The sequence below is a fragment of the Pristiophorus japonicus genome, chromosome 3 (assembly GCF_044704955.1).
Source record: "Pristiophorus japonicus isolate sPriJap1 chromosome 3, sPriJap1.hap1, whole genome shotgun sequence".
Taxonomy (NCBI): Eukaryota; Metazoa; Chordata; class Chondrichthyes; family Pristiophoridae; genus Pristiophorus; species Pristiophorus japonicus.
Genome location: NC_091979.1, coordinates 14,064,085 through 14,136,173, shown reverse-complemented (window position 1 = coordinate 14,136,173; position 72,089 = coordinate 14,064,085).

Here is a 72,089-nt window from a genome sequence, read left to right as displayed (position 1 = left end):
TATGTTTCTATGAGATCCCCTCTCATTCTTCTAAATTCCAGTAAATATAAGCCTAATCGATCCAGTCTTTCTTCATATGTCAGTACTGCCATTCTGGGAATCAGTCTGGTGAACCTTCGCTGCACTCCCTCAATAGCAAGAATGTCCTTCCTCAGATTAGGAGACCAAAACTGTGCACAATATTCAAGGTGTGACCTCACCAAGGCCCTGAACAACTGCAGTAAGACCTCCCTGCTCAAATCCTGTCGCTATGAAGGCCAACATGCCATTTGCCTTCTTCACCGCTTGCTGTATCTGCAGGCCAACTTTCAAAAACTGACACCCAAGTCTCGTTGCACCTCCCCTTTTCCTAATCTGTCACCATTCAGATAATATTCTGTCTTCCTGTTTTTGCCACCAAAGTGGATAACCTCACATTTATCCACATTATACTGCATCTGCCATGCATTTGTCCACTCATCTGACCTGTCCAATTCACCCTGCAGCCTCTTCGCATCCTCCTCACAGCTCACACTGCCACCCAGCTTAGTATCATCTGCAAACTTGGAGATATTACATTCAATTCCTTCGTCAAATCATTATAGTCTATTGTCAATAGCTGGGGTCCCAGCACTGAACCTTGCGGTATCTCACGAGCCACTGCCTGCTATTCTGAAAAGGAACCATTTATTCCGACTCTTTGCTTCCTGTCTGCCAACCAGTTCTCTATCCACGTGAATACATTACCCCCAATACCATGTGTGCTAATTTTGCACAATAATCTATTGTGTGGGATCTTGTCAAAAGCCTTTTGAAATTCCAAATATACCACATCCACTGGTTCTCGCTTGTCCACTCTCCTAGCTACCTCCTCAAAAAATTCTAGAAGATTTGTCAAGCATAATTTCCCTTTCATAAATCCATATGATCCTGTCACTGCTTTACAAATTTGCTGCTATTACATCTTTAATCATTTATTCCAACATTTTCCCCATTACCGATGTCAGGCTGTAATTCCGTTTTCTCTCTCCCATATTTTTTAAAAAGTGGGGTTACATTAGCTACCCCTGCCCACAGGAATTGATCCAGAGTCTATAGAACGTTGGAAAATGACCACCAATGTACCACTATTTCCAGGGCCACTTCCTTAAGTACTCTGGAATGCAGACTATTAGGTCCTGGGGATTTATTGGCCTTCAATCCCATCAATTTCCCTAACACAATTTCCTGACTAATAAGGATTTCCTTCAGTTCCTCCTTCTCGCTTGGCCCTCGGTCTCCGAGTATTTCCGGAAGGTTATTTGTGTCTTCCTTCGTGGGGACAGAACCAAAGTATATGTTCAATTGGTCTGCCATTTCTTTGCTCCCCATTTTAATTCACCTGATTCTGACTACATTTGTCTTCACTCATCTTTTTCTCTTCACATATTTATAGGAGTTTTTGCAGTCAGTTTTTATGTTCCCTGCAAAGCTTATTGTCATTCTCTATTTTCCCACTCCTAATTAAACCCTTAGTCCTCCTCTGCTGAATTCTAAATTTCTCCCAGTCCTCAAGTTTGCTGCTTTTTCTGGCCAATTTATATGCCTCTTCCTGGGATTTAACATTATCCTTCATTTCCCTTGTTAGCCACGGTTGAACCACCTTTCTCATTTTATTTTTACGCCAGACAGGGATGTACAATTGTTGAAGTTCATCCATGTGATCTTTAAATTTCAGCCATTGCCTATCTCCCGTCAACCCTTTGAGTATCATTTGCCAGTCCATCCTCGGCTATTCACATCTCATACCATCGAAGTTTCCTTTCTTTAAAAGTTCAGGACTCTAGTCTCTGAATTAACTGTGTCACTCTCTATCTTAATGAAGAATTCTACCATATTATGGTCACTCTTCCCCAAAGGGCCATGCACAACAAGATTGCTAATTAATCCTCTCTCATTACACAACACCCAGACTCGGATGGCCAGCTCTCTAATTGGTTCCTCAACATATTGGTCTTGTAAACCATCCCTTATACACTCCAGGAATTCCTCCTCCACCGTATTGCTACCAGTTTGGTTAGCCCACTCTATAAGTAGATTAAAGTCACCCATGATAATTGCTGTAACTTAATTGCACACATTTCCTGCTTGATGCCATCCCCAATTTCACGACTACTGTTTGGTGGTCTGTACACAACTCCCATGAGCGTTTTCTGCCCCTTGGTGTTCCGCAGCTCTACCCATACAGATTCCACATCATCCAAGCACATGTCCTTCCTTGCTATTGTGTTAATCTTCTCTTTAAGCAGTAACGTTACCCCACCTCCTTTTCCTTTCTGTCTATCCTTCCTGAATATTGAATATCCCTGGATGTTGAGTTCCCAGCCTTGGTCACCCTGGAGCCATGTCTCCGTAATCCCAATTACATCATATCCGTTAACAGCTATCAGCGCAGATAATTCATACATTTTATTACGAATGCTCCTCGCATTGAGACACAGAACCTTCAGGCTTGTTTATTTAACACTCTTTGTCCTTTTAGAATTATGTTGTAATGTGGCCCTTTTTGATTTTTGCCCTTGATTTTTCTGCTCTCCACTTTTCCTTATCTCTTTTCTAACTTTTGCTTCTGGCCCCATTTTACTTCCCTCTGTCTCCCTGCATAGATTCCCAACCCCCTGCCTGATTTGTTTAAACCCTCCCCAACAGCACTCGCAAACACTCGCCCTAGGACATCAGTTCCGGTCCTGCCCAGGTGCAGACTGTTCGGTTTGTACTGCTCCCACCTCCCACAGAACCGGTACCAATGTCCCAGGAATTTGAATCCCTCCCTCTTGCACCATTCCTCTAGCCACATATTCATCTTAACTATCCTGCTATTTCTACTCTGACTAACACGTGGCACTGATAGCATTCCTGAGATTACTACCTTTGAGGTCCTACTTTGTAATTTAACTCCTAGCTCCGTAAATTCAGCTTGTAAGACTTCATCCCGTTTTTTACCGATACTTTTGGTACCTATATGCACCACAATAACTGGCTGTTCGCCTTCCTCCTCCAGACTGCCGTGCAGCCACTCTGAGACATCCTTAACCATTGCACCAGGGAGGCAATATACTTTCCTGGAGTCTCGATTGCGGCTGCAGAAACGCCGACCTACTTGCCTTACAAGAGAATCCCCGACCACTTTCGCTCTCTCACTCTTTTTCCTGCGTTCCTGTGCAGCAGGACCACCCATGGTGCCATGAACTTGGCTGCTGCTGCCTTCTCCTAATGAGCCATCTTCCCCAACAGTATTCAATCTGTTTTGGAGGGAGATGACAGCAGGGGACCCCTGCACAACCTTCCTTCTCCTGCTCTGACTGATGGTCACCCATTCCCTATCTGCCTTTGTAACCTTTATCTGCGGTGTGACCAACTCATTAAACGTGCTATTCATGACATCCTCAGCATCGTGGATGCTCCAGAGTGAATCCTTGCGCCGCTCCAGTGCCGCAATGCGCTGCCGGAGCTGCAGCTGGACACACTTCCTGCACACATAGTAGTCAGGGACACTGGAAGTGTCTCTGATTTCCCACATAGCACAGGAGGAACATGACATGACATGGGTGTGGGCTCTCCTACCATGACTTAACCCGAAAATTAACTTAATTTGGCAACAATGCCGACCGAGAGGAAAAAGAAAAACACTCACCAATCCACCAGCCAATCACTTACCCGCTTGTTTGTGACGCACACTTTGATTTTGATTATTGTCAAACTTTTTGTCCCTGCTCCTGTGGCTCCTCCGACTCTCGGCTCTCGGGTCCCTTTTCTGAGCCTCTCGATCCTCCCGCTCCTGCTCCTGTGGCTCCTCCGACTCTTGGGCTCCTGTTATGGGCCTCACATTCCTCCCGCTCCAGCTCCTGTGGCTCCTCCGACACTTGGGCTCCTGTTATGGGCCTCTCATTCCTTCCGCTTCTGCTCCTGTGGCTCCTCCGACTCTTGGGCTCCTTATATGGGCCTCACATTCCTCCCGCTCCTGATCCTGTGGCTCCTCCAAATCACGAACCCTTTTATTGGCTTCTCATTCCTTCCGCTTCTGCTCCTGTGGCTCCTCCAAATCACGGACCCTTTTATGGGCCTCTCGATCCTCCCGCTCCTGCTCCTGTGGCTCCTGCAACTCTTGGGCTCCTGATATGGGCCTCACATTCCTCCCGCTCCAGCTCCTGTGGCTCCTCCGAGTCTCGGGCCCCTTTTATGGGTAGCTGGGTAGCGATGATTCTATTGTTCACGCTCTGTTTATCAGGTTTTCTAGCCGACCACATTCACTCCTGGAGAGATCAGCCAGTTAGTCACAGTCACCTTTCCTTCACTTAAACTGGTTGTCCAGCATCCTGCCTCAAATTGAGCCAGATTACAAACCTATTGTGATGTCGAATTTCACAGCGATGAGTTGTGAGAGGGTCAGGTTTGCGATGTGATGTCATGGTTTGACCTGTCCAGTTATAGGGGCCTCACCTTGATGCAATTGTGTTTTGCCAAAATCCCTTGGGCCCTAGTTTTCAATGACTGGATATGCTAGAATACAATAACAGGTTTCCACGTGGTTATAAACTAGAGAATTGTGTGTGTGGGCGATGGGCAGAGATGGCATTGTTTGCCTTCTCCGTGCCCCCTTCTCTCAGCGGGGCCCAGTTACATTTGTGACTATTGCTCACCCTGCAGACTGTCCTGAGCAATGGGTGATCTACCTGTGATAAATAGTTGTCTACATTTCCAGAACAGGGAGTGAGCACCAAACTCAAGGGCTGGGAGGAGCTGGTCAGTGAGGGACCAGAGCGTGAGGCTCAGAAACCATCTGTAAGCAGGCTGCAGTCCCCAGACTACCTATTAACAACACCATGGAAGACCTACCAATAACAAAATGAACTATTCCACCCTCCTGTATATCAGTATTACTGTATCTGTTTTATCCAGCAAGGATTCTGACCTCTTGTGCATCCCCGATTTTAATCACTCCAACGCTGGCGACCTTGCCTTCAGCTGGTGCAGTCCTAAGCTCTGGAATTCTCTCCCTAAACCTCTCTGCCCATCTATCTCTCTCTCCCCCTTGAAGACCCTCCTTAAAACCTGCCTTTTTACCCAAGGTATGGGTCATCTGTCCTCATGTCCCCTTATGTGGCTCAGTGTCAAATTTTGCTTGATAACACTCCTGTGAAGGGACATTTTATCACATTAAAGGCGCTATATAAATCCAAGTTCGTGTTGTTGATTCAAGGTCTTGTGAAGAGGAGAGGAGGTGAAATGATTGGTGAGAAATAAAAATATTGATATTGTTGATAATTCAAAAGCACTTGCGTCAAAAGAAAGCGTTGCTGTCCGTGAGTTACTCGTGAACTTCTCCCGAGAGGGCAGGAGAATGGACAGCCTCCACCAATGTTGTCGGGAAAATGGCAGCAAGGAGGCGCTCCAGAGCATGATGTATTCCATCCGTCTTTCCCCTTCTCCCTGTGTGGAAGGTGGGATCGGGCCTGTTTGCAGCACATCTCCTCACCCTCTTCCCAAGTACTGCCGCTGAGATGGGGATGGAAGTAATGTGTGAATCCTGACCTTGACCCCCAGACCCACTTCTCTCAGGTGCTGTGTTTTGGGGCTACCATGGTTTATGGTTTTACAATTTATTTTTGCCGAAAACGCAAAGGAAAAAATAACATATCTGTCCAAATCAAAATGGGATGGAGAAGTGTTTAGGCAGAATACTGACATTTCAGTGCACTGTATGGTTGCAGATGCAGATCCCAACTAGCCAAGGAGCACTCAAGATAGGCTCAGAGTGTTTAATACTGTGTCAGGTTCGTTAACATATATTAGCATGGATAGTGGATTGGCTAACTAACAGAAAACAGAGAGTCGGGATAAATGGGTCATTATCAGGCTGGCAAATTGTATCTAGTTGGGTGCCACAGGGATCAATGATGGGGCCTCGACTATTTACAATCTATATTAATGACTTGGATGAAGGAACCAAGTGCAATGTAGCCAAATTTGCTGATGATACAAAGATAGGTGGGAAAGCAAGTTGTGAGGAGCACGCAAAGAATCTGCAAAGGGATAGAAACAGGCAAAAATTTGGCAGATGGAGTATAATGTGAGAAACTGTGAGGTTATCCATGTTGGTAGGAAAAATAAAAAAAGCAAATTATTACTCAAATGGGGAAAGGGATCTGGGGGTCCTTGTACATTAAACACAAAATGTTAGCATGCCGGTACAGCAAGTAAGTTGGAAGGCAAATGGAATGTTTTATTGCAAGTGGGATGGAACATAAAAGTGGAGAATTCCTGCTGCAACTTTTGGTTAGACCACACCTGGTGTACTGCGTACAGTATCAAGTGGGTTGATTCCTGAGATGAAGTGGTTGTCTTATGAAGAAAGGTTGAGCAGGTTGGGCCTGTACTCATTGGAGTTTAGAAGAATGAGAGATGATCTGATTGAAACATATCATTCTGAGGGGGCTTGACAGGGTAGATGCAGAGATTCGTGGGGGAATCTAGAACTAGGGTCGATTGTTTCAGAATAAGGGGTCGCCCAGTGAAAATGGAAATGAGGAGGTATTTCTTCTCTCAGAGGGTCGTGAATCTTTGGAATTCTCTGCCCCAGAGAGCTGTGGTGGCTGGTCATTGAATATATTTAAAATGGAGATAGACAGATTTTTGAATGATAAGGGAGTCAAGGGTTATGGGGAGCGCACAGGGAAATGGAGTTGAATCCAAGATTAGATCAACCATGAATTAATTGAATGGCAGAGCAGTCTCAAGAGGCCAAACGGCCTACTCCTGCTTTAATTTCTTATGTTCTCCCAGATCTACTGCTCTTCCTCAATGGGGTCTCAGTGACTGCAGTAAGGCTGGTACAAGGTCGCTGTTTTGGCTTCGTTGCCCCAGCTGATGGCCGAGCAGGATGTTCCACAACAGCACGGAGCCTGGACGGACTGGCTGCCGACTGCATCACCTCAGCATGGGCGGTAGCACTCTGTGGTGGATGGGTTGCAGAGAGCGGCAGAGCAAGGGCGGAATGATGTCATCCTGAGAGAGGACATCAGGTTGCAACAGGCCCGACACACTGCTACTCCCCCGGGGCAGAGCCTCAGCAACTGGAGCTATCTGGCTGAGCACAGATTGCTGCCATGCTCCACCAACGTTAGTTCCCCGTGCAAATGATAGAGCCACAGACACGATAGCAGCGGTCATTGCCCGCGTGTATTCAAGCTGGCTCTGCATCAGGGCAGACTGGGACTGCAGCACACCACAGAGCTGATTGATGTCACCACGCACTGACGACATGACAGTTTTCAGCCCTACTATAGCGTCGCCTGGTGCTCAATGGCTACTGCCACGTCAGCCATAGCCCGTGCCACCATGTCTGGAACCCCATAGTCACTTGATGCATTCAACATCCGTTAGTATTGACCAAGGATTTTCTTTTCTTTATCAGTAAGGAACCTTTAGCATTGTTGCCAAATTAAGTTTATCTAAGGGTTAAGTCATGGCACCACAGCTCGGATACATGTTATGCTCCTCCTGTACTATATGGGAAGTCAGGGACGCTTCCGGTGTCCCTGACGACTACATGTGCGGGAAGTGTATCCACCTCCAGCTCCTGACAGATGACATTGCGGCACTGGAGCTGCGGGTGGATTCACTCTGGAGCATTCATGTTGCTGAGAATGAGGTGAAGAGCACGTTTAGCGAGTTGGTCTTACCGCAGGTAAAGGGTACACAGCCAGATAGTAAATGGGTGACCAACAGGAAGAGCAGTGGAAGGAAGGTAGTGCAGGGGTCCCCTGCAGTCATCCCCCTGCAAAACAGGTAAACTGCTTTCGGTATTGTTGAGTTGGATGACATTTCAGGGGGGAGCAGCAGCAGCCAAGTTCATGGCACCGTGGGTGGCTCTGCTGCACAGGAGGGCAGGAAAAAGAGTGGGAGAGCAATCATGATAAGGGATTCAATTGTAAGGGGAATAGATAGGCGTTTCTGCAGCCGCAACCGAGACTCCAGGATGGTATGTTGCCTCCCTGGTGCAAGGATCAAGGGTGTCTCGGAGCAGGTGCAGGACATTCTGAAAAGGGAGGGTGAACAGCCAGTTGTCGTAGTGCATATAGGTACCAACGATATAGGTAAAAAACGGGATGAGGTCCTACGAGACGAATTTAGGGAGCTAGGAGCTAAATTAAAAAGTAGGACCTCAAAAGTAGTAATCTCAGGATTGCTACCAGTGCCACGTGCTAGTCAGAGTAGGAATCGCAGGATAGCTCAGATGAATACGTGGCTTGAGGAGTGGAGCAAGAGGGAGGGATTCAAATTCCTGGGACATTGGAACTGGTTCTGAGTGCGGTGGGACCAGTTCAAACCGGACGGTCTGCACACTGGGCAAGACTGGAATCAATGTCCTGGGGGAAGTGTTTGCTAGTGCTGTTGGGGAGGAGTTAAACTAACATGGCAGGGGGATGGGAACCTATGCAGGGAGACAGAGAGAAATAAAATGGAGGCAGAAGCAAAAGATAGAAAGGAGAATAGTAAAAGTGGAGCTCAGAGAAACACAAGGCAAAAAGCAAAATGGGTGACATTAATGCAAAATTCTAAAGGGGCTAAGTGTATTAAAAAGACAAGCCTGAAGTCTCTGTGCCTCACTGCAAGGAGTATTCGGAATAAGGTGGACGAATGAACTGCGTAGACAGCAGTTAACATATGATGTAATTGACATCACGGAGACATGGCTCCAGGGTGACCAAGGCTGGGAACTCAACATTCAGGGGTATTCAACATTTAGGAAGGATAGGCAGAGAGGAAAATGGAGGCAGGCTGGCGTTGCTGGTTAAAGAGGAAATCAATGCAATAGTAAGGAGGGACATGAGCTTGGATGATGTGGAATCGGTATGGGTGGAGCTGTGGAATTCCAAAGGTCAGAAAACGCTAGTGGGAGTTGTGTACAGACCACCAAACAGTCGTAGTGAGGTTGGGGACAGCATCAAACAAGAAATAAGGGATGTGTGCAATAAATTAGTTATCATGGGCGACTTTAATCTACATATTGATTGGGCTAAGCAAACTGGTAGCAATGCAGTAGAGGAGGATTTCCTAGAGTGTATTAGGGATGGTTTTCTCGACCAATATGTCAAGGAACCAACTAGAGAGCTGGCCATCCTAGACTTGGTGATGTGTAATGATAAGGGACTAATTAGCAATCTTGTTGTGTGAGGCCCCTTGGGGAAGAGTGACCATAATATGGTAGAATTCTTTATTAAGATGGAGAGTGACACAGTTAATTCGGAAACTCAGGTCCTGAACTTAAGGAAAGGTATCTTCGACGATATGAGGCGTGAATTGGCTAGCATAGACTGGCAAAGGATACTTAAAGGGTTGACGGTGGATAAGCAATGGCAAACATATAAAGAACACATGGATGAACTTCAGCAATTGTACATTCCTGTCTGGAGTAAAAATAAAATTGAGAACTGGTTGGCAGACAGGAAGCAAAGAGTAGGAGTAAATGGGTACTTTTCAGAATGGCAGGCAGTGACTAGTGGGGTACCACTAGGTTCTGTGCTGGGGCCCCAGCTGTTTACACTGTACATTAATGATTTAGATGAGGGGATTAAATGTAGTATCTCCAAATTTGCAGAGGACACTAAATTGGGTGGCAGTGTGAACTGCGAGGAGGATGCTTTGAGGCTGCAGAGTAACTTGGATAGGTTAGGTGAGTGGGCAAATGCATGGCAGATGAAGTATAATGTGGATAAATGTGGGGTTATCCACTTTGGTGGTAAAAATATAGAGACAGACTATTATCTAAATGGTGGCAGATTAGGAAAAGGGGAGGTGCAACGAGACCTGGGTGTCATGGTACATCAGTCATTGAAGTTTAGCATGCAGGTACAGCAGACGGTTAAGAAAGAAAATGGCATGTTGGCCTTCATAGCGAGGAGATTTGAGTACAGAGGCAGGGAGGTGTTACTACAGATGTACAGGGCCTTGGTGAGACCACACCTGGAGTATTGTGTACAGTTCTGGTCTCCTAACTTGAGGAAGGACATTCTTGCTACTGAGGGAGTGCCAGACTGATTCCCGGGATGGTGGGACTGACATATCAAAAAAGACTGGATCAACTTGGCTTGTATTCACTGGAGTTCAGAAGAATGAGAGCGGATCTCATAGAAACGTTTAAAATTCTGACGGGTTTAGACAGGTTAGATGCAGGAAGAATGTTCCCAATGTTGGGGAAGTCCAGTACCAGGGGTCACAGTCTAAGGATAAGGGGTAAGCCATTTAGGACCGAGATAAGGAGCAACTTCTTCTCCCAGAGAGTGGTGAACCTGTGGAATTCTCTACCACAGAAAGTTGTTGAGGCCAATTCACGAAATATATTCAAAAAAGAGTGATATGTAGTCCTTACCACTAGGGGGATCAAGGGGTATGGCGAGAAAGCAGGAATGGGGTACTGAAGTTGCATGTTCAGCCATGAGCTCATTGAATGGCGGTGCAGGCTCGAAGGGCCGAATGGCCTACTCCTGCACCTATTTTCTATGTTTCTATGTTTCTGTGTAAAATGGGGAAGGTGGCTCAACCATGGCTAACAAGGGAAATTAAGGATTGTGTTAAAACCAAGGAAGAGGCATATAAATTGGCTAGAAAAAGCCACAAACTTGAGGACTGGGAGAAATTTAGAATTCAACAAAGGAGGACTAAGGGTTTAATTTAGAGGGGGAGAATAGAGTACGACAGGAAGCTTGCAGGGAACATAAAAACTGACTGCAAAAGCTTCTATAAATATGTGAAGAGAAAAATATTAGTGAAGACAAACGTAGGTTCCTTGCAGTCGAATTCAGGTGAATTTATTATGGGGAACAAAGAAATGGTAGATCATTTGAACAAATACTTCGGTTCTGCCTTCATGAAGGAAGACACAAATAACCTTCCAAATGTACTCGGGGACAGTGGGTCGAGTGAGAAGGAGGAACTGAAGGATATTCTTATTAGGCGGGAAATTGTGTTCAAGAAATTGATGGGATTGAAGGCCAATAAATACCTGGGGCCTGATAGTCTGCTTCCCAGAGTACTTAAGGAAGTGACCCTTGAAATAGTGGATGGATTGGTGATCATTTTCCAACAGTCTATCGACTCTGGATCAGTTCCTATGGACTGGAGGGTAGCTCATGTAACACCACTTTTTAAAAAAAGAGGGAGAGAGAAAACGGGTAATTAAAGACCGGTTAGCCTGACATCAGTAGTGGGGAAAATGTTGGAATCAATCATTAAGGATGAAATAACAGCGCATTTGGAAAGCAGTGACAGGATCAGACCAAGTCAGCATGGATGTATGAAAGTGAAATCATGCTTGACGAATCTTCTGGAATTTTTTGAGGATGTAACTAGCAGAGTGGACAAGGGAGAACCAGTGGATGTGGTGTATTTGGACTTTCAAAAGGCTTTTGACAAGGTCCCGCACAAGAAATTGGTGTGCAAAATCAAAGCGCATGGTATTGTGGGTAATGTACTGACGTGGATAGAGAACTGGTTGGCAGAAAGGAAGCAAAGAGTCAGGATAAACGGGTCCAGAATGGCAGCCAGTGACTAGTGGAGTGCCGCAGGGCTCAGTGCTGGGAACCCAACTCTTTACAATATACATTCAGATTTAGATGAAGGAATTGAGTGTAATATCTCCAAGTTTGCAGATGACACTAAACTGGATGGCGGTGTGAGCTGTGAGGAGGACGCTAAAAAGCTGCAGGATGACTTGGACAGGTTAGGTGAGTGGACAAATGCATGGCAGATGCAGTATATGGTGGATAAATGTGAGGTTATCCATTTTGGGGGCAAAAACACGAAGGCAGAATATTATCTGAATGGTGGCAAATTCGGAAAAGGGGAGGTGCAACGAGACCTGGGTGTCATGGTTCATCAGTCATTGAAAGTTGGCATGCAGGTACAGCAGGCAGTGAAGAAGGTAAACGGTATGTTGACCTACATGGCTAGGGGATTTGAGTATAGGAGCAGGGAGGTCTTACTGCAATTGTACAGGGCCTTAGTCGGGCCTCACCTGGAATATTGTGTTCAGTTTTAGTCTCCTAATCTGAGGAAGGACATTCTTGCTATTGAGGGAGTGCAGCGAAGGTTCACCAGACTGATTCCAGGGATGGCTGGACTGACATATGAGGAGAGACTGGATCAACTGGGCCTTTATTCACTTGAATGTAGAAGGATGAGAGGGGATCTCATCGAAACATAGAAGATTCTGACGGGACTGGACAGGTTAGATGCGGGAAGAATGTTACCGATGTTGGGGAAGTCCAGAACCAGGGGACATACTCTTAGGATAAGGGGTAGGCCATTTAGGACTGAGATGAGGAGAAACTTCTTCACTCAAAGAATTCCCTGCCACAGAGAGTTGTTGATGCCAGTTCATTGGATATATTCAAGAGGGAGTTAGATATTGCCCTTATGGCTAAGGGGATCAAGGGGAATGGAGAAAAGGCAGGAAATGGGTACAGAGGGAATGATCAGCCATGATCTTATTGAATGGTGGTGCAGGCTCGAAGGGCCGAATGGCCTACTTCTGCACCTATTTTCTATGTTTCTATAGCTACATTAAGGATGGGTTCGATGGGCTGCTGACACACAAATGCAACCGTTGAGGCGGTCTCCACAACACTAAAAGCAAGTACATCGACACTCTCGGGCACCCTCGACAAAACAGCCAGCAGATCACTGTGCATCTGCAATGACTGCCTGGAGTGATCCTCTAACTCGGCCTCATCACCAGAGTGTTGCTGACCATCACTCAGGCCACACTCACCCTCCGGGGAGCTGGTTCCCTGATCTCCCCTCCCCCCGTGGTGTTGCTGCAGGTCACTGGGTCACGGAGCATCACCCACCTCCATCTCCCCGACCTCGCCTTCCGACACAAAGCTGCTGGCCCCGCTCTGTGGGGACACTGGATCCTCTGTCACATCCAGAGAGGTGTCCTCCACCTCCTCGTCCTCTCCACCGCTGCCCACAGTGGAAGGCCCACGTGCAGGACCCTGGCCGTCTGAGTCATCATCTGAAAGCACAAAGCCAGAGAAGGGTGGTTACAGACAGGGAAGGGGGCCAGGAGCGGCAGTCTCATGGAAAGAGCTGAAGGATTGTGGTGTCAGGCCGAAGTGGCCTGCCGGATGCTGCAAAGGAACTGAACTGTCCCCGGGACCGGGGATCGGCCTCACCCACCGCCATGGCAACAACTTGATCGCCCATCAGGGCCGAGACACGTTCCTCCAACGGACTCAGGTCCTGGAGTTCAGAGTCCCCTCCTGCAGTCCACATCTGCTCCCTGCGGTTGTGGGTGAGCTTCTCCTGTAAGATTAAAGAGAACGTCTGAGTTAGAGTTCTTCTATCACTGTGTCCCTCGTGCCTTACATAGTTTATTACATGTTACTGTCTGAGAGTCTTCACAGCTCGATGTAACTTCCATTCACTGCGTGGACTTGCTGTGGCAATCCTTGAATTAGGGGGCCAGGACTTAACAGTAACGGGGAGGTTACTGCCTTTGAGACACATATGAATCATAGAGTCATAGAAGTTTACAGCACGGAAGGAATCCATTTCGGCCCAACGTATCTGCACCGGCCAACAAGAGGCTATCCAGCCTCATCCCACTTTCCAGCTCTAGGTCCGATTGAGGAGTCAACAACATCAGGGGTGGGTCTGCAGAACCCAGTACCAAGGTCAAGAGCACTTGCAGGCCCTTGCAGTGGGTGAGGCTTCAAATGGGACCCTTGCCTCTGGCCTCACCCACGTAGAGCATGGATTCCCAAACACTACATTGAGCAGAGAGTGCACATTGAGCTCAGAGCATAGCATCTTGACCTTTCACATTTAAGGTACTCACCCTCACCAGGCGTGTCAACACTTTCCACTGTTTTCGGCATTGAGTGGATTCGAGTTTTGTGTGTTTGGGGCCGTTTCTCATTCATAATAATGGGAACTCCAACTTACGGAGTTCCAATTATGATGGCTGAGAACATACTTTACCTGATTGGCTGCCCAGAGCCATGTGACTGCAGATCCAGCCCTGCGCATGTCCTGATGTGCACGTGCTGCGATGCGCAGTCAGTGGAGGCCTCAGGACCAGGAACTCACGTGGGCCCAGCAGGAACAGGTAGGTGCACATTGTCATGTATGTAACCTCTGTGTAACACCACTGCAATACTGTATATACTTAAACAATGCACACCTTGACCACAGGGGGTGAACTTGTGGGAGACACTCCTTACCTGGTCATCCAGGTATATAAAGGGAGGTCCCACGCAGGGTCATCACTTCTTGGTCCTGTGAATAAAGGTTTAGGTCATAGAGTGACCTTGTCCGTAGAATGTGCCTCGTGTGGGTTTTGAGCCTTTGAGTAAGGACTTTACACGCATCTTTTTTAACTTTTTTACCCGATCGCATGCGGGAAGCAGCCGACCGGGATTTCTGGCCCACTATCTCTCTTGGGCCTCAGTACTTGGCCTCCATAAGGCTGCCATGAGCCACGTCTTCAGTGGATAGCCCTTGTCTCCAAGCCATGAGCCGGAAAGTGTGTTTGGAGGAGCGAAGAGCTGAGGGAGGGTGAACTGGCGCAGCACAAAAGAGTCCTGGCAGCTGCCAGGAAATTTGGCACACACCGTGCATGATGAGCGATCTCCCTGTGGTCACAGACCAGCTGCACATTGAGGGAGTGGAAGCCCTTGCGATTGACAAACCCTCCTGGGTAACGGTGGGGTGCGAGATTATGGCCACATGTGTACAGTCGATGACGCCCTGCACTCGTGGGAAGCCACCAAGCATGGCAACTCCAGCGTCCGCCCAGTAACACTGGTGTAACCGGCGGCAACGTTGATCTAATTGGCTGACTTGCTGAAGAGGGCATCGGTGAGCTGGGTGTTGCATCTGTGGGCGGCTGACTGCGAGATGCCACAAGTGCCTGCTGAAGATCCCTGGAAGGAGCCTGAGGTGGAGAAGTTGAGGGTGCTGGTGATTTTGACAGCCACTGGTAAGGAGTGTCCACCAGGTCCTCTGGGTCTGGGCTGCAGGACTTGCTCCAGCAAACTGTAAATTGTCTACGACGACCTGGCGTGATAGTCTGAGCTTCCTTTGGCACTGCTGCTCAGGCATGTTGAGGAAGCTCATCCTCTGCCTGTATACCCTGTGTTGGGGGTATCGCCTCCGGCACAGTGCAGCATTGCACTGATGCTCTCTGTCCTGTGGAGCATCAGGTGGTTGAGGAGAAGGTTGGTGGTGGTGTTGTTGGTGTTGCTGGTGTTGGGGCTCATCGTGGTCCGATTCTGAGGACCAATCGTAACCGACCTGATAGGGAGCATTCCAGCATCCGCGACCACATTCACGGTGCAGGATATATCGAACGGGTTCTGGTCAATTCCCCTCAGAAGAGAGGACAGTTTGAGCGCAGTACTGCTCCAGGAGCGTCACGGCAAACTGTGACCCGTGGTGTACTCCTCAAGAGTCCTCACAGATGTAGAACGGGGATACTCCAATTGCGAGAGGCATCTCCTTGCCATGCATTGGGTCGTGAAGCACTCCCAGCTCTTCACGGGGTCATCCCAGATCATTCTACTGACCCACCATACCCCCACTCAGACGTTATTAGATGGGAGGATAAAGGACGGCACGGTGAGCAGTGCTCACATTGCTCACTGGACTTTATCGCTCTCACAAATGTATCTGAGAGTGCAAGGCCTGTGTGAGCCCAAGCTGGCAGCTAACATGATGTATGCAGGGGCAGCCCATAAGTGTACGGTGGAGGGAGTATGGGACGTAGACATAGGATTTCAGGCCGGGTTACACCCCACGGGCCGAGGAATATATGTCGACGGATCCAGTTCGGTGGTAGCAGGGAAGCTCTAAGCAACCAAACCACAGTTACAAAGGATCTTCGAGACCACAGGAACCCAGGGAAGCCATTACATTGATAAAGTAAAGGCCCATTCCAAGACAGAGCCCAGAGGGGAAGGCAACCAAAAGGCTGATGAGTTAGCCAAGGAGGGAGCCAAAAAAGGAGAGTTTTGGCATCCATACGGGTCCAGCCCAGTAGCAGCGATCCGGGACAAAGGGGGAACACAAGGGAGTGTAGGGGTAGCATTGGATCCGGACTTGAGGAAAGTCCAGGCACAGGATCCCGTCCTCAAGGTTGTCCTGGAGTAGCTGGCTAGGGGAGAAAAGGTAGAAGGCCCGTTCGGGGTAGTGGGCATTACTTTAAAGGAGGGAAAGCTTTTCAGGGGAGATCAGTGGGTGGTTCCAGAACAGCACCAGAGGGAATTCCTCCAGATAGCCCACGGGGGCCCAGGAGCGGGACACCCAGGGCCGGAGACTACCTGGCAGAGGGTAGAACAGGCAGGGTGGTGGCCACAACTGAGGGAGGATGTCCGCCATTTTTGCACAGACTGCCTGGTGTGCGCAGCGAACAACCCCAATCCCCAGAAAGGAAAGGTTCCCATGGGACACATGAGAAGGGGAGAGGGACCATGGCAGTCGGTACAGGTCGATTACATCGGGCCAATGCCCACCAGAAAGGTGGGTTACAAGTACTGTTTGGTCCTAGTGGACGTTTTCTCGAAGTGGGTTGAAGCCTTCCCTTGTCGATCAGCCACGGCGTTGGTGACAGCAAGGATCTTGGTGAGGGAAGTGTTCTCGAGGTGGGGACTGCCACAGATTGTGGAGTCTGACCAGGGGAGCCACTTCACAGGGCAGGTCATGCAGGCTACTTTGGAAGTGCAAGGGATAGAAGGGAAATGGCATGTGGCTCACAACCCACAGTCATCGGGGGTTGTGGAGCGACTTAATCGGACCACCAAAGAAAGGCTGCAGAAGGAAACAGGACAGTCCCTGAAAAAGTGCTTTGAGGTCCTGCCGTTTGACCCGATGGGGGTCCGAGCCAGCCTCTCCAGAAGCACAGGGTATTCCCCGCATGAGCTCATGACTGGTCGGGTCATGCGCACGCCCACCCATGTTCTGGTGCTGGTTCTCACAGCGGGGCAGGTGAGAGAGGTAAACCGGGACAAGTTTGTCAAGGATCTGTTCGAACACTTGAAACAGATTCATTGGCAAGCTGCCAGCAACATGGGGAAGCAGCACTGGAGCAATCGGTTGTTGCTGGAGCCCCGGAGAACCCACGAGTGGAAGGTCGGGGATCAGGTCATGGTCCACAATTACGTTCAGGTGGGCACGTGTGAGCCTTTGTACCTGGGACCCTACAGCATCATAGATAAGGCCAGTCCCATGGTGTACGCGGTTAAGCTTCCGAAGCGCACAAAGTGGTTCCATGTGAACCAGTGCAAGTTGTTTAACCCGGGGGAAAGAGCGAGAAACAGAAAGAAGCACCAAGGCGCTATAAACAGCATGGTGGACACGGGTCTTCCTCCCATAGTTTGGGACAGTGAGGAGCCCGATGTGGTGGTGGTTAGAAGGAGTAGCAGGATCCCACGGCCGAGAACGCCGTGGTCACCTCCTTACACACCACCGAGGAACCATAAAAGGCCCAGGTCGGAGAGACCGAGCGGGGCCACCCAGAGACGGGTGGCGGTGTATATAGTGTCCCTCTCAGTTTTGTGTTTTACAAAGTGTGTTTTGATGAAGCCAGACCTGTGGAGGTACACCCTCTCACAGAAAGGTTGTTGTTTCTTTGTATCTTCACAGGAAGCCGAGAGAAAGATGGAGACAATCCTGGTAATCATTCTTTGGAGTTTGGCCGGAACAGGGTGCAGCAGGAGGGGAGACACCGAGTTGTCCTTCCTCTACGGATGTACTGGGGGGAACAGACCCACCCTCACACAGGGGGGTCGGACAGGGGACACGGACCGGATGACAGCCTACTTCCACGAGGGAAGGAGGCCAGGGTGTCTGGGGTCGAATTCGACGAAATACTCCAGCCACGTCAGGTTCACATACGGTGAGGCTTCCATACCGTGTCCCAGACTGAAGGTCACAGCCACACGGGTTAGGGTGACCGAGGGCAAGCGCGTATGCTTGAAGTGCAAGGGACACATTACCCTGGGACAGTGGTGGTGGCTCAGGAAATTTAGTCAGGACACGGGGAACCAGACAGTGGACTGGGAATGACTGGGGAACGATACGTACCGACAGATCACGGGGTCAAAGGGTGGAGTGGATGTGTGCTGGAACAAGTGGTGGAAGGAGGAACAGGGAATTTGTGTGTGTATGTGGGGGTCGGAGAGGATCTGCCCAGCGGGTGTGTCGATTGCCTTTTCGAGGCAATGGCAGGACGCCGGGGTTGGGATCAGATGGGATTGGAGTATGGACTCGTGCGTAATCCCAACACAATAAAAGCCACTGAACGTGTAGCACACAAGAGGAAGCCCCTGCCCACAGCCCCACCGGTACAGGTGACAGAAGTTAGGTGTCCCACCACCACACCAGGCCCAGGGAATGGTTTAGTTTTAGTCCCGACCGGAAAGGTTTTATTCCAGGAGTCACATTACACAGTCGCGTCGGTCATGTTAAACCTAACCGCGGTACATCTGCCCGACTGGTGTCTAAAATAAACTGAGCAGCTGTATGAGGCGCTCATTAGAGAAATGTTCCGCCAGTTCTTTGAACTCAGTTACGGGGATGTGAGTCGGGGAAGATTGTACGATATGGGAGTGAGGGATAACGTTAGTCCGGGGAGGCAGAGGCGAGGGGTGCTCAATGAGGTCACTACTGCGTTTAGCGCGGGTACATCTCTGGTCAACAGCATGGACACCGTGCAGCTGCAGATCAGTGGTTTAAAGGACCAGCTGTGGAAAATCCTGGGGAAGGGAACGCGGTGGTAGGGTCGGAGTTAGAGGAGGACCAGGCAATGACTGTCCATTTAAAGGTTATCGCAGAGCTGGAGACACACGCAAAGACTGTAAATGCATTAATACGGGAGGACAGGAATCCCTCGGTGCAGGCAGCATGAAACGAAGTGTGCGTGTTGTACGGTGCCTGGTTGCTGAGCGAGGGGCGCAGTAATTTAGAGGACCTCCAGCAAGGTCACGTCCCGTCATGGATCAGCAACCAGCACCTCGCAGCGCTCAGCCCGTACAGTAATTCGATGAGCCCGTGTCAGCTGTGTCTAGCCTCTGAAGCCTACTCAGTCCCAGTGGATTGTGGTCAGTCCAACCACTCAATCATGGGGATAGTGTTGTGTATGTCGGTAATGGGTGGGACATCACAACCAGCGCCGGTATACAGGGTGGAGAACATTGGGGGCGTACGGGATGGGGTGCACGTGCGGTATCATACAGTCCCACCATTTGTTATAAAGTGGGAGCACGCCATGACCGGCACTGACCACAAGGGGTGCCAGAGCAGGGGTGCACACGTCATATTGTGTCCCCAGCATTTGAACGTGTTCGATCGGCCAGAGTATGGGTTTGAATCCGAGAGTCGAGAGCTCATCAATTGCCCCATGGAGGTGAGGGCCCAGAGCCACGTCCCACCTCAGGTAGCATATGTGGGCGACAGGACATACTGCGTAACCACGAGTGTGGACCGGTATCGAGTGCACCGGGACACTTGGTGTCCGGCAATGACAGCACTTTCTGCTTCAAACCCCACGCCGAAGTTCAAGTGACACAGGAACGTATTATTCCGATCCCAGAGCCATCCACGGTACACATTACGGTAAACAACACGATCCCGAACCTGCAACAGTACATTACCCAGTTCGGGAATCAGATTCCTTTTCTGGCGGAACACCGAACAACGTTATTAAAGGCCGTCGAGCTAACCCCAAAAACATTATTTCACACTGGAACAGACAAACCGGGACACAGGGGAAAGAATTAAAGGGATAAATGCCCCGCCCTGGTGGGACCTTGGTATAAGTGTGGAGGTGTCTCCGTGGATCCAGATATGCTCACATGCTCTCGTCATTGTACAGTGTTTGATTGTGATATACCTGTTGTGTATTTCTTGTAAAAAGAGAAGTCAGAGGCTCCGGAGTCGATGGGAGGCCGTAGTTAACGAACCGTGAATGTAACGATCTGTATCTCCATGGTAACAGTGCGATGCACGGTTGTATTTCAGGGATGTATATTCGGGGTGTTTTAAAAGTAAAAAGGGATAGGATTGGTTGGGAACCACGAGGCTTGCTCACCAGCGGACGTTGATATGTTCTAGAAGACTCTTGAAATATCATCGGGGGGTCTGTAAGGACTGTAAGCAACGAATCCCCAAGGGTCTGGACATTGTGTTTTAATCCCCAAGGATTTGCGTTTTAATGTTTTTCTCACCGCAGAAAAAGCTGGAAGCTGTTTGTGGGAGGGGCCCAGGTGCGGCTCCATGATGGACTTAGAATGATGGGCAGGGGTTCTGGGAAGACAATGGCCAAGCTAAGGCAATTCATCGCAGGTGATGAGCAAATGGACTGTGTTTTGTTGAGCAATGTGAACTCGTCAAGTGAACTGATCAGTGATCGAGCTATTACCTGGATGATATACCAGAACAATAGAAAGCCATTAAGCCCAGACTGCTCGGAAGTGAAACCCATCACTGGAAAAACAGGGAACCTCGAAATAAAGGAAGAAAACTTTATTGAGCTAAAAGCAGAAGACATACCCACAGGAAGTCTCACCTCGAAACAAACTTTATTCGCCCTGAAAGTACGGACGGACATAAAAGAGGCCGTGTGGCCACTCTCTCTCTCTCTCTTGCCTCGCTGCTTTGCCTCGACAAGAATCCAACCCTTCATGTGGGATGGAGAGAAGAAACCAGAAGAGACATCTTTTCATCAGAAGCAGCAGCAAGTGAGCCAGCGAATCGATGAGCATCACATCTGCACACACATCTTTTAATATCACAACCACGATGTGAGGGGGTATTGTGCGTTCTCCCAACCAATATCCTAGGCCTTTTCACGGGAGGTGTTTTAGACTTGGGTACTTTACGTTCGGGGCCTGTTTAGACAGGTCAGACTGTGTGTTGTACTGTGTTTGTTTGTATTACACTACCAGGGTGTGTTTCTACTGGGTGCAGTACCAAGGTAACCAGCCCTGACTCATCCATCTGTTCAGTGCAGTAATAATTCCCAGTGTTAGAACTATTGCAAAGTGGGGGTGCTTCGAAAACACCTTAGGGAAACCACTTACAGCTGGGAGGGAAGGGGTGGTGGGAGCCATTTGCAGGGCTGTGGGGAGGGAGCAGGGGAATGGGACTGTTATGTGGCTCGTGCAAAGATCCAGCACAGACACAATGGGCCGAATGGCCTCCTTCCGTGCTGTATGAGTCCATGGCTTGTCACAGAGTCATCACCCCCTGGAACAAACGAGTGCAACATATGGTGAGTAACAGAGGGTGAGTGCTGGGGCACTACAGTCATTTAACAGGGGAAGTTGAAAGGTTTCTGAGTGGACATTAGCAGTTACAGGGAGTGAGAAGTCACTTTAGATTGTGATGTTACTGGAGCAGCAATGCTCTCCCTGGAGCCTCAGGGAGTTGTAGAGCATTTGCCCAGAGGGTGTTTTTCCTGAATTGGCCACGTTCCTTTGTATGTGCCAAGAGATAGCATTACTGGAGGTGGGACAGGAACAGGCGAGGTTATGCTGTCTGAGAGTCTTTATCTCCTGATGGTCTTTTTGTAGGTTTGTATGTGCAGACTGAGGATTGTCTCTGGGCCCTGTCTGGTGTGTGACTCAGAGAGTTCACCCAGTTAGTGGCTCAGCCCAAGGACAATCCCCAGTCTGTAACCCCCCCATCGGAGAACGCATCTCTCCCCCCTTGTTCCTTGCTATGATCTGTGCACAAATCAGGAAACACACAGTAAGTTCGTTAATCTTCATTGCACCTTTATTTCCAGATGTTAAACTTCTCACATTTCAGTTGTTGAAATAACGTGACTTGAAACATAAATGACGGACAGGAAAAGACCCGCTGCTCCATCCAGCCTGTCCCACACAACTGCGATGCTCTGAACCCACAGACAACATTCGACGATGACTTGAAACCAGTCAGCGGCTTGTCCCCAGTTCTCACTTTTGTGTTGCTTCGGTTTGCACAAACACTGTCGCCAATCTGTTTTTGAAAGCGCTAACTGTGATCCCTTTCATTTGCCATTCCTTTGGGCCCTGCCATACTCAGTGGATTGGAATTGAGTTAAAGAGCCAGCATTGATTGGATGAAACATCAGCTCCTAAACATTAATGGGACAAATGGGAGGGTTGAAGGGTGGATACGGTTGGGGATGGGGACCTAATTATCGGGATGCATCGGCACAATTTACCCAGCTCCCGTGCTGTGTAAACTTTTAGCACACTCCAGAACTCAGTTTGTTGACATCCAAAGACAACCCAGAATGAGGAGAATCCATTCACTTCCCTCGCAACAAGACACAAGAGACAACCAGGTGGCTTGAAAATGCTGTCACTTGAAGAATGACGAGCAGCTTACAAGGGAACAGCTTACAAGGGAGCTGACCTTCAGTCGGGCGTTCTCCACACACTGCTGGCCACTCACCAAGTAGACGAGGACGATGAGAAAGGAGGTTTAAGTGACCAGACAGACGTGATAAAGTGATTATTACCCATGGGTACATCCTAACCTGATGGGCATTCCATCTCAACAGCCAGGCCACCAATCAGAAGCTGGCAAGGTCCAAATCCAGATCCTGCTGATTCAGTTCCCTGTTTGGATTTGACGCTGGTGTCCGTGAATAACACTGACTTTGATCAATTTCTCCTGAGAGTTGGAGAGTCTGTTCCCTTGCAGAGCCCACCCTTCTCACCCTGACTACCAGTTGGTCAGTGTCCAACCGTGTGTGGAGCATGTTGGAATGAAAAATAACGATTCCCTTAAAAAAAGTAGGCTTGTCTTTATAATCTGGAAATGACTCCTGTGGGCTTCTGAAGTCAGACCGGCAATATTCAACACGCGGGTGTATGATAAGCACGGTTTGTGAGGCAAGGAAAGGGTTAACCAGAACCACCATCTGCTGCAATTTTCTGTAGCATCCTGGAGATCAGGCAACCCCTGAGCAACAGAATCCAGAAACTAAAGAACGAAAGGCTGTCCAGCCTCCGCCTGACTGCCTGAGGTCCTCGAGCAGATTGGCGATTGTCCGGTGATATGAGCAAGTCCATCGATCTGGTAAGCCCCAAAGTGCTGAAGATATTCTGGACTATCTCAGTGTGGATCATCCCCTTGTTAGGGTGAACCACAGAGCGGCTGACTGTGCCGACTGTAGTATTGTCCACCCCGACCGAAGGGACTCCAGGGCCGGAACTACCCAAAACTGGGACAGTGGTGGTGGCTCAGGAAATTTAGTCAGGACACGGGGAACCAGACAGCGGACTGGGAACGATACGTACCGACAGATCACGGGGTCAAAGGGTGGAGTGGATGTGTGCTGGAACAAGTGGTGGAAGGAGGAACAGGAAATTTGTGTGTGTATGTGGGGGTCGGAGAGGATCTGCCCAGTGGGTGTGTCGATTGCCTTTTCGAGGCAATGGCAGGACGCCGGGGTTGGGGTCAGATGGGATCGGAGTATGGACTCCTGCGTGATCCCAACACAATAAAAGCCACTGAACGTGTAGCACACAAGAGGAAGCCCCTGCCCACAGCCCCACCGGTACAGGTGACAGAAGTTAGGTGTCCCACCACCACACCAGGCCCAGGGAATGGTTTAGTTTTAGTCCCGACTGGAAAGGTTTTATTCCAGGAGTTGCATTACACAGTCGCGTCGGTCATGTTAAACCTAACCGCGGTACATCTGCCCGACTGGTGTCTAAAATAAACTGAGCAGCTGTATGAGGCGCTCATTAGAGAAATGTTCCGCCAGTTCTTTGAACTCAGTTACGGGAATGTGAGTCGGGGAAGATTGTATGATATGGGAGTGAGGGATAACGTTAGTCCGGGGAGGCAGAGGCGAGGGGTGCTCAATGAGGTCACTACTGCGTTTAGCGCGGGTACATCTCTGGTCAACAGCACGGACACCCAGTTCGGGTATTAGATTCCTTTTCTGGCGGGACACCTAACAACGTTATTAAAGACCATCGAGCTAACCCCAAAAACATTATTTCACACTGGAACAGACAAACCGGGACACAGGGGAAAGAATTAAAGGGATAAATGCCCCGCCCTGGTGGGACCTTGGTATAAGTGTGGAGGTGTCTCCGTGGATCCAGATATGCTCACATGCTCTCGTCATTGTACAGTGTTTGATTGTGATATACCTGTTGTGTATTTCTTGTAAAAAGAGAAGTCAGAGGCTCCGGAGTCGATGGGAGGCTGTAGTTAAGGAACCGTGAATGTAACGATCTGTATCTCCATGGTAACAGTGCGATGCACGGTTGTATTTCAGGGATGTATATTCGGGGTGTTTTAAAAGTAAAAAGGGATAGGATTGGTTGGGAACCACGAGGCTTGCTCACCAGCGGACGTTGACATGTTCGAGAAAACTCTTGAAATATCATCGGGGGGTCTGTAAGGACTGTAAGCAACGAATCCCCAAGGATCTGGACATTGTGTTTTAATCCCCAAGAATTTGCGTTTTAATATTTTTCTCACCGCAGAAAAAGCTGGAAGCTGTTTGTGGGAGGGGCCCAGGTGCGGCTCCATGATGGACTTAGAATGATGGGCAGGGGTTCTGGGAAGACAATGGCCAAGCTAAGGCAATTCATCGCAGGTGATGAGCAAATGGACTGTGTTTTGTTGAGCAATGTGAACTCGTCAAGTGAACTGATCAGTGATCGAGCTATTACCTGGATGAGATACCAGAACAATAGAAATTCATTAAGCCCAGACTGCTCGGAAGTGAAACCCATCACTGGAAAAACAGGGAACCTCGAAATAAAGGAAGAAAACTTTATTGAGCTAAAAGCAGAAGACATACCCACAGGAAATCTCACCTCGAAACAAACTTTATTCGGCCTGAAAGTACGGACGGACATAAAAGAGGCCGTGTGGCCACTCTCTCTCTCTCTTGCCTCGCTGCTTTGCCTCGACAAGTATCCAACCCTTCATGTGGAACGGAGAGAAGAAACCAGAAGAGACATCTTTTCATCGGAAGCAGCAGCAAGTGAGCCAGCGAATCGATGAGCATCACATCTGCACACACATCTTTTAATATCACAACCACGATGTGAGGGGGTATCGTGCGTTCTCCCAACCAATATCCTAGGCCTTTTCAGGGGAGGTGTTTTAGACGTGGGTACTTTACGTTCGGGGCCTGTTTAGACAGGTCAGACTGTGTGTTGTACTGTGTTTGTTTGTATTACATTACCAGGGTGTGTTTCTACTGGATGCAGTGCCAAGGTAACCAGCCCTGACTCATCCATCTGTTCAGTGCAGTAATAATTCCCAGTGTTAGAACTATTGCAAAGTGGGGGTGCTTCGAAAACACCTAGGGGAAACCACTTACAGCTGGGAGGGAAGAGGTGGTGGGAGCCATGTGCGGGGCTGTGGGGAGGGAGCAGGGGAATGGGACTGTTGTGTGGCTCGTGCAAAGATCCAGCACAGACACAATGGGTCGAATGGTATCCTTCCGTGCTGTCTGAGTCCATGGCTTGTCACAGAGTCATCACCCCCTGGAACAAACGAGTGCAACATATGGTGAGTAACAGAGGGTGAGTGTTGGGGCACTACAGTCATTTAACAGGGGAAGTTGAAAGGTTTCTGAGTGGACATTGGCAGTTACAGGGAGTGAGTGGTCACTTTAGATTGTGATGGTACTGGAGCAGCAATGCTCTCCCTGGAGACTCAGGGAGTTGTAGAGCAATTGCCCAGAGTTTTTTTTCCTGAATTGGCCACGTTCCTTTGTATGTGCCAAGAGATAGCGTTACTGGAGGTGGGACAGGAGCAGGCGAGGTTATGCTGTCTGAGAGTCTTTATCTACTGATGGTCTTTTTGTAGGTTTGTATGTGCAGACTGAGGATTGTCTCTGGGCCCTGCCTGGTGTGTGACTCAGAGAGTTCACCCAGTTAGTGGCTCAGCCCAAGGACAATCCCCAGTCTGTAACCCCCCCATCGGAGAACGCATCTCTCCCCCTTTGTTCCTTGCTATGATCTGTGCACAAATCAGGAAACACACAGTAAGTTTGTTAATCTTCATTGCACCTTTATTTCCAGATGTTAAACTTCTCACATTTCAGTTGTTGAAATAACGTGACTTGAAACATAAATGACGGACAGGAAAAGACCCGCTGCTCCATCCAGCCTGTCCCACACAACTGCGATGCTCTGTACCCACAGACAACATTCGATGATGACTTGAAACCAGTCAGCGGCTTGTCCCCAGTTCTCACTTTTGTGTTGCTTCGGTTTGCACAAACACTGTCGCCAATCTGTTTTTGAAAGCGCTAACTGTGATCACTTTCATTTGCCATTCCTTTGGGCCCTGCCATACTCAGTGGATTGGAATTGAGTTAAAGAGACAGCATTGATTGGATGAAACATCAGCTCCTAAACATTAATGGGCCAAATGGGAGGGTTGAAGGGCGGATGCGGTTGGGGATGGGGACCTAATTATCGGGATGCATCGGCACAATTTACCCAGCTCCCGTGCTGTGTAAACTTTTAGCACACTCCAGAACTCAGTTTGTTGACATCCAAAGACAACCCAGAATGAGGAGAATCCATTCACTTCCCTCACAACAAGACACAAGAGACAACCAGGTGGCTTGAAAATGCTGTCACTTGAAGAATGACGAGGAGCTTACAAGGGAACAGCTTACAAGGGAGCTGACCTTCAGTCGGGCGTTCTCCACACACTGCTGGCCACTCACCAAGTAGATGAGGACGATGAGAAGGGAGGCTTAAGTGACCAGACAGACGTTGACTGTGCTGACTGTGGTATTGTCCACCCCGACCGAAGGGACTCAAAACTACTGCTCAATACACCCAGCTTGCGCTCAGGCCCCCAGTGGCATCCAGGCCTCACCCCAGTGACGTCTGGGCCTCTCCCCGGCGGAGTCCGGTAATTCGGGCCCACTTTGGGGACGACTGGGCCTCTACTTCCCCACGGTGCTCCGGGTGTGGTCTGTCCAGGGCTTTGTGCAGCTGCAGAGGGCTGGCAGTGCCCATGGAGCAGTGCCAAGGGAGTAACCTACTACTGACTTACATCTTAAACTTTTGATAAACTTTTAATCAACTTTTAAACTTTTAATCAACTTGAGAAACTTTTAAAGCAATTTGTGAAACTTTTAAACTTTTAAACAACTTGGAGAAATTAGTTTAAAACCTCTGGAAAAAGTTTTAAATAATTTTGGAAAACTTATTTTTTAAACTTTGGAAGAAACTTTTTAAAACATCCCTCGGAACTCCAGCGGACAACTGACCTTCCTGATGCCTGCCCCCAGCCAAGCCTCGGGACACCTACAATCAAGGGCGCTACTCGGCGTCGAGCTTGCGACCAACATCTCGCCACAGGCAATTATGCTCACACAGCAGAGCCTGGTCTCCAGTCGTCTTGGATCCCTTTGCCACTGGACCAAGCCCTTTCTCAGCTGAGCCCGTGTGGTAGCCGATGTCCAACGACCACCCCACGTTAAAAGAACTCACACACAGGCAGCTTTCACTTTGTTAACATGAAGTTCGGGACCTGAAACATCAGGACCCTCATGGACAACTCCAACAGCGACGGGCCAGAACGTCTCACCTCCATAGTTGCCTGGGAACTTAGTCGCTTTGACATTGACATCGCCATCCTAAGCGAGAACCGGCGGGCAGGGGAAGCCCAGCTCAAGGAACAAGGTGGAGGTTACACCTTTTTCTGGAAAGGTAAACCAGAGGAAGAACGGCGCCTTCACAGAGTCGGTTTCACCATCAAAAGTGAGCTGGTCGGCCGCCTCAAAGACTCCCGCTGCGGGGTTAACGAACGCCCCATGACTCTTCGACTCACCCAATCCCGGAACCGATGCACCATGGTCATCATTGCGTAGGCCTCTACACTCGATGCAACGGATGAGACCAAAGAGGGTTTTTATTCCAACCTCGAAACATCCCTGTCCCGCGTCCCCGCGGGCGACAAACTGATCCTCCGAGGTGACTTCACGCCAGGGTCGGCAAAGACACAGCCCTCTGGGATTGGCAGAGAGGGGGTAGAGAAAGCCAGCGGTGCCCTACTCCTGACAAAATGTCTAGAACATGAACTTCTCATCACCAACACCCTGTTCAGCTAGAGGGACAAATACAAGGCATCATGGCAACACCCTCGCTCCAAACACTGTCACCTGCTCGACTGTCATCGTCCGAGCCAGGGATTGCAAGTATGTGCGCATCACCCGCGCCTTGACAGGAGCTGACGACTGCTGGATGGATCACCGCCTAATCCGATCCATCATCGACATTAAAAAGCCCCAAAGCAGAGGGGACAGCAGAAGCAGAGCCACAAAAAAGTCAATGCAGGGGCACTTAAAGACCCAGCAAAGAGAGACCTATACAGCCAGCACCTCACAGCTAACCTGGCATGCCTTGATGACCCTGAGATGCTGAATGTCCACAGCACTTGGTCTGCCCTCCTGGCCTTCATAAGCAGTGCCTGTGAAGAGACACTTGGTCACTCAACCAGAAAACACCAGGACTGGTTTGATGAGAATGATCAGGAGATCCAAGAACTAATAGATCGCAAGCGCAGAGCATTTCTGAGCCTCAAGCAACAACCCAACACGGGAGCAGTAAAGCAACATTACAGACGGCTCAAGGCTGAGGTCCAACAAAAAACCCGGGACCTAGCAAAAAGGTGGTGGATGGAGAAAGCACAGGAGATACAGCAGCTGGCCGACAGTCATGATATGCGAGGATTCTTCATCGCAGTCAAGACCAACTACGGTCCAAACTTCCAAGGCCCCATAATCATCATCATAGGTAGTCCCTCGGAATCGAGGAAGACTTGCTTCCACTACTAAAGTGAGTTCTTTAGTGGCTGAACAGTCCAACACGATAGCCACAGACCCTGTCACAGGTGGGACAGACATTCGTCGGGGGAAGGGTGGGGTGGCACTGATTTACCACACGCCCCTTCCGCTGCCTGCGCCTGACCTCTTCACACTCGCAGCGTTGAGATTCGAAGAGCTCAACACCCTCCCGAATGCACTTTCTCCACCTAAGGTGGCCTTCAGCCAGGGTCTCCCAGGTGTCAGTGGTGATGTCACATTTCACCAGGGAGGCTTTGAGGGTGTCTTTGTAACATTTCCGCTGCCCACCTTTGGCTCGTTTGCCATGTAGGAGCTCCACATAGAGCGCTTGCTTTGGGAGTCTCGTGTCTGGCATGCGAACTAAGTGGCCTGCCCAGCGAAGCTGATCGAGTGTGGTCAGTGCTTCTATGCTGGGGATGTTAGCCTGGGTGAGGACACTGATGTTGGTGCGTCTGTCCTCCCAGGGGATTTAAAGGATCTTGCGGAGACATCGTTGGTGATATATCTACAGAGACTTGAGGTTTGTTCTGTACATCGTCCATGCCCCTGAGCCATACAGATAGGCGGGAATTACTATAGTCATGTAGACCATGAGCTTGGTGGTAGATTTGAGGGCCGGGTCTTCGAACACTCTTTTCCTGAGGTGGACGAAGGCTGCACTGGCGCTGTGGAGGGAGTGTTTAATCTCCGCATCAAAGCCTGCTTTTGTTGATAAGAGGGTCCCGAGGTATGGGAAATGGTCCACGTTGTCGAGGGCCGCATCGTGGATCTTGATGATTGGGGGACAGTGCTTTGCGGCGAGGACAGGCTGGTGGAGAACGTTCGGCCGCCTGAGAAAAAGGCTGTTCGAAGACCAGGCCCTCAAATCTACCACCAAGCTCTTGGTCTACAGGGCTGGAGTAATACCCAACCTCCTGTATGAATTAGGGGCATGGACGATGTAGGGAAGACTCCTCAATTCGCTGGAGATATATCACCAACGATGTCCCCGCAAGATCCTACAAATCGCCTCGGAGCACAGGAGCACCAACATTAGCGTCCTCGTCCAGGCTAACATCCCCAGCATTGAAGCACTGACCACACTCGATCAGCTTTCCTGGGGAGACCACATAGTTCGCATGTCAGAAACGAGACTCCCAAAGCAAATGATCCATGTGGAGCTCCTTCATGGCAAATGAGCCAAAGGTGGACAGCGGAAACGTTGCAAGGACACCCTCAAAGCCTCCCTGATAAAGTGCGACATCGTCACTGACACCTAGGAGTCCCTTGCCAAAGACTGCCCTCAGTGGAGAAAGTGCATCAGGAGGGCATTGAGCACCTCAAGTCTCAACGCCGACAGCATGCGGAAATCAAGCACAGACAGCGGAAAGAGCATGCAGCAAACCAGTCCCACCCTCCCTGACCCTCAACGACTATCTGTCTCACCTGTGACAGACTCTGTGGCCCTCATATTGGACTATTCAGCCAGCGAAGTACTCAGGTCAGGAGTGGACGAACATCTTCCTCTATTCCGAGGGACTGCCGATGATGATGATGTCCACCCTGGCCAAATGTGGCAGCAAGAGTGTCACCCCGTCATTCAAGCACCAATGGGAAGCAACACGTCAACTTGACAGAGGGACCCAGGAGGGGGTCCCTCACTGTAGAAATAACCGACTACTGTCATACAGTCTGTCTGTAGACATGCTGACTTGCCCCTCACTGAGTCTGAAAGTTTACAATGTCCTATTGTACCATTCACACCCCGAGGCTGCTGATCACTGTTTGGGGAGGTGGAGCTGGAACGGGTTTCAAAGGTTACTGCCCTGCATGCCAGGTCCTAATCGGGAATGATGGACGAGATGGTACAAAGGACATTACGGTCTGGATAAAGCATTGTAAAGTCTTATGGAGGTGAATGATTACATCGGATTACAGCACAGAATCAGGCCATTTGGCTCAACCAGTCCATGCTAGCGTTTATACTCCACTCGAGCCTCTCCCTGTCTCATCTCATCAAACTATCAGGATAACTCTCTCTTCACTTCTCCTTTATATGCTTCTCAATCTATCATCATAGGCAGCCCCTCGGAATCGAGGAAGACTTGCTTCCACAACTAAAGTGAGTTTATTTGTGGCTGAACAGTCCAACACGGGAGCCACAGACCCTGTCACAGTGGGGCAGACATTCGTCGGGGGAAGGGTGGGGTGGCACTGATTTACCACACGCCCCTTCCGCTGCCTGTGCCTGACCTCTTCACACTCGCAGCGTTGAGATTCGAAGCGCTCAACGCTCTCCTGGATACACTTTCTCCACCTAGGACGGTCTTCGGCCAGGGTCTCCCAGGTGTCGGTGGTGAGGTCACACTTCACCAGGGAGGCTTTGAGGGTGTCCTTGTAACGTTTCCACTGCCCACCTTTGGCTCGTTTACCATGAAGGAGCACCGCATAGACCGCTTTCTTTGGGAGTCTCGTGTCTGGCATGCGAACTCAGTGACCTGCCCATGCTGGGGATGTTAGCCTACGCAAGGACACTGATGTTGGTGCGTCTGTCCTCCCACGGGATATGAAGGATCTTGCGGAGACATCATTGGTGATATATCTCCAGCGACTTGAGGTGCCTTCTGTACATCGTCCATGTCCCTGAGCCATACAGGAGGGCGGGAATTACTACAGCCATGTAGACCATGAGCTTAGTGGTAGATTTGAGAGCCTGGACTTCGAACACTCCTTTCCTCAGGTGGCCGAAGGCTGCACTGGCGCACTGGAGGCAGTGTTGAATCTCCGCATCAACATCTGCTTTTGTTGATAAGAGGCTCCTGAGGTAAGGGAAATGATCCAGGTTGTCGGGAGCCACGCCATGGAACTTGATGACTGGGAGACAGTGCTTTGTGGCAAGGACAGGCTGGTGGAGGGCGTTTATCTACCACCAAGCTCAGGCTCTACAGGGCTGTAGTAATACCCTCCTGTATGGCTTAGGGGCATGGACGATGTACAGAAGACACCTCAATTCGCTGGAAAAATATCACCAACGATGTCTTCGCAAGATCCGACAAATCCACTCGGATGTCAGGTGCACCAACATTAGCGTCCACGTCCAGGCAAACATCCACAGCACTGAAGTACTGACCACACTCGGTCAGCTTCGCTGGGCTGGCCACATAGTTCGCATGTCAGACACGAGATTCCTTAAGCAAGTGAACTATGCGGAGCTCCTTCACGGCAAATGGGCCAAAGGTGGGCAGCGGAAACGGTGCAAGGACACCCTCAAAGCCTCCCTGATAAAGTGCGACATCATCACTGACACCTCGGAATCCCTGGCCAAAGACCGCCCTAAGTGAAGAAAGTGCACCGGGAGGGTGATGAGCACCTCGAGTCTCAATGCCACGAGCGTGTGGAAATCAAGCGCAGACAGCGGAAAGAGCATGTGGCAAACCAGGCCCACCCAGACTTCCCCTCAACGACTATCTGTCCCACCTTTGACAGAGTCTGTGGCTCTCTTATTGGACTACTCAGCCACCAAAGTACTCACTTCAGGAGTGGACGAACGTCTTCCTCTATTCCGAGGGAATGCCTATGATGATGATGTCCACCCTGGCCAAATGTGGCAGCAAGAGTGTCACCCCGTCGTTCAAGCACCAATGGGAAGCAACACGTCAACTTGACAGAGGGACCCAGGAGGGGGTCCCAGACTGTAGAAATACCCGACTACTGTCATACAGTCTGTCTGTAGACATGCTGACTTGCCCCTCACCGAGTCTGAAAGTGTACACTGTCCTATTGTACCATTCACACCCCGAGGCTGCTGATCACTGTTTGGAGAGGTGGAGCTGGAACGGGTTTCGAAGGTTACCTCCCTGCATTCCAGGTCCGAATCGGGAATGATGGACTAGATGGTACAAAGGACATTACGGTCTGGATAAAGCATTGTAAAGTCTTATGGAGGTGAATGATTACATCGGATTACAGCACAGAAACAGGCCATTTGGCTCAACCAGTCCATGCTAGCGTTTATACTCCACTTGAGCCTCCCCCTGTCTCATCTCATCCAACTATCAGGATAACTCTCTATTCACTTCTCCCTTATATGCTTCTCAATCAATCATCATTGGCAGTCCCTAGGAATCGAGGAAGACTTGCTTCCACTACTAAAGTGAGTTTATTTGTGGCTGAACAGTCCAACACGAGAGCCACAGACCCTGTCACAGTGGGGCAGACATTCGTCGGGGGAAGGGTGGGGTGGCACTGATTTACCACACGCCCCTTCCGCTGCCTGCGCCTGACCTCTTCATACTCGCAGCGTTGAGATTCGAAGAGCTCAACGCTCTCCTGGATGCTCTTTCTCCACCGAGGACGGTCTTCGACCAGGGTCTCCCAGGTGTCGGTGGTGATGTCACACTTCACCAGGGATGCTTTGAGGGTGTCCTTGTAACGTTTCCGCTGCCCACCTTTGGCTCGTTTACCATGAAGGAGCGCCGCATCGAGCGCTTGCTTTGGGAGTCTCGTGTCTGGCATGCGAACTAAGTGACCTGCCCATGCTGGGGATGTTAGCCTACGCAAGGACACTGATGTTGGTGCGTCTGTCCTCCCACGAGATATGAAGGATCTTGCGGAGACATCATTGGTGATATATCTCCAGCGACTTGAGGTGTCTTCTGTACATCGTCCATGCCCCTAAGCCATACAGGAGGGCGGGAATTACTACAGCCATGTAGACCATGAGCTTAGTGGTAGATTTGAGTGCCGGGACTTCAAACACTCTTTTCCTCTGGTGGCCGAAGGCTGCACTGGCGCACTGGAGACAGTGTTGAATCTCCGCATCAACATCTGCTTTTGTTGATAAGAGGCTCCTGAGGTAAGGGAAATGGTCCAGGTTGTCGGGGGTCACGCCATGGAACTTGATGACTGGGGGACAGTGCTTTGCAGCAAGGACAGGCTGGTGGAGGGCGTTTATCTACCACCAAGCTCATGCTCTACAGGGCTGTAGTAATACCCTCCAGTCTGGCTTAGGGGCATGGACGATGTACAGAAGACACCTCAATTCGCTGGAGATATATCACCAACGATGTCTCCGGAAGATCCGACAAATCCACTTGGAGGACAGGTGCACCAACATTAGCGTCCACGTCCAGGCTAACATTCCCAGCACTGAAGTACTGATCATACTCGGTCAGCTTCGCTGGGCTGGCCACATAGTTCGCATGTCAGTCACGAGATTCATTCAGCAAGTGAACTATGCGGAGCTCCTTCACGGCAAATGAGCCAAAGGTGGGCAGCGGAAACGGTGCAAGGACACCCTCAAAGCCTCCCTAATAAAGTGCGACATCATCACTGACCCCTGGGAGTCCCTGGCCAAAGACCGCCCTAAGTGAAGAAAGTTCATCAGGAGGGTGATGAGCACCTCGAGTCTCAACGCCAAGAGCGTGCGGAAATCAAGCGCAGACAGCGGAAAGAGCATGTGGCAAACCAGGCCCACCCAGACTTCCCCTCAACGACTATCTGTCCCACCTGTGACAGAGTCTGTGGCTCTCTTATTGGACTACTCAGCCACCAAAGTACTCACTTCAGGAGTGGACGAACATCTTCCTCTATTCCGAGGGACTGCCTATGATGATGATGTCCACCCTGGCCAAATGTGGCAGCAAGAGTGTCACCCCGTCGTTCAAGCACCAATGGGAAGCAACACGTCAACTTGACAGAGGGACCCAGGAGGGGGTCCCAGACTGTAGAAATACCCGACTACTGTCATACAGTCTGTCTGTAGACATGCTGACTTGCCCCTCACTGAGTCTGAAAGTGTACACTGTCCTATTGTACCATTCACACCCCGAGACTGCTGATCACTGCTCGGGGAGGTGGAGCTTGACAGGGTATCAAAGGTTACTGTCCTGCATTCCAGGTCCTAATCGGGAATGATGGGCTAGCATGGTGCAAAGGACATTACGGTCCGGATAAAGCCTTGGAAAGGCTAATGGAGGTGAATGATTACATCGGATTACAGCACAGACACAGGCCATTCGGCCCAACCAGTCCATGCTAGCATTTATACTCCACTCGAGCCTTGCCCTGTCTCCCCTCATCTAACTATCAGGATAACCCTCTATTCACTTCTCCCTTATATGCTCCTCAATCAAACATAATAGGCAGTCCCTCGAAACGAGGATGACTTGATTCCACACCAAAAAAGGATGCGTTCACAGGTGTTTCAATGAAGAACTCGAACTATATCCTCAAGGATGGAAGATGCCTCTGCAGGGATGTTTTTAACATCTAGTGGCCGCTGCACACCAGCCACCACACGGGCTCGACAGAGCTAGGTCTTGTCCAATGGCAAGGGTTAACCAAGACGACTGGAGTCCAGCTCTGCTGCACGGACCTAGTGCGCACACATATCTCACCTAGCCTCCCCTTAAATACATCGATACTATTTGCCTAAACTACTTCTTGTGGGTAGTGAGTTCCACATCTCACCATTCTCTGGGTATAGAAGTTCCTTCTGAATTCCTAATTGATTTATCGGTGACTATCTTATATTGATGCCCTCTAGTTATGCTCTACTAGTGAAAACATTCTCTCTGTATCTATTCTATCAAAACCTTTCATCATTTTAAAGACCTTTATTGGTTACCACTCAGCCTTCTTTTATCAAGCAAAAAGAGACCCAGCCTGTTCATCCCTTTCTGATAGGTTTACCCTCGCATTTCAATATCATCCTTGTAAGTCTTCTCTGCACCCGCTCCAGTGCCTCTATATCCTTTCTGTAATATGGTGACCAGAATTGTACGCAGTGCTCCAAGCGTGGTCTAACCAAGGTTCGATACAAGTTTAGCATAACTTTGCTACTTTTCAATTCTGTCCCTCTAGAAATAAACCCCAGTGCCTGGTTTGCTTATTTTATGGCCTTGTTACCCTGTGTCACTACTTTCATCAATTGGTGTATTTGTACTCCGAGATCCCTTTGTTCCTCGACCCCACCCAGACTCGCATGATCCAAACAATAAGTGACCTCTTTATTCTTCCGACCAAAATGTAATACCTCACATTTTTCTGTGTTGAAATTCATTTGCCAATTATATGCCCATTCTGCAAGTTTATTAATGTCCTCCTTTATAATTTGTTGCGGTCCTCCTCAGTATTGACTACCCTCCAGTTTATTGTCATCAGCAAATTTAGAAATTGTGTTTTTGATTCCAAAGTCTAAATCATGAATATAAATTGTGACCAACATTGGTCCCAGCACTGACCCTTGTAGAACACCACTCCCCACATTCTGCCACTGTCAATAGCTGCCCTTTACCCCGACTCTCTGCTTTCTGTCTTGAGGCCAGCTAGCTATCCAATCTGTTACTTGTCTCCTGACTGCACCTTCTCTGATCTTATATTTTAGTCTATTTTGTGGTACCTTATTGAAGGCTTTTTGAAAATCTAGTTAAATCACATCTACTGCATTCCCCTTATCTACTCTCTCTGTTACCTTTTCAATGAGGCTGGTCAAGCAAGACATTTCCTTTTGAAATTCAGGCTTCTATTCATTATTATATTTTTGTTTTCTAGATGTGCTTCTATTTTCTCCTTTAGTAGGGATTGCATTATTTTTCCTACCCCCGATGTTAAGCTGACTGATCTATAGTTCCCTGGACATGTTTCATCTCCCTCCTTAAATATAAGAAAGGATTGGTGATGGTGAGTGGAAGGGGCCTATAGATGGGGTGGGCTAAAACATCGAGAGGAGGAAGGTTTAGAAACAAGTCGCTTTACATTTCCCGGGCTTAGGTCACCCACATTCTGGCGGTTTCCATACAGCCGGAGCCATGCTCGGAGCACCACCTGGTGTGGGCAGAGCTCGCTCCGCTCCGTGAATGGGTGTGGGGTCTGCGCATTGGCATTTTTAAACATGCTGCTTGAGGGTGAGCGGTTTTGGGATTCATTCCATCAATTCTGGGAATGATGAAGGTTCTGCTGCAGCACCTCCTTGGGTCATGGAGCCTCATGTTGCATGGCCAAGCCCATTGGCGATGCAAGACCCACTGGATGATAGACCTTGCTCCTACATTGAGGACACACACACAGCTTGTTGCTGCAGTAGATGCTCTCTGAAGGTGGTCCTCACTCTGACAGGGATTGCTCCCTCAACTCACCTGCGAGGCATTAGGCTGCTGGTCAGTAAAGCCGGCCCCAGTGATGGTGGGGAATTCGGGACATGCACCAAACCCTGCAGACCAGGACTAGTTTCACTGGGCAGTGAACTTCCTTCTGATACCTTCTCGACTGAAGTTCACCAGATAACAGTAAACTTCAAGGTGTGAAAGCAGGGTCGGGGAGGCACTATGGATGCTGTCTACCTTGGCCTTAACTGAAGGGTGCACATTAAGTCTACTCGAACTGCCCTGGAAATTGGTCGGATAAATACAGCAACAGCCTGAGTAAACCCCAAGTAAAGACTCAACCCCCAAGTGAAGGGACTTCTGGAACCCACAGTTTCAGACTCCTCACCCTTGTGTTAAATACATGAAAAAGCCCAAACGACTGGAGGTTCTGGTCCGACTCAGGCTCCCAGCTTGGCTTCCGAAGGTGGGATGCCTCCGGGTATCTTCCTCGGCCTGAACTGAGAAGGAAAGTTGAGAGTGAGGCCCTGGGAACAGAGATGAGGGCCTCACTATCAACCTGCCCTGTCGGTTCAGCCCGAGGAAGCTTCTTGGAGACATCCCGCCTTTGGAAACGATTAGCTAATAGCTCATGAATACGAAGGCCGATTGAGTTCGACCCTCCAGACATGAGCCCCAGCATCTTGGGGGAGGTGACACTGAGGCACACATTGCCCCTCCCTGGGAGTGACAGCCCTTGGAACCTAGATGTCCCTCAGGAATTGGGAGAGATCCTGTCACCAGTCGGCACGGACTCCTCCGAGCCAGCTGGTGCCAGGGGAGGACACTTCCTCTTAATTCAGGGACATCTCTGGGCAACAACCAGAGCGTCCCTTCTTGAGACTTTCCTGTTTAGTCCCGAGGTGGACCCCTGGCCGGCACTGGTTGGAGCAGACTGGGCTTTACCCGGTGCAATGCACTTAACCCCGAGCAGTGCCGGACTGAGCCTGGAGTTGGAGCAGGGTTGGTGCTTGATGCCAATGCAGGGACATGAGGGCTAGATGGGTCTGTGGTGAGGTGGGGAGGAAGGGGAGGGGGGTTATTGGGCGACAAATTAAAAGAAATTAAAAGATGTGGAGTGGGCACTGAGAAATGGATGGGACACAGAGGGATGGCGTGAGGAGAATTTCAGTTGCAGCGCTCCCTCCTTTTGTGCCATCTCTGCTGGCATTGATTTAATTTCTGTCGCGATGTGCTCTCTCTCTTGTGTGTCTGATCCACTTGTCCTTGTGGTTTAGTTACTCACAACTTTCATCTGTAGGTAGTTTGATCAAACCGCCTGTTTTCTCTCTCTCATCCTGACCCCAACCGTCTACCTCGAGCAGAAGAAGAAATTACAGATTTAAAAAATCACTGAATCGCAACAAGACAACTACAGATACTATCGAGCTACCCTTGTATAGTAAACCATTTAAGCTGTAAATGCTTAATGCAGATTCTGGGTGTAAAACATATCGACTAGTTTCTTTTCATGTAATGTTACTGGCCACACATTCTGATGCCACCTGAGTATTAAAGGTTCTGGATCTTCGAACACTCCTCCTCCTGAAGGCTGTGCTGGCAAACTGGAGGCAGAGTTGAGCCTTCGGCCGCCTGAAGAAGAGAGTGTTCGAAGATCAGGCCCTCAAATCTGGCACCAAGCTCATGGTCTACAGGGCTGTAGTAATAGCCACCCTCCTGTATGGCTTGGAGACATGGACCATATACAGTAGATTCCTCAAGTCGCTGGAGAAATACCACCAACGATGTCTCCACAAGATCCTACAAATCCTCTGGGAGGACAGAAGCACCCACATCAGTGTCTTCGATCAGGCCAACAACCCCAGCATCGAAGCACTGACCACACTCGACCAGCTCCGTTGCATGGGCCACATTGTTCGCATGTCTGACGCAAGACTCCCAAAACAAGTGCTCTACTCGGAACTCCCAGACGGCAAGCGAGCCCCAGGTGGGCAGAGGAAACATTTCAAGGTCATCCTCAAAGCCTCTTTGATAAAATGCAACATCCCCACCGACACCTGGGAGTCCCTGGCCAAAGAGCACCCGAAGTGGAGGAAGAGCATCCGGGAGGGTGCTGAGCACCTCGAGTCTCATCGCCGAGAGCATGCAGACAGCAAGCACAGGCAGCAGAAGGAGCGTGCGGCAAACCAGTCCCAACCACACTTTCCTTCAACCACTGTCTGTCCCACCTGTGACAGAGACTGTAATTCCTGTATTGGACTGTTCAGTCACCTAAGAACTCACTTTTAGAGTGGAAGCAAGTCTTTCTCTATTTCGAGCGCTGCTCATGATGGTGAAAGATTCTGGAGTTGGGCAATGTACACCTTCTTCAGAATCAGAGAGATGGTCCAGAATGGCTGCAATGCCATCAGGTGAACCAGGATCACTGGCAAAAAGAGCTACTCTGACATAATCGGAGGGATTTTGGTGGCAGTACCTGAGCCAGCTGACACCTGGGAGGAGGTCCTTGGCAAGGACCCAGGGATTGGCTCGGTCAGAGGGCACCAGTAACACCTGGGACAAGAGTTTCTCATCGAATCCTTGTTCTACAGATTATCCCAGGGTCCAGGACCGTCTGATCAGAACAACTAGCGTTTACTGAACTGTTCTCAGTTTCCAGGATTTGAGCATTGATGTCTGCATGGTCACTGCTGTTCCCCACTCTGACTCTCACGGGCAATTATACAAGCTGGAATAAACAAACCTCTACAGCAACACCCTAGAAACATAGAAACATAGAAAATAGGTGCAGGAGTAGGCCATTCGGCCCTTCGAGCCTGCACCACCATGCAATATGATCATGGCTGAACATGCAACTTCATTCCTGCTTTCTCTCCATACCCCTTGATCCCTTTAGTCGGACTGGCCTCAACAACTTTCTGTGGTCGAGAATTCCACAGGTTCACAATTCTCTGAGTGAAGAAGTTCCTCCTCATCCTGGTCCTTAATGGATTGTCCCTTATCCTTAGAGTGTGACCCCTGGTTCTGGACTTCCCCAACATCGGGCACATTCTTCCTGCATTGAACCTGTCCAATCCCCTCAGAATTTTCTATGTTTCTATGAGATCCCCTCTCATTCTTCTAAATTCCAGTAAATATAAGCCTAATCGATCCAGTCTTTCTTCATATGTCAGTACTGCCATTCTGGGAATCAGTCTGGTGAACCTTCGCTGCACTCCCTCAATAGCAAAAATGTCCTTCCTCAGATTAGGAGACCAAAACTGTGCACAATATTCAAGGTGTGACCTCACCAAGGCCCTGAACAACTGCAGTAAGACCTCCCTGCTCCTATACTCAAATCCTCTCGCTATGAAGGCCAACATGCCATTTGCCTTCTTCACCGCCTGCTGTATCTGCATGCCAACTTTCAAAAACTGACACCCAAGTCTCGTTGCACCTCCCCTTTTCCTAATCTGTCACCATTCAGATAATATTCTGCCTTCCTGTTTTTGCCACCAAAGTGGATAACCTCACATTTATCCACATTATACTGCATCTGCCATGCATTTGTCCACTCTTCTAACCTGTCCAATTCACCCTGCAGCCTCTTCGCATCCTCCTCACAGCTCACACTGCCACCCAGCTTAGTATCATCTGCAAACTTGGAGATATTACATTCAATTCCTTCGTCAAATCATTATAGTCTATTGTAAATAGCTGGGGTCCCAGCACTGAACCTTGCGGTATCTCACGAGCCACTGCCTGCTATTCTGAAAAGGAACCATTTATTCCGACTCTTTGCTTCCTGTCTGCCAACCAGTTCTCTATCCACGTGAATACATTACCCCCAATACCATGTGTGCTAATTTTGCACAATAATCTGTTGTGTGGGATCTTGTCAAAAGACTTTTGAAATTCCAAATATACCACATCCACTGGTTGTCGCTTGTCCACTCTCTTAGCTACCTCCTCAAAAAATTCTAGAAGATTTGTCAAGCATAATTTCCCTTTCATAAATCCATCTGATCCTGTCACTGCTTTACAAATTTGCTGCTATTACATCTTTAATAATTTATTCCAACATTTTCCCCATTACCGATGTCAGGCTAACCGGTCTATAATTTCCTGTTTTCTCTCTCCCATATTTTTTAAAAAGTGGGGTTATATTAGCTACCCCTGTCCACAGGAATTGATCCAGAGTCTATAGAATGTTGGAAAATGACCACCAATGTACCACTATTTCTAGGGCCACTTCCTTAAGTACTCTGGGATGCAGACTATTAGGCCCTGGGGATTTATTGGCCTTCAATCCCATCAATTTCCCTAACACAATTTCCTGACTAATAAGGATTTCCTTCAGTTCCTCCTTCTTGCTAGGCCCTCGGTCTCCGAGTATTTCCGGAAGGTTATTTGTGTCTTCCTTCGTGGGGACAGAACCAAAGTATATGTTCAATTGGTCTGCCATTTCTTTGCTCCCCATTATAAATTCACCTGATTCTGACTACATTTGTCTTCACTCATCTTTTTTTCTTCACATATTTATAGAAGCTTTTGCAGTCAGTTTTTATGTTCCCTGCAAAGCTTATTGTCATTCTCTATTTTCCCACTCCTAATTAAACCCTTAGTCCTCCTCTGCTGAATTCTAAATTTCTCCCAGTCCTCAGGTTTGCTGCTTTTTCTGGCCAATTTATATGCCTTTTCCTGGGATTTAACTTAATTTCCCTTGTTAGCCACGGTTGAGCCACCTTTCTCATTTTATTTTTACGCCAGACAGGGATGTACAATTGTTGAAGTTCATCCATGTGATCTTTAAATTTCTGCCATTGCCTATTTACCGTCAACCCTTTGAGTATCATTTGCCAGTCCATCCTCGGCTATTCACGTCTCATACCATCGAAGTTTCCTTTCTTTAAAAGTTCAGGACTCTAGTCTCTGAATTAACTGTGTCACTCTCTATCTTAATGAAGAATTCTACCATATTATGGTCACTCTTCCCCAAAGGGCCATGCACAACAAGATTGCTAATTAATCCTCTCTCATTACACAACACCCAGTCTAGGATGGCCAGCTCTCTAATTGGTTCCTCAACATATTGGTCTTGTAAACCATCCCTTATACACTCCAGGAATTCCTCCTCCACCGTATTGCTACCAGTTTGGTTATCCTACTCTATAAGTAGATTAAAGTCACCCATGATAATTGCTGTAACTTTATTGCACACATTTCCTGTTTGATGCCATCCCCAACTTCACGACTACTGTTTGGTGGTCTGTACACAACTCCCATGAGCGTTTTCTGCCCCTTGGTGTTCCGCAGCTCTACCCATACAGATTCCACATCATCCAGGCTAATGTCCTTCCTTGCTATTGTGTTAAGCAGTAACGTTACCCCACCTCCTTTTCCTTTCTGTCTATCCTTCCTGAATATTGAATATCCCTGGATGTTGAGTTCCCAGCCTTGGTCACCCTGGAGCCATGTCTCCGTAATCCCAATTACATCATATCCGTTAACAGCTATCAGCGCAGATAATTCATACATTTTATTACGAATGCTCCTCGCATTGAGACACAGAACCTTCAGGCTTGTTTATTTAACACTCTTTGTCCTTTTAGAATTATGTTGTAATGTGGCCCTTTTTGATTTTTGCCCTTGATTTTTCTGCCCTCCACTTTTCCTTATCTCCTTTCTAACTTTTGATTCTGGCCCCATTTTACTTCCCTCTGTCTCCCTGCATAGATTCCCATCCCCCTGCCTGATTTGTTTAAACCCTCCCCAACAGCACTCGCAAACACTCGCCCTAGGACATCAGTTCCGGTCCTGCTCAGGTGCAGACTGTCCAGTTTGTACTGCTCCCACCTCCCCCAGAACCAGTTCCAATGTCCCAGAAATTTGAATCCCTCCCTCTTGCACCATTCCTCAAGCCACATATTCATCTGAACTATCTTGCTATTTCTACTCTGACTAACACGTGGCACTGATAGCAATCCTGAGATTACTACCTTTGAGGTCCTACTTTGTAATTTAACTCCTAGCTCCGTAAATTCAGCTTGTAAGACTTCATCCCGTTTTTTACCTCTACTTTTGGTACCGATATGCACCACAATAACTGGCTGTTCGCCCTCCCCCTCCAGAATGCCGTGCAGCCACTCTGAGACATCCTTAACCATTGCACCAGGGAGGCAACATACTTTCCTGGAGTCTCGATTGCGGCTGCAGAAACGCCGACCTACTTGCCTTACAAGAGAATCCCCGACCACTTTCGCTCTCCCACTCTTTTTCCTGCGTTCCTGTGCAGCAGGACCACCCATGGTGCCATGAACTTGGCTGCTGCTGCCTTCTCCTAATGAGCCATCTTCCCCAACAGTATTCAATCTGTTTTGGAGGGAGATGACAGCAGGGGACCTCTGCACGGCCTTCCTTCTCCTGCTCTGACTGATGGTCACCCATTCCCTATCTGCCTTTGTAACCTTTATCTGTGGTGTGACCAACTCATTAAACGTGCTATTCATGACATCCTCAGCATCGTGGATGCTCCAGAGTGAATCCTTGTGCAGCTCCAGTGCCGCAATGCGCTGCCGGAGCTGCAGCTGGACACACTTCCTGCACACATAGTAGTCAGGGACACTGGAAGTGTCTCTGATTTCCCACATAGCACAGGAGGAACATGACATGACATGGGTGTGGGCTCTCCTACCATGACTTAACCCGAAAATTAACTTAATTTGGCAACAATGCCGACCGAGAGGAAAAAGAAAAACACTCACCAATCCACCAGCCAATCACTTACCCGCTTGTTTGTGACGCACACTTTGATTTTGATTATTGTCAAACTTTTTGTCCCTGCTCCTGTGGCTCCTCCGACTCTCGGCTCTCGGGTCCCTTTTCTGAGCCTCTCGATCCTCCCGCTCCAGCTCCTGTGGCTCCTCCGACTCTTGGGCTCCTGTTATGGGCCTCACATTCCTCCCGCTCCAGCTCCTGTGGCTCCTCCGACGCTTGGGCTCCTGTTATGGGCCTCTCATTCCTTCCGCTTCTGCTCCTGTGGCTCCTCCGACGCTTGGGCTCCTGTTATGGGCCTCACATTCCTCCCGCTCCTGATCCTGTGGCTCCTCCAAATCACGAACCCTTTTATTGGCCTCTCATTCCTTCCGCTTCTGCTCCTGTGGCTCCTCCAAATCACGGACCCTTTTATGGGCCTCTCGATCCTCCCGCTCCTGCTCCTGTGGCTCCTGCAACTCTTGGGCTCCTGATATGGGCCTCACATTCCTCCCGCTCCAGCTCCTGTGGCTCCTCCGAGTCTCGGGTCCCTTTTATGGGTAGCTGGGTAGCGATGATTCTATTGTTCACGCTCTGTTTATCAGGTTTTCTAGCCGACCACATTCACTCCTAGAGAGATCAGCCAGTTAGTCACAGTCACCTTTCCTTCACTTAAACTGGTTGTCCAGCATCCTGCCTCAAATTGAGCCAGATTACAAACCTATTGTGATGTCGAATTTCACAGCGATGAGTTGTGAGAGGGTCAGGTTTGCGATGTGATGTCACGGTTTGACCTGTCCAGTTATAGGGGCCTCACCTTGATGCAATTGTGTTTTGCCAAAATCCCTTGGGCCCTAGTTTTCAATGACTGGATATGCTAGAATACAATAACAGGTTTCCACGTGGTTATAAACTAGAGAATTGTGTGTGTGGGCGATGGGCAGAGATGGCATTGTTTGCCTTCTCCGTGCCCCCTTCTCTCAGCGGGGCCCAGTTACATTTGTGACTATTGCTCACCCTGCAGACTGTCCTGAGCAATGGGTGATCTACCTGTGATAAATAGTTGTCTACATTTCCAGAACAGGGAGTGAGCACCAAACTCAAGGGCTGGGAGGAGCTGGTCAGTGAGGGACCAGAACGTGAGGCTCAGAAACCATCTGTAAGCAGGCTGCAGTCCCCAGACTACCTATTAACAACACCATGGAAGACCTACCAATAACAAAATGAACTATTCCACCCTCCTGTATATCAGTATTACTGTATCTGTTTTATCCAGCAAGGATTCTGACCTCTTGTGCATCCCCGATTTTAATCACTCCAACGCTGGCGACCTTGCCTTCAGCTGGTGCAGTCCTAAGCTCTGGAATTCTCTCCCTAAACCTCTCTGCCCATCTATCTCTCTCTCCCCCTTGAAGACCCTCCTTAAAACCTGCCTTTTTACCCAAGGTATGGGTCATCTGTCCTAATGTCCCCTTATGTGGCTCAGTGTCAAATTTTGCTTGATAACACTCCTGTGAAGGGACATTTTATCACATTAAAGGCGCTATATAAATCCAAGTTCGTGTTGTTGATTCAAGGTCTTGTGAAGAGGAGAGGAGGTGAAATGATTGGTGAGAAATAAAAATATTGATATTGTTGATAATTCAAAAGCACTTGCGTCAAAAGAAAGCGTTGCTGTCCGTGAGTTACTCGTGAACTTCTCCCGAGAGAGCAGGAGAATGGACAGCCTCCACCAATGTTGTCGGGAAAATGGCAGCAAGGAGGCGCTCCAGAGCATGATGTATTCCATCCGTCTTTCCCCTTCTCCCTGTGTGGAAGGTGGGATCGGGCCTGTTTGCAGCACATCTCCTCGCCCTCTTCCCAAGTACTGCCGCTGAGATGGAGATGGAAGTAATGTGTGAATCCTGACCTTGACCCCCAGACCCACTTCTCTCAGGTGCTGTGTTTTGGGGCCACCATGGTTTATGGGTTTACAATTTATTTTTGCCGAAAACTCAAAGGAAAAAATAACATATCTGTCCAAATCAAAATGGGATGGAGAAGTGTTTAGGCAGAATACTGACATTTCAGTGCACTGTATGGTTGCAGATGCAGATCCCAACTAGCCAAGGAGCACTCAAGATAGGCTCAGAGTGTTTAATACTGTGTCAGGTTCGTTAACATATATTAGCATGGATAGTGGATTGGCTAACTAACAGAAAACAGAGAGTCGGGATAAATGGGTCATTATCAGGCTGGCAAATTGTATCTAGTTGGGTGCCACAGGGATCAATGATGGGGCCTCGACTATTTACAATCTATATTAATGACTTGGATGAAAGAACCAAGTGCAATGTAGCCAAATTTGCTGATGATACAAAGATAGGTGGGAAAGCAAGTTGTGAGGAGCACGCAAATAATCTGCAAAGGGATAGAAACAGGCAAAACTTTGGCAGATGGAGTATAATGTGAGAAACTGTGAGGTTATCCATGTTGGTAGGAAAAATAAAAAAAGCAAATTATTACTCAAATGGGGAAAGGGATCTGGGGGTCCTTGTACATTAAACACAAAATGTTAGCATGCCGGTACAGCAAGTAAGTTGGAAGGCAAATGGAATGTTTTATTGCAAGTGGGATGGAACATAAAAGTGGAGAATTCCTGCTGCAACTTTAGGTTAGACCACACCTGGTGTACTGCACACAGTATCAACTGGGTTGATTCCTGAGATGAAGTGGTTGTCTTATGAAGAAAGGTTGAGCAGGTTGGGCCTGTACTCATTGGAGTTTAGAAGAATGAGAGATGATCTGATTGAAACATATTATTCTGAGGGGGCTTGACAGGGTAGATGCAGAGATTCGTGGGGGAATCTAGAACTAGGGTCGATTGTTTCAGAATAAGGGGTCGCCCAGTGAAAATGGAAATGAGGAGGTATTTCTTCTCTCAGAGGGTCGTGAATCTTTGGAATTCTCTGCCCCAGAGAGCTGTGGTGGCTGGTCATTGAATATATTTAAAATGGAGATAGACAGATTTTTGAATGATAAGGGAGTCAAGGGTTATGGGGAGCGCACAGGGAAATGGAGTTGAATCCAAGATTAGATCAACCATGAATTAATTGAATGGCAGAGCAGTCTCGAGAGGCCAAACGGCCTACTCCTGCTTTAATTTCTTATGTTCTCCCAGATCTACTGCTCTTCCTCAATGGGGTCTCAGTGACTGCAGTAAGGCTGATACAAGGTCGCTGTTTTGGCTTCGTTGCCCCAGCTGATGGCCGAGCAGGATGTTCCACAACAGCACGGAGCCTGGACGGACTGGCTGCCGACTGCATCACCTCAGCATGGGCGGTAGCACTCTGTGGTGGATGGGTTGCAGAGAGCGGCAGAGCAAGGGCGGAATGATGTCATCCTGAGAGAGGACATCAGGTTGCAACAGGCCCGACACACTGCTACTCCCCCGGGGCAGAGCCTCAGCAACTGGAGCTATCTGGCTGAGCACAGATTGCTGCCATGCTCCACCAACGTTAGTTCCCCGTGCAACTAATAGAGCCACAGACACGATAGCAGCGGTCATTGCCCGCGTGTATTCAAGCTGGCTCTGCATCAGGGCAGACTGGGACTGCAGCACACCACAGAGCTGATTGATGTCACCACGCACTGACGACATGACAGTTTTCAGCCCGACTATAGCGTCGCCTGGTGCTCAATGGCTACTGCGACGTCAGCCATAGCCCGTGCCACCATGTCTGGAACCCCATAGTCACTTGATGCATTCAACATCCGTTAGTATTGACCAAGGATTTTCTTTTCTTTATCAGTAAGGAACCTTTAGCATTGTTGCCAAATTAAGTTTATCTAAGGGTTAAGTCATGGCAGCACAGCTCGGATACATGTTATGCTCCTCCTGTACTATGTGGGAAGTCAGGGACGCTTCCGGTGTCCCTGACGACTACATGTGCGGGAAGTGTATCCACCTCCAGCTCCTGACAGACGACATTGCGGCACTGGAGCTGCAGGTGGATTCACTCTGGAGCATCCATGTTGCTGAGAATGAGGTGAATAGCACGTTTAGCGAGTTGGTCTTACCGCAAGTAAAGGGTACACAGCCAGATAGTAAATGGGCGACCAACAGGAAGAGCAGTGGAAGGAAGGTAGTGCAGGGGTCCCCTGCGGTCATCCCCCTGCAAAACAGGTACACTGCTTTGGGTACTGTTGAGTTGGATGACATTTCAGGGGGGAGCAGCAGCAGCCAAGTTCATGGCACCGTGGGTGGCTCTGCTGCACAGGAGGGCAGGAAAAAGAGTGGGAGAGCAATCATGATAAGGGATTCAATTGTAAGGGGAATAGATAGGCGTTTCTGCAGCCGCAACCGAGACTCCAGGATGGTATGTTGCCTCCCTGGTGCAAGGATCAACGGTGTCTCAGAGCGGGTGCAGGACATTCTGAAAAGGGAGGGTGAACAGCCAGTTGTCGTAGTGCATATAGGTACCAACGATATAGGTAAAAAACGGGATGAGGTCCTACGAGACGAATTTAGGGAGCGAGGAGCTAAATTAAAAAGTAGGACCTCAAAAGTAGTAATCTCAGGATTGCTACCAGTGCCACGTGCTAGTCAGAGTAGGAATCGCAGGATAGCTCAGATGAATACGTGGCTTGAGGAGTGGAGCAAGAGGGAGGGATTCAAATTCCTGGGACATTGGAACTGGTTCTGAGTGCGGTGGGACCAGTTCAAACCGGACGGTCTGCACACTGGGCAAGACTGGAATCAATGTCCTGGGGGAAGTGTTTGCTAGTGCTGTTGGGGAGGAGTTAAACTAACATGGCAGGGGGATGGGAACCTATGCAGGGAGACAGAGAGAAATAAAATGGAGGCAGAAGCAAAAGATAGAAAGGAGAATAGTAAAAGTGGAGCTCAGAGAAACACAAGGCAAAAAGCAAAATGGGTGACATTAATGCAAAATTCTAAAGGGGCTAAGTGTATTAAAAAGACAAGCCTGAAGTCTCTGTGCCTCAATGCAAGGAGTATTCGGAATAAGGTGGACGAATTAACTGCGTAGACAGCAGTTAACAGATATGATGTAATTGGCATCACGGAGACATGGCTCCAGGGTGACCAAGGCTGGGAACTCAACATTCAGGGGTATTCAACATTTCGGAAGGATAGGCAGAGAGGAAAATGGAGGCGGGGTGGCGTTGCTGGTTAAAGAGGAAATCAATGCAATAGTAAGGAGGGACATTAACCTGGATGATGTGGAATCGGTATGGGTGGAGCTGTGGAATTCCAAAGGGCAGAAGACGCTAGTGGGATTTGTGTACAGACCACCAAACAGTCGTAGTGAGGTTGGGGACAGCATCAAACAAGAAATAAGGGATGTGTGCAATAAATTAGTTATCATGGGCGACTTTAATCTACATATTGATTGGGCTAAGCAAACTGGTAGCAATGCAGTAGAGGAGGATTTCCTGGAGTGTATTAGGGATGGTTTTCTAGACCAATATGTCGAGGAACCAACTAGAGCGCTGGCCATCCTAGACTTGGTGATGTGTAATGAGAAGGGACTAATTAGCAATCTTGTTGTACGAGGCCCCTGGGTGAAGAGTGACCATAATATGGTAGAATTCTTTATTAAGATGGAGAGTGACACAGTTAATTCGGAAACTAGGGTCCTGAACTTAAGGAAAGATATCTTCGACGATATGAGGCGTGAATTGGCTAGAATAGACTGGCAAAGGATACTTAAAGGGTTGACGGTGGATAAGCAATGGCAACGATATAAAGATCACATGGATGAACTTCAGCAATTGTACATTCCTGTCTGGAGTAAAAATAAAATTGAGAACTGGTTGGCAGACAGGAAGCAAAGAGTAGGAGTAAATGGGGACTTTTCAGAATGGCAGGCAGTGACTAGTGGGGTACCACTAGGTTCTGTGCTGGGGCCCCAGCTGTTTACATTGTACATTAATGATTTAGACGAGGGGATTAAATGTAGTATCTCCAAATTTGCAGAGGACACTAAATTGGGTGGCAGTGTGAGCTGCGAGGAGGATGCTTTGAGGCTGCAGAATAACTTGGATAGGTTAGGTGAGTGGGCAAATGCATGGCAGATGAAGTATAATGTGGATAAATGTGAGGTTATCCACTTTGGTGGTAAAAATATAGAGACAGACTATTATCTGAATGGTGGCAGATTAGGAAAAGGGGAGGTGCAACGAGACCTGGGTGTCATGGTACATCAGTCATTGAAGTTTAGCATGCAGGTACAGCAGACGGTTAAGAAAGAAAATGGCATGTTGGCCTTCATAGTGAGGGGATTTGAGTACAGAGGCAGGGAGGTGTTACTACAGATGTACAGGGCCTTGGTGAGACCACACCTGGAGTATTGTGTACAGTTCTGGTCTCCTAACTTGAGGAAGGACATTCTTGCTATTGAGGGAGTGCCAGACTGATTCCCGGGATGGCGGGACTGACATATCAAAAAAGACTGGATCAACTGGGCTTGTATTCACTGGAGTTCAGAAGAATGAGAGGAGATCTCATAGAAACGTTTAAAATTCTGACGGGTTTAGACAGGTTAGATGCAGGAAGACTGTTCCCAATGTTGGGGAAGTCCAGAACCAGGGGTCACAGTCTAAGGATAAGGGATAAGCCATTTAGGACCGAGATAAGGAGCAACTTCTTCACCCAGAGAGTGGTGAACCTGTGGAATTCTCTACCACAGAAAGTTGTTGAGGCCAATTCACTAAATATATTCAAAAAAGAGTGATATGTCGTCCTTACCACTAGGGGGATCAAGGGGTATGGCGAGAAAGCAGGAATGGGATACTGAAGTTGCATGTTCAGTCATGAGCTCATTGAATGGCGGTGCAGGCTCGAAGGGCCGAATGGCCTACTCCTGCACCTATTTTCTATGTTTCTATGTTTCTGTGTAAAATGGGGAAGGTGGCTCAACCATGGCTAACAAGGGAAATTAAGGATTGTGTTAAAACCAAGGAAGAGGCATATAAATTGGCTAGAAAAAGCCACAAACTTGAGGACTGGGAGAAATTTAGAATTCAACAAAGGAGGACTAAGGGTTTAATTTAGAGGGGGAGAATAGAGTACGACAGGAAGCTTGCAGGTAACATAAAAACTGACTGCAAAAGCTTCTATAAATATGTGAAGAGAAAAATATTAGTGAAGACAAACGTAGGTCCCTTGCAGTCGAATTCAGGTGAATTTATTATGGGGAACAAAGAAATGGTAGATCATTTGAACAAATACTTCGGTTCTGCCTTCATGAAGGAAGACACAAATAACCTTCCGAATGTACTAGGGGACAGTGGGTCGAGTGAGAAGGAGGAACTGAAGGATATTCTTATTAGGCGGGAAATTGTGTTCGGGAAATTGATGGGATTGAAGGCCAATAAATCCCTGGGGCCTGATAGTCTGCTTCCCAGAGTACTTAAGGAAGTGACCCTTGAAATAGTGGATGGATTGGTGATCATTTTCCAACAGTCTATCGACTCTGGATCAGTTCCTATGGACTGGAGGGTAGCTCATGTAACACCACTTTTTAAAAAAAGAGGGAGAGAGAAAACGGGTAATTATAGACCGGTTAGCCTGACATCAGTAGTGGGGAAAATGTTGGAATCAATCATTAAGGATGAAATAACAGCGCATTTGGAAAGCAGTGACAGGATCAGACCAAGTCAGCATGGATGTATGAAAGTGAAATCATGCTTGACGAATCTTCTGGAATTTTTTGAGGATGTAACTAGCAGAGTGGACAAGGGAGAACCAGTGGATGTGGTGTATTTGGACTTTCAAAAGGCTTTTGACAAGGTCCCGCACAAGAAATTGGTGTGCAAAATCAAAGCGCATGGTATTGTGGGTAATGTACTGACGTGGATAGAGAACTGGTTGGCAGAAAGGAAGCAAAGAGTCGTGATAAACGGGTCCAGAATGGCAGCCAGTTACTAGTGGAGTGCCGCAGGGCTCAGTGCTGGGAACCCAACTCTTTACAATATACATTCAGATTTAGATGAAGGAATTGAGTGTAATATCTCCAAGTTTGCAGATGACACTAAACTGGATGGCGGTGTGAGCTGTGAGGAGGACGCTAAAAAGCTGCAGGGTGACTTGGACAGGTTAGGTGAGTGGACAAATGCATGGCAGATGCAGTATATGGTGGATAAATGTGAGGTTATCCATTTTGGGGGCAAAAACACGAAGGCAGAATATTATCTGAATGGTGGCAAATTCGGAAAAGGGGAGGTGCAACGAGACCTGGGTGTCATGGTTCATCAGTCATTGAAAGTTGGCATGCAGGTACAGCAGGCAGTGAAGAAGGTAAACGGTATGTTGACCTACATGGCTAGGGGATTTGAGTATAGGAGCAGGGAGGTCTTACTGCAATTGTACAGGGCCTTAGTGGGGCCTCACCTGGAATATTGTGTTCAGTTTTAGTCTCCTAATCTGAGGAAGGACATTCTTGCTATTGAGGGAGTGCAGCGAAGGTTCACCAGACTGATTCCAGGGATGGCTGAACTGACATATGAGGAGAGACTGGATCAACTGGGCCTTTATTCACTTGAATGTAGAAGGATGAGAGGGGATCTCATCGAAACATAGAAGATTCTGACGGGACTGGACAGGTTAGATCCGGGAAGAATGTTCCCGATATTGGGGAAGTCCAGAACCAGGGGACATACTCTTAGGATAAGGGGTAGGCCATTTAGGACTGAGATGAGGAGAAACTTCTTCACTCAAAGAATTCCCTGCCACAGAGAGTTGTTGATGCCAGTTCATTGGATATATTCAAGAGGGAGTTAGATATTGCCCTTATGGCTAAGGGGATCAAGGGGAATGGAGAAAAGGCAGGAAATGGGTACAGAGGGAATGATCAGCCATGATCTTATTGAATGGTGGTGCAGGCTCGAAGGGCCGAATGGCCTACTCCTGCACCTATTTTCTATGTTTCTATAGCTACATTAAGGATGGGTTCGATGGGCTGCTGACACACAAATGCAACCATTCAAGCGGTCTCCACAACACTAAATGCCAGTACATCGACACTCTCGGGCACCCTCGACAAAACAGCCAGCAGATCACTGTGCATCTGCAATGACTGCCTGGCGTGATCCTCTAACTCAGCCTCATCACCAGAGTGTTGCTGACCATCACTCAGGCCGCACTCACCCTCCGGGGAGCTGGTTCCCTGATCTCCCCTCCCCCCGTGGTGTTGCTGCAGGTCACTGGGTCGCGGAGCATCACCCACCTCCATCTCCCCGACCTCGCCTTCCGACACAAAGCTGCTGGCCCCGCTCTGTGGGGACACTGGATCCTCTGTCACATCCAGAGGGGTGTCCTCCACCTCCTCGTCCTCTCCACCGCCGCCCACAGTGGAAGGCCCACGTGCAGGACCCTGGCCGTCTGAGTCATCATCTGAAAGCACAAAGCCAGAGAAGGGTGGTTACAGACAGGGAAGGGGGCCAGGAGCGGCAGTCTCATGGAAAGAGCTGAAGGATTGTGGTGTCAGGCCGAAGTGGCCTGCCGGATGCTGCAAAGGAACTGAACACACCGTCACTGTCCCCGGGACCGGGGGTCGGCCTCACCCACCGCCATGGCAACAACTTGATCGCCCATCAGGGCCGAGACACATTCCTCCAACGGACTCAGGTCCTGGAGTTCAGAGTCCCCTCCTGCAGTCCACATCTGCTCCCTACAGTTGTGGGCGAGCTTCTCCTGTAAGATTAAAGAGAACGTCTGAGTTAGAGTTCTTCTATCACTGTGTCCCTCGTGCCTTACATAGTTTATTACATGTTACTGTCTGAAAGTCTTCACAGCTCGATGTAACTTCCATTCACTGCGTGGACTTGCTGTGGCAATGCTTGAATTAGGGGGCCAGGACTTAACAGTAACGGGGAGGTTAATGTCTTTGAGACACATATGAATCATAGAGTCATAGAGGTTTATAGCACGGAAGGAGGCCATTTCGGCCCAACGTATCTGCACCGGCCAACAAGAGGCTATCCAGCCTCATCCCACTTTCCAGCTCTAGGTCCGATTGAGGAGTCAACAACATAAGGGGTGGGTCTGCAGAACCCAGTACCAAGGTCAAGAGCACTTGCAGGCCCTTGCAGTGGGTGAGGCTTCAAATGGGACCCTTGCCTCTGGCCTCACCCACGGAGAGTATGGATTCCCAAACACTACATTGAGCAGAGAGTGCACATTGAGCTCAGAGCATAGCATCTTGACCTTTCATATTTAAGGTACTCACCCTCACCAGGCGTGTCAACACTTTCCACTGTTTTCGGCATTGAGTGGATTAGAGTTTTGTGTGTTTGGGGCCGTTTCTCATTCATAATAATGGGAACTCCAACTTACGGAGTTCCAATTATGATGGCTGAGAACATACTTTACCTGATTGGCTGCCCAGAGCCATGTGACTGCAGCTCCAGCCCTGCGCATGTCCTGACGTGTACGTGCTGCGACGCGCAGTCAGTGGAGGCCTCAGGACCAGGAACTCACGTGGGCCCAGCAGGAACAGGTAGGTGCGCATTGTCATGTATGTAACCTCTGTGTAACACCACTGTAATACTGTATATACTTAAACAATGCACACCTTGACCACAGGGGGTGAACTTGTGGGAGACACTCCTTACCTGGTCATCCAGGTATATAAAGGGAGGTCCCACGCAGGTTCATCACTTCTTGGTCCTGTGAATAAAGGTTCAGGTCATAGAGTGACCTTGTCCGTAGAATGTGCCTCGTGTGGGTTTTGAGCCTTTGAGTAAGGACTTTACACGCATCTTTTTTAACTTTTTTACCCGATCGCACGCGGGAAGCAGCCGACCGGGATTTCTGGCCCACTATCTCTCTTGGGCCTCAGTACTTGGCCTCCATAAGGCTGCCATGAGCCACGTCTTCAGTGGATAGCCCTTGTCTCCAAGCCGCGAGCCGGAAAGTGTGTTTGGAGGAGCGAAGAGCTGAGGGAGGGTGAACTGGCGCAGCACAAAAGAGTCCTGGCAGCTGCCAGGGAATTTGGCACACACCGTGCATGATGAGCGATCTCCCTGTGGTCACAGACCAGCTGCACATTGAGGGAGTGGAAGCCCTTGCGATTGACAAACCTTCCTGGGTAACGGTGGGGTGCGAGATTCTGGCCACATGTGTGCAGTCGATGACGCCCTGCACTCGTGGGAAGCCACCAAGCATGGCAACTCCAGCGTCCGCCCAGGAACACTGGTGTAACCGGCGGCAACGTTGATCTAATTGGCTGACTTGCTGAAGAGGGCATCGGTGAGCTGGGTGTTGCATCTGTGGGCGGCCGACTGCGAGATGCCACAAATGCCTGCTGAAGATCGCTGGAAGGAGCCTGAGGTGGAGAAGTTGAGGGTGCTGGTGATTTTGACAGCCACTGGTAAGGAGTGTCCACCAGGTCCTCTGGGTCTGGGCTGCAGGACTTGCTCCAGCAAACTGTAAATTGTCTGCGATGACCTGGCGTGATAGCCTGAGCTTCCTTTGGCACTGCTGCTCAGGCATGTTGAGGAAGCTCATCCTTTGCCTGTATACCCTGTGTTGGGGGTATCGCCTCCGGCACAGTGCAGCACTGCGCTGATGCTCTCTGTCCTGTGGAGCATCAGGTGGTTGAGGAGAAGGTTGGTGGTGGTGTTGTTGGTGTTGCTGGTGTTGGGGCTCATCGTGGTCCGATTCTGAGGACCAATCGGAACCGACCTGATAGGGAGCATTCCAGCATCCGCGACCACATTCACGGTGCAGGATATATCGAACGGGTTCTGGTCAATTCCCCTCAGAAGAGAGGACAGTTTGAGCGCAGTACTGCTCCAGGCGCGGCACGGCAAACTGTGACCCGTGGTGTACTCCTCAAGAGTCCTCACAGATGTAGAACGGGGATACTCCAATTGCGAGAGGCATCTCCTTGCCACGCATTGGGCCGTGAAGCACTCCCAGCTCTTCATGGGGTCATCCCAGATCATTCTACTGACCCACCATACCCCACTCAGACGTTATTAGATGGGAGGATAAAGGACGGCACGGTGAGCAGTGCTCACATTGCTCACTGGACTTTATCGCTCTCACAAATGTATCTGAGAGTGCAAGGCCTGTGTGAGCCCAAGCTGGCAGCTAACATGATGTATGCAGGGGCGGCCCATAAGTGTATGGTGGAGGGAGTATGGGACGTAGACATCGGATTTCAGGCCGGGTTACACCCCACGGGCCGAGGAATATATGTCGACGGATCCAGTTCGGTGGTAGCAGGGAAGCTCTAAGCAACCAAACCACAGTTACAAAGGATCTTCGAGACCACAGGAACCCAGGGAAGCCATTACATTGATAAAGTAAAGGCCCATTCCCAGACAGAGCCCAGACGGGAAGGCAACCAAAAGGCTGATGAGTTAGCCAAGGAGGGAGCCAAAACAGGAGAGTTTTGGCACCCATACGGGTCCAGCCCAGTAGCAGCGATCCGGGACAAAGGGAGAACACAAGGGAGTGTCGGGGTAGCATTGGATCCGGACTTGAGGAAAGTCCAGGCACAGGATCCCGTTCTCAACGTTGTCCTGGAGTAGCTGGCTAGGGGAGAAAAGGTAGAAGGCCCGTTCGGGGTAGTGGGCATTACTTTAAAGGAGGGAATGCTTTTCAGGGGAGATCAGTGGATGGTTCCAGAACAGCACCAGAGGGAATTCCTCCAGATAGCCCATGGGGGCCCAGGAGCGGGACACCCAGGGCCTGAGACTACCTGGCAGAGGGTAGAACAGGCAGGGTCGTGGCCACAACTGAGGGAGGATGTCCGCCATTTTTGCACAGACTGCCTGGTGTGCGCAGCGAACAACCCCAATCCCCAGAAAGGAAAGGTTCCCATGGGACTCATGAGAAGGGGAGAGGGACCATGGCAGTCGGTACAGGTCGATTACATCGGGCCAATGCCCACCAGAAAGGTGGGTTACAAGTACTGTTTGGTCCTAGTGGACGTTTTCTCGAAGTGGGTTGAAGCCTTCCCTTGTCGATCAGCCACGGCGTTGGTGACAGCAAGGATCTTGGTGAGGGAAGTGTTCTCGAGGTGGGGACTGCCACAGATTGTGGAGTCTGACCAGGGGAGCCACTTCACAGGGCAGGTCATGCAGGCTACCTTGTAAGTGCCAGGGATAGAAGGGAAATGGCATGTGGCTCACAACCCACTGTCATCGGGGGTTGTGGAGCAACTTAATCGGACCATCAAAGAAAGGCTGCAGAAGGAAACAGGACAGTCCCTGAGAAAGTGCTTTGAAGTCCTGCCGTTTGACCTGATGGGGGTCCGAGCCAGCCTCTCCAGAAGCACAGGGTATTCCCCGCATGAGCTCATGACTGGTTGGGTCATGTGCACGCCCACCCATGTTCTGGTGCTGGTTCTCACAGCGGGGCAGGTGAGAGAGGTAAACCGGGACAAGTTTGTCAAGGGTCTGTTCGAACACTTGAAACAGATTCATTGGCAAGCTGCCAGCAACATGGGGAAGCAGCACTGGAGCAATCGGTTGTTGCTGGAGCCCCGGAGAACCCACGAGTGGAAGGTCGGGGATCAGGTCATGGTCCACAATTACGTTCAGGTGGGCACGTGTGAGCCTTTGTACATGGGACCCTACAGCATCATAGATAAGGCCAGTCCCATGGTGTACGCGGTTAAGCTTCCGAAGCGCACAAAGTGGTTCCATGTGAACCAGTGCAAGTTGTTTAACCCGGGGGAAAGAGCGAGAAACAGAAAGAAACACCAAGGCGCTATAAACAGCATGGTGGACGCGGATCTTCCTCCCATAGTTTGGGACAGTGAGGAGCCCGATGTGGTGGTGGTTAGGAGGAGTAGCAGGATCCCACGGCCGAGAACGCCGTGGTCACCTCCTTACACACCACCGAGGAACCATAAAAGGCCCAGGTCGTAGAGACCTAGCGGGGCCACCCAGAGACGGGTGGCGGTGTATATAGTGTCCCTCTCAGTTTTGTGTTTTACAAAGTGTGTTTTGATAAAGCCAGACCTGTGGAGGTATACCCTCTCACAGAAAGGTTGTTGTTTCTTTGTATCTTCACAGGAAGCCGAGAGAAAGATGGAGACAACCCTGGTAATTGTTCTTTGGAGCTTGGCCGGAACAGGGTACAGCAGGAGGGGAGTCACTGAGTTGTCCTTCCTCTACGGATGTACTGGGGGGAACAGACCCACCCTCACACAGGGGGGTGGGACAGGGGACACGGACCGGATGACAGCCTACTTCCACGAGGGAAGGAGGCCAGGGTGGCTGGGGTTGAATTCGACGAAATACTCCAGCCACGTCGGGTACACATACGGTGAGGCTTCCATACCGTGTCCCAGACTGAAGGTCACAGCCACACGGGTTAGGGTGACCGAGGGCAAGCGCGTATGCTTGAAGTGCAAGGGACACATTACCCTGGGAAGGTGGTGGTGGCTCAGGAAATTTAGTCAGGACACGGGGAACCAGACAGTGGACTGGGAACGACTGGGGAATGATACGTACCGAGAGATCACGGGGTCAAAGGGTGCAGTGGATGTGTGCTGGAACAAGTGGTGGAAGGAGGAACAGGGAATTTGTGTGTGTATGTGGGGGTCGGAGAGGATCTGCCCAGCGGGTGTGTCGATTGCCTTTTCGAGGCAATGGCAGGACGCCGGGGTTGGGATCAGATGGGATCGGAGTATGGACTCGTGCGTGATCCCAACACAATAAAAGCCACTGAACGTGTAGCACACAAGAGGAAGCCCCTGCCCACAGCCCCACCGGTACAGGTGACAGAAGTTAGGTGTCCCACCACCACACCAGGCCCAGGGAATGGTTTAGTTTTAGTCCCGACCGGAAAGGTTTTATTCCAGGAGTCACATTACACAGTCGCGTCGGTCATGTTAAACCTAACCGCGGTACATCTGCCCGACTGGTGTCTAAAATAAACTGAGCAGCTGTATGAGGCGCTCATTAGAGAAATGTTCCGCCAGTTCTTTGAACTCAGTTACGGGGATGTGAGTCGGGGAAGATTGTACGATATGGGAGTGAGGGATAACGTTAGTCCGGGGAGGCAGAGGCGAGGGGTGCTCAATGAGGTCACTACTGCGTTTAGCGCGGGTACATCTCTGGTCAACAGCATGGACACCGTGCAGCTGCAGATCAGTGGTTTAAAGGACCAGCTGTGGAAAATCCTGGGGAAGGGAACGCGGTGGGAGGGTCGGAGTTAGAGGAGGACCAGGCAATGACTGTCCATTTAAAGGTTATCGCAGAGCTGGAGACACACGCAGAGACTGTAAATGCATTAATACGGGAGGACAGGAATCCCTCGGTGCAGGCAGCATGAAACGAAGTGTGCGTGTTGTACGGTGCCTGGTTGCTGAGCGAGGGGCGCAGTAATTTAGAGGACCTCCAGCAAGGTCACGTCCCGTCATGGATCAGCAACCAGCACCTCGCAGCGCTCAGCCCGTACAGTAATTCGATGAGCCCGTGTCAGTTGTGTCTAGCCTCTGAAGCCTACTCAGTCCCAGTGGATTGTGGTCAGTCCAACCACTCAATCATCGGGATAGTGTTGTGTATGTCGGTAATGGGTGGGACATCACAACCAGCGCCGGTATACAGGGTGGAGAACATTGGGGGCGTACGGGATGGGGTGCACGTGAGGTATCATGCAGTCCCACCATTTGTTATAAAGTGGGAGCACGCCATGACCGGCACTGACCACAAGGGGTGCCAGAGCAGGGGTGCACACGTCATATCATGTCCCCAGCATTTGAACGTGTTCGATCGGCCAGAGTGTGGGTTTGAATCCGAGAGTTGAGAGCTCATCAATTGCCCCATGGAGGTGAGGGCCCAGAGCCACGTCCCACTCAGGTAGCATATGTGGGCGACAGGACATACTGCGTAACCACGAGTGTGGGCCGGTATCGAGTGCACCGGGACACTTGGTGTCCGGCAATGACAGCACTTTCTGCTTCAAACCCCACGCCGAAGTTCAAGTGGCACAGGAACGTATTATTCCGATCCCAGAGCCATCCACGGTACACATTACGGTAAACAACACGATCCCGAACCTGCAACAGTACATTACCCAGTTCGGGAATCAGATTCCTTTTCTGTCGGAACACCTAACAATGTTATTAAAGGCCGTCGAGCTAACCCCAAAAACATTATTTGACGCTGGAACAGACAAACCGGGACTAGGGGAAAGAATTAAAGGGATAAATGCCCCGCCCTGGTGGGACCTTGGTATAAGTGTGGAGGTGTCTCCGTGGATCCAGATATGCTCACATGCTCTCGTCATTGTACAGTGTTTGATTGTGATATACCTGTTGTGTATTTCTTGTAAAAAGAGAAGTCAGAGGCTCCGGAGTCGATGGGAGGCCGTTGTTAACGAACCATGAATGTAACGTTCTGTATCTCCATGGTAACAGTGCGATGCACGGTTGTATTTCAGGGATGTATATTCGGGGTGTTATAAAAGTAAAAAGGGATAGGATTGGTTGGGAACCACGAGGCTTGCTCACCAGCGGACGTTGATATGTTCCAGAAGACTCTTGAAATATCATAGGGGGGTCTGTAAGGACTGTAAGCAACGAATCCCCAAGGGTCTGGACATTGTGTTTTAATCCCCAAGGGTCTGGACATTGTGTTTTAATCCCCAAGGATTTGCGTTTTAATGTTTTTCTCACCACAGAAAAAGCTGGAAGCTGTTTGTGGGAGGGGCCCAGGTGCGGCTCCATGATGGACTTAGAATGATGGGCAGGGGTTCTGGGAAGACAATGGCCAAGCTAAGGCAATTCATCGCAGGTGATGAGCAAATGGACTGTGTTTTGTTCAGCAATGTGAACTCGTCAAGTGAACTGATCAGTGATCGAGCTATTACCTGGATGATATACCAGAACAATAGGAAGCCATTAAGCCCAGACTGCTCGGAAGTGAAACCCATCACTGGAAAAACAGGGAACCTCGAAATAAAGGAAGAAAACTTTATTGAGCTAAAAGCAGAAGACATACCCACAGGAAGTCTCACCTCGAAACAAACTTTATTCGCTCTGAAAGTACGGACAGACATAAAAGAGGCCGTGTGGCCACTCTCTCTCTCTCTTGCCTCGCTGCTTTGCCTCTGCAAGTATCCAACCCTTCATGTGGAATGGAGAGAAGAAACCAGAAGAGACATCTTTTCATCGGAAGCAGCAGCAAGTGAGCCAGCGAATCGATGAGCATCACATCTGCACACACATCTTTTAATATCACAACCACGATGTGAGGGGGTATCGTGCGTTCTCCCAACCAATATCCTAGGCCTTTTCAGGGGAGGTGTTTTAGACGTGGGTACTTTACGTTCGGGGCCTGTTTAGACAGGTCAGACTGTGTGTTGTACTGTGTTTGTTTGTATTACACTACCAGGGTGTGTTTCTACTGGGTGCAGTACCAAGGTAACCAGCCCTGACTCATCCATCTGTTCAGTGCAGTAATAATTCCCAGTGTTAGAACTATTGCAAAGCGGGGGTGCTTCGAAAACACCTAAGGGAAACCACTTACAGCTGGGAGGGAAGGGGTGGTGGGAGCCATGTGCGGGGCTGTGGGGAGGGAGCAGGGGAATGGGACTGTTGTGTGGCTCGTGCAAAGATCCAGCACAGACATAATGGGCCGAATGGCCTCCTTCTGTGCTGTATGAGTCCATGGCTTGTCACAGAGTCATCACCCTCTGGAACAAACGAGTGCAACATATGGTGAGTAACAGAGGGTGAGTGCTGGGGCACTACAGTCATTTAACAGGGGAAGTTGAAAGGTTTCTGAGTGGACATTAGCAGTTACAGGGAGTGAGAAGTCACTTTAGATTGTGATGTTACTGGAGCAGCAATGCTCTCCCTGGAGCCTCAGGGAGTTGTAGAGCAATTGCCCAGAGGGTGTTTTTCCTGAATTGGCCACGTTCCTTTGTATGTGCCAAGAGATAGCGTTACTGGAGGTGGGACAGGAACAGGCGAGGTTATGCTGTCTGAGAGTCTTTATCTCCTGATGGTCTTTTTGTAGGTTTGTATGTGCAGACTGAGGATTGTCTCTGGGCCCTGTCTGGTGTGTGACTCAGAGAGATCACCCAGTCAGTGGCTCAGCCCAAGGACAATCCCCAGTCTGTGACCCCCCCATCGGAGAACGCATCTCTGCCCCCTTGTTCCTTGCTATGATCTGTGCACAAATCAGGAAACACACAGTAAGTTCGTTAATCTTCATTGCACCTTTATTTCCAGATGTTAAACTTCTCACATTTCAGTTGTTGAAATAACGTGACTTGAAACATAAATGACGGACAGGAAAAGACCCGCTGCTCCATCCAGCCTGTCCCACACAACTGCGATGCTCTGTACCAGCAGACAACATTCGACGATGACTTGAAACCAGTCAGCGGCTTGTCCCCAGTTCTCACTTTTGTGTTGCTTCGGTTTGCACAAACACTGTCGCCAATCTGTTTTTGAAAGCGCTAACTGTGATCCCTTTCATTTGCCATTCCTTTGGTCCCTGCCATACTCAGTGGATTGGAATTGAGTTAAAGAGCCAGCATTGATTGGATGAAACATCAGCTCCTAAACATTAATGGGACAAATGGGAGGGTTGAAGGGCGGATGCGGTTGGGGATGAGGACCTAATTATCGGGATGCATCGGCACAATTTACCCAGCTCCCGTGCTGTGTAAAGTTTTAGCACACTCCAGAACTCAGTTTGTTGACATCCAAAGACAACCCAGAATGAGGAGAATCCATTCACTTCCCTCGCAACAAGACACAAGAGACAACCAGGTGGCTTGAAAATGCTGTCACTTGAAGAATGACGAGCAGCTTACAAGGGAACAGCTTACAATGGAGCTGACCTTCAGTCGGGCGTTCTCCACACACTGCTGGCCACTCACCAAGTAGACGAGGACGATGAGAAAGGAGGCTTAAGTGACCAGACAGACGTGATAAAGTGATTATTACCCATGGGTACATCCTAACCTGATGGGCATTCCATCTCAACAGCCAGGCCACCAATCAGAAGCTGGCAAGGTCCAAATCCAGATCCTGCTGATTCAGTTCCCTGTTTGGATCTGACGCTGGTGTCCGTGAATAACACTGACTTTGATCAATTTCTCCTGAGAGTTGGAGAGTCTGTTCCCTTGCAGGGCCCACCCTTCTCACCCTGACTACCAGTTGGTCAGTGTCCAACCGTGTGTGGAGCATGTTGGAATGAAAAATAACGATTCCCTTAAAAAAAGTCGGCTTGTCTTTATAATCTGGAAATGACTCCTGTGGGCTTCTGAAGTCAGACCGGCAATATTCAACAAGGGGGTGTATGATAAGCACGGTTTGTGAGGCAAGGAAAGGGTTAACCAGAACCACCATCTGCTGCAATTTTCTGTAGCATCCTGGAGATCAGGCAACCCCTGAGCAACAGAATCCAGAAACTAAAGAACGAAAGGCTGTCCAGCCTCTGCCTGACTGCCTGAGGTCCTCGAGCAGATTGGCGATTGTCCGGTGATATGAGCAAGTCCATCGATCTGGTAAGCCCCAAAGTGCTGAAGATATTCTGGACTATCTCAGTGTGGATCATCCACTTGTCAGGGTGAACCATAGAGCGGCTGACTGTGCCGACTGTAGTATTGTCCACCCCGACCGAAGGGACTCCAGGGCCGGAACTACCCAAAACTACTGCTCAATACACCCAGCTTGCGTTCGGGCCCCCAGTGGCATCCAGGCCTCTCCCCATGACATCTGGGCCTCTCCCCGGCGGAGTCCGGGCGTTCGGGCCCCCTTTGGGGACGACTGGGCCTCTACTTCTCCGCGATGCTCCGGGTGTGGTCTGTCCAGGGCTTTGTGCAGCTGCAGAGGGCTGGCAGTGCCCATGGAGCAGTGCCAAGAGAGTAACCTACTACTGACTTACATCTTAAACTTTTAATCAACTTTTAAACTTTTAAGCAACTTGAGAAACTTTTAAAGCAATTTGTGAAAACTTTTAAACTTTTAAACAACTTGGAGGAATTAGTTTAAAACCTCTGGAGAAAGTTTCAAATAATTTTGGAAAACTTATTTTTTAAACTTTGGAAGAAACTTTTTAAAACATCCCTCGGAACTCCAGCGGACAACTGACCTTCCTGATGCCTGCCCCCAGCCAAGCCTCGGGACACCTACAATCAAGGGCGCTACTCGGCGTCGAGCTTGCGACCAACATCTCGCCAAAGGCAATTATGCTCATACAGCAGTGCCTGGTCTCCAGTATTCTTTCACCACTTTGCCACTGGACCAAGCCCTTTCTCAGCTAAGCCCGTGTGGTAGCCGCTGTGCAACGACCACCCCACGTTAAAAGAACTCACACACAGGCAGCTTTCACTTTGTTAACATGAAGTTCGGGACCTGAAACGTCAGGACCCTCATGGAGAACTCCAACAGCGACAGGCCAGAACGTCTCACCTCCATAGTTGCCCAGGAGCTTAGGCACTTTGACAACGACATCGTCAGCCTAAGCGAGACCCGGCGGGCAGGGGAAGCCCAGCTCAAGGAACAAGGTGGAGGTTACACCTTTTTCTGGAAAGGTAAACCAGAGGAAGAACGTCGCCTTCACACAGTCGGTTTCACCATCAAAAGTGAGCTGGTCGGCCGCCTCAAAGACTCCCGCTGCGGGGTTAACGAACGCCCCATGACTCTTCGACTCACCCAATCCCGGAACCGATGGGCCATGGTCATCATTGCGTAGGCCTCTACACTCGATGCAACGGATGAGACCAAAGAGGGTTTTTATTCCAACCTCGAAACATCCCTGTCCCGCGTCCCCGCGGGCGACAAACTGATCCTCCGAGGTGACTTCACGCCAGGGTCGGCAAAGACACAGCCCTCTGGGATTGGCAGAGAGGGGGTAGAGAAAGCCAGCGGTACCCTACTCCTGACAAAATGTCTAGAACATGAACTTCTCATCACCAACATCCTGTTCCGCTAGAGGGACAAATACAAGGCATCATGGCAACACCCTCGCTCCAAATACTGTCACCTGCTCGACTGTCATCGTCCGAGCCAGGGATTGCAAGTATGTGCGCATCACCCGCGCCTTGACAGGAGCTGATGACTGCTGGATGGACCAGCACCTAATCCTATCCATCATCGTCATTAAAAAGCCCCAAAGCAGAGGGGACAGCAGAAGCAGAGCCACAAAAAAGTCAATGCAGGGGCACTTAAAGACCCAGCAAAGAGAGACCTATACAGCCAGCACCTCACAGCTAACCTGGCATGCCTTGATGACCCTGAGATGCTGAATGCCCACAGCACTTGGTCTGCCCTCCTGGCCTTCATAAGCAGTGCCTGTGAAGAGACACTTGGTCACTCAACCAGAAAACACCAGGACTGGTTTGATGAGAATGATCAGGAGATCCAAGAACTAATAGATCGCAAGCGCAGAGCATTTCTGAGCCTCAAGCAACAACCCAACACGGGAGCAGTAAAGCAACATTACAGACGGCTCAAGGCTGAGGTCCAACAAAAAACCCGGGACCTAGCAAAAAGGTGGTGGATGGAGAAAGCACAGGAGATACAGCAGCTGGCCGATAGTCATGATATGCGAGGATTCTTCATCGCAGTCAAGACCAACTACGGTCCAAACTGCCAAGGCCCCATAATCATCATCATAGGTAGTCCCTCGGAATCGAGGAACATTGCTTCCACTACTAAAGTGAGTTCTTTAGTGGCTGAACAGTCCAACACGAGAGCCACAGACCCTGTCACAGGTGGGACAGACATTCGTCGGGGGAAGGGTGGGGTGGCACTGATTTACCACACGCCCCTTCCGCTGCCTGCGCCTGACCTCTTCACACTCGCAGCGTTGAGATTCAAAGAGCTCAACACCCTCCCGAATGCACTTTCTCCACCGAAGGTGGCCTTCAGCCAGGGTCTCCCAGGTGTCAGTGGTGATGTCACATTTCACCAGGGAGGCTTTGAGGGTGTCTTTGTAACGTTTCCGCTGCCCACCTTTGGCTCGTTTGCCATGTAGGAGCTCCACATAGAGCGCTTGCTTTGGGAGTCTCGTGTCTGGCATGCGAACTAAGTGGCCTGCCCAGCGAAGCTGATCGAGTGTGGTCAGTGCTTCTATGCTGGGGATGTTAGCCTGGGCGAGGACACTGATGTTGGTGCGTCTGTCCTCCCAGGGGATTTAAAGGATCTTGCGGAGACATCGTTGGTGATATAGCTCCAGCGACTTGAGGTTTGTTGTGTACATCTTCCATGCCCCTGAGCCATACAGATGGGCGGGAATTACTACAGTCATGTAGACCATGAGCTTGGTGGTAGATTTGAGGGCCTGGTCTTCGAACACTCTTTTCCTGAGGTGGACGAAGGCTGCACTGGCGCACTGGAGGCGGTGTTTAATCTCCGCATCAAAGCCTGCTTTTGTTGATAAGAGGGCCCCGAGGTAAGGGAAATGGTCCACGTTGTCGAGGGCCGCATCGTGGATCTTGATGATTGGGGGACAGTGCTTTGCGGCGAGGACAGGCTGGTGGAGAACGTTCGGCCGCCTGAGAAAAAGGCTGTTCGAAGACCAGGCCCTCAAATCTACCACCAAGCTCTTGGTCTACAGGGCTGGAGTAATACCCAACCTCCTGTATGAATTAGGGGCATGGACGATGTAGGGAAGACTCCTCAATTCGCTGGAGATATATCACCAACGATGTCCCCGCAAGATCCTACAAATCGCCTCGGAGCACAGGAGCACCAGCATTAGCGTCCTCGTCCAGGCTAACATCCCCAGCATTGAAGCACTGACCACACTCGATCAGCTTTCCTGGGGAGACCACATAGTTCGCATGTCAGAAACGAGACTCCCAAAGCAAATGATCCATGTGGAGCTCCTTCATGGCAAATGAGCCAAAGGTGGACAGCGGAAACGTTGCAAGGACACCCTCAAAGCCTCCCTGATAAAGTGCGACATCGTCACTGACACCTAGGAGTCCCTTGCCAAAGACTGCCCTCAGTGGAGAAAGTGCATCAGGAGGGCATTGAGCACCTCAAGTCTCAACGCCGAGAGCATGCGGAAATCAAGCGCAGACAGCGGAAAGAGCATGCAGCAAACCAGTCCCACCCTCCCTGACCCTCAACGACTATCTGTCTCACCTGTGACAGACTCTGTGGCCCTCATATTGGACTATTCAGCCAGCAAAGTACTCAGGTCAGGAGTGGACGAACATCTTCCTCTATTCCGAGGGACTGCCGATGATTATGATGTGCACCGTGGCCAAATGTGGCAGCAAGAGTGTCACCCCGTCGTTCAAGCACCAATGGGAAGCAACACGTCAACTTGACAGAGGGACCCAGGAGGGGGTCCCACACTGTAGAAATACCCGACTACTGTCATACAGTCTGTCTGTCGACGTGCTGACCTGCCCCTCACCGAGTCTGAATGTCTACAATGTCCCTATTGTACCATTCACACCCCGAGGCTGCTGATCACTGTTTGGGGAGGTGGAGCTGGACAGGGTATCGAAGGTTACTGCCCTGCATTCCAGGTCCTAATCGGGAATGATAGGCGAGCATGGTACAAAGGACATTACGGTCTGGATAAAGCCTTGTGAAGGCTTATGGAGGTGAATGATAACATCTGATTACAGCACAGAATCAGGCCATTCGGCTCAACCAGTCCATGCTAGCGTTTATACTCCCCTCGAGCCTTCCCCTGTCTCCTCTCATCTAACTATCAGGATAACTCTCTATTCACTTCTCCCTTTTATGCTTCTCAATCAATCATCATAGGCAGCCTCTCGGAATCGAGGAAGACTTGCTTCCACGACTAAAGTGAGTTTATTTGTGGCTGAACAGTCCAACACGGGAGCCACAGACCCTGTCACAGTGGGACAGACATTCGTCGGGGGAAGGGTGGGGTGGCACTGATTTACCACACGCCCCTTCCGCTGCCTGCGCCTGACCTCTTCACACTCGCAGCGTTGAGATTCGAAGAGCTCAACGCCCTCCTGGATGCTCTTTCTCCACCGAGGACGGTCTTCGGCCAGGGTCTCCCAGGTGTCGGTGGTGATGTCACACTTCACCAGGGAGGCTTTGAGGGTGTCCTTGTAACGTTTCCGCTGCCCACCTTTGGCTCGTTTACCATGAAGGAGCACCGCATAGAGCGCTTGCTTTGGGAGTCTCGTGTCTGGCATGCGAACTAAGTGACCTGCCCATGCTGGGGATGTTAGCCTACGCAAGGACACTGATGTTGGTGCGTCTGTCCTCCTACGGGATATAAAGGATCTTGCGGAGACATCATTGGTGATATATCTCCAGCGACTTGAGGTGTCTTCTGTACATCGTCCATGCCCCTGAGCCATACAGGAGGGCGTGTATTACTACAGCCATGTAGACCATGAGCTTAGTGGTGGATTTGAGAGCCGGGACTTCGAACACTCTTTTCCTCAGGTGACCGAAGGCTGCACTAACGCACTGGAGGCAGTCTTGAATCTCCGCACCAACATCTGCTTTTGTTGACAAGAGGCTCCTGAGGTAAGGGAAATGGTCCAGGTTGTCGGGGGCCACGCCATGGAACTTGATGACTGGGGGACAGTGCTTTGTGGCAAGGAAAGGCTGATGGAGGGCCTTTATCTACCACCAAGCTCATGCTCTACAGGGCTGTAGTAATACCCTCCTGTATGGCTTAAGGGCATGGACGATGTACAGAAGACTCCTCAATTCGCTGGAGATATATCACCAACGATGTCTCCGGAAGATCCGACAAATCCACTCGGAGGACAGGTGCACCAACATTAGCGTCCACGTCCAGGCTAACATTCCCAGCACTGAAGTACTGACCACACTCGGTCAGCTTCGCTGGGCAGGCCACATAGTTCGCATGTCAGATACGAGATTCCTTAAGCAAGTGAACTATGCGGAGCTCCTTCACGGCAAATGGGCCAAAGGTGGGCAGCGGAAACGGTGCAAGGACACCCTCAAAGCCTCCCTAATAAAGTGCAACATCATCACTGACAACTCGGAGACCCTTGCCAAAGACCGCCCTCAGTGGAGAAAGTGCATCAGGAGGGCATTGAGCACCTCAAGTCTCAACGCCGACAGCATGCGGAAATCAAGCACAGACAGCGGAAAGAGCATGCGGCAAACCAGTCCCACCCTCCCTGACCCTCAACGACTATCTGTCTCACCTGTGACAGAGTCTGTGGCCCTCATATTGGACTATTCAGCCAGCGAAGTACTCAGGTCAGGAGTGGATGAACATCTTCCTCTATTCCGAGGGACTGCCGATGATGATGATGTCCACCCTGGCCAAATGTGGCAGCAAGAGTGTCACCCCGTCGTTCAAGCACCAATGGGAAGCAACACGTCAACTTGACAGAGGGACCCAGGAGGGGGTCCCACACTGTAGAAATACCCGACTACTGTCATACAGTCTGTCTGTAGACATGCTGACTTGCCCCTCACTGAGTCTGAAAGTTTACAATGTCCTATTGGACCATTCACACCCCGAGGCTGCTGATCACTGTTTGGGGAGGTGGAGCTGGAACGGGTTTCAAAGGTTACTGCCCTGCATTCCAGGTCCTAATCGGGAATGATGGACTAGATGGTACAAAGGACATTACGGTCTGGATAAAGCATTGTAAAGTCTTATGGAGGTGAATGATTACATCGGATTACAGCACAGAATCAGGCCATTTGGCTCAACCAGTCCATGCTAGCGTTTATACTCCACTCGAGCCTCTCCCTGTCTCATCTCATCAAACTATCAGGATAACTCTCTCTTCACTTCTCCCTTATATGCTTCTCAATCTATCATCATAGGCAGCCCCTCGGAATCGAGGAAGACTTGCTTCCACAACTAAAGTGAGTTTATTTGTGGCTGAACAGTCCAACACGGGAGCCACAGACCCTGTCACAGGTGGGACAGACATTCGTCGGGGGAAGGGTGGGGTGGCACTGATTTACCACACGCCCCTTCCGCTGCCTGCGCCTGACCTCTTCACGCTCGCAGCGTTGAGATTCGAAGAGCTCAACGCTCTCCTGGATGCACTTTCTCCACCGAGGACGGTCTTCGGCCAGGGTCTCCCAGGTGTCGGTGGTGATGTCACACTTCACCAGGTAGGCTTTGAGGGTGTCCTTGTAACGTTTCCACTGCCCACCTTTGGCTCGTTTACCATGAAGGAGCACCGCATAGAGCGCTTGCTTTGGGAGTCTCGTGTCTGGCATGCGAACTAAGTGACCTGCCCATGCTGGGGATGTTAGCCTCGGCGAGGACACTGATGTTGGTGCGTCTGTCCTCCCACGGGATATGAAGAATCTTGCGGAGTCATCATTGGTGATATATCTCCAGCGACTTGAGGTGTATACTTTACATCGTCCATGTCCCTGAGCCATTCAGGAGGGCGGGTATTACTACAGCCATGTAGACCATGAGCTTAGTGGTAGATTTGAGGGCCTGGACTTCGAACACTCTTTTCCTCAGGTGGCCGAAGGCTGCACTGGCGCACTGGAGGCGGTGTTGAATCTCCGCATCAACATCTGCTTTTGTTGATAAGAGGCTCCTGAGGTCAGGGAAATGGTCCAGGTTGTCGGGGGTCACGCCATGGAACTTGATGACTGGGGGACAGAGCTTTGTGGCAAGGACAGGCTGATGGAGGGCGTTTATCTACCACCAAGCTCATGCTCTACAGGGCTGTAGTAATACCCTCCTGTATGGCTTAGGGGCATGGACGATGTACAGAAGACACCTCAATTCGCTGGAAAAATATCACCAACGATGTCTTCGCAAGATCCGACAAATCCACTCGGAGGTCAGGTGCACCAACATTAGCGTCCACGTCCAGGCAAACATCCACAGCACTGAAGTACTGACCACACTCGGTCAGCTTCGCTGGGCTGGCCACATAGTTCGCATGTCAGACACGAGATTCCTTAAGCAAGTGAACTATGCGGAGCTCCTTCACGGCAAATGGGCCAAAGGTGGGCAGCGGAAACGGTGCAAGGACACCCTCAAAGCCTCCCTGATAAAGTGCGACATCATCACTGACACCTCGGAATCCCTGGCCAAAGACCGCCCTAAGTGAAGAAAGTGCACCGGGAGGGTGATGAGCACCTCGGGTCTCAATGCCATGAGCGTGTGGAAATCAAGCGCAGACAGCGGAAAGAGCATGTGGCAAACCAGGCCCACCCAGACTTCCCCTCAACGACTATCTGTCCCACCTTTGACAGAGTCTGTGGCTCTCTTATTGGACTACTCAGCCACCAAAGTACTCACTTCAGGAGTGGACGAACGTCTTCCTCTATTCCGAGGGAATGCCTATGATGATGATGTCCACCCTGGCCAAATGTGGCAGCAAGAGTGTCACCCCGTCGTTCAAGCACCAATGGGAAGCAACACGTCAACTTGACAGAGGGACCCAGGAGGGGGTCCCAGACTGTAGAAATACCCGACTACTGTCATACAGTCTGTCTGTAGACATGCTGACTTGCCCCTCACCGAGTCTGAAAGTGTACACTGTCCTATTGTACCATTCACACCCCGAGGCTGCTGATCACTGTTTGGAGAGGTGGAGCTGGAATGGGTTTCGAAGGTTACCTCCCTGCATTCCAGGTCCGAATCGGGAATGATGGACTAGATGGTACAAAGGACATTACGGTCTGGATAAAGCATTGTAAAGTCTTATGGAGGTGAATGATTACATCAGATTACAGCACAGAAACAGGCCATTTGGCTCAACCAGTCCATGCTAGCGTTTATACTCCACTTGAGCCTCCCCCTGTCTCATCTCATCCAACTATCAGGATAACTCTCTATTCACTTCTCCCTTATATGCTTCTCAATCAATCATCATTGGCAGTCCCTAGGAATCGAGGAAGACTTGCTTCCACAACTAAAGTGAGTTTATTTGTGGCTGAACAGTCCAACACTGGAGCCACAGACCCTGTCACAGTGGGGCAGACATTCGTCGGGGGAAGGGTGGGGTGGCACTGATTTACCACACGCCCCTTCCGCTGCCTGCGCCTGACCTCTTCACACTCGCAGCGTTGAGATTCGAAGAGCTCAACGCTCTCCTGGATGCTCTTTCTCCACCGAGGACGGTCTTCGGCCAGGGTCTCCCAGGTGTCGGTGGTGATGTCACACTTCACCAGGGAGGCTTTGAGGGTGTCCTTGTAACGTTTCCACTGCCCACCTTTGGCTCGTTTACCATGAAGGAGCGCCGCATAGAGCGCTTGCTTTTGGAGTCTCGTGTCTGGCATGCGAACTAAGTGACCTGCCCATGCTGGGGATGTTAGCCTACGCAAGGACACTGATGTTGGTGCGTCTGTCCTCCCACGGGATATGAAGGATCTTGCGGAGACATCATTGGTGATATATCTCCAGCGACTTGAGGTGTCTTCTGTACATCGTCCATGCCCCTGAGCCATACAGGAGGGCGGGAATTACTACAGCCCTGTAGACCATGAGCTTAGTGGTAGATTTGAGGGCCGGGA